The 60,001-nt window shown below is 46.2% G+C and overlaps 1 long non-coding RNA gene across 2 annotated transcripts; it reads right to left on the bottom strand.

Annotated features, from left to right (window-relative positions):
* Window positions 1-30,265: 30,265 nt before the first annotated feature.
* Window positions 30,266-45,135, bottom strand: LOC119376314 (uncharacterized). 2 transcript variants are annotated; one of them, XR_007414579.1, is made up of 4 exons: window positions 44,836-45,135; window positions 39,091-39,171; window positions 37,529-37,739; window positions 30,266-30,495 (listed from the first exon to the last, which is right to left on the bottom strand). It is a non-coding gene; the product is annotated as an uncharacterized LOC119376314 (long non-coding RNA). The 2 variants fall into 2 exon arrangements; XR_005180550.2 differs by lacking the exon at window positions 39,091-39,171 and having other exon boundaries at window positions 30,317-30,495; window positions 44,836-45,113.
* Window positions 45,136-60,001: the final 14,866 nt, after the last annotated feature.

Genomic DNA, 60,001 nt, shown 5'->3' with positions numbered 1-60,001 from the left:
TTCCGTTGGTTTAACATTGTTCCATGTCGGTGCCTCAAAATGGTCCTTTAGCTGATGAAGGGATGCCGGTATTTCACCATGGGGTAGGCGATGAACCGACGGCCCAGTGACCCAGAGAAGCAAGCACTGCAAAAAGCAGAAGAACGGCTTGGTGAGCGACATGCTTCGGCCAGGCCCACCGTGCCCACTGAAGATAAACTGATGCACTGATTCTTTTATGCGGGTGACGCTAGATGACGTCACGAATCCAGGGGGCGTTGTAGCTTTCTTGAGATGGGTGGCGATTTCCGTTGGTTTAACATTGTTCCATGTCGGTGCCTCAAAATGGTCCTTTAGCTGATGAAGGGATGCCGGTATTTCACCATGGGGTAGGCGATGAACCGACGGCCCAGTGACCCAGAGAAGCAAGCACTGCAAAAAGCAGAAGAACGGCTTGGTGAGCGACATGCTTCGGCCAGGCCCACCGTGCCCACTGAAGATAAACTGATGCACTGATTCTTTATGCGGGTGACGCTAGATGACGTCACGAATCCAGGGGCGTTGTAGCTTTCTTGAGATGGGTGGCGATTTCCGTTGGTTTAACATTGTTCCATGTCGGTGCCTCAAAATGGTCCTTTAGCTGATGAAGGGATGCCGGTATTTCACCATGGGTAGGCGATGAACCGACGGCCCAGTGACCCAGAGAAGCAAGCACTGCAAAAAGCAGAAGAACGGCTTGGTGAGCGACATGCTTCGGCCAGGCCCACCGTGCCCACTGAAGATAAACTGATGCACTGATTCTTTTATGCGGGTGACGCTAGATGACGTCACGAATCCAGGGGGCGTTGTAGCTTTCTTGAGATGGGTGGCGATTTCCGTTGGTTTAACATTGTTCCATGTCGGTGCCTCAAATGGTCCTTTAGCTGATGAAGGGATGCCGGTATTTCACCATGGGGTAGGCGATGAACCGACGGCCCAGTGACCCAGAGAAGCAAGCACTGCAAAAAGCAGAAGAACGGCTTGGTGAGCGACATGCTTCGGCCAGGCCCACCGTGCCCACTGGTTCGAGGTACAAGGGTACCTCGAAGAGTCGCCCCGAAGTTACTGCGCGTAGTTGTGGCAGTAGCCTTTCTTTGATTGCAAGGGAAGCGGCAGGATCGGGTCCCCTTTAATTGTTACGTTCTTAGCTTAAATGTAAACATTTCGACAGAAGTCTGTCTGGCTGGGTAGAAGAATTAAGAAGTTGAAATACCTCCAGCCACAAATTCTTGGAGGAAACCCGACGTTTCGAGACCGGCTTGGTCTCTTCTTCAGGGGTGACTGTGCTGATCAGGGGGGCTTCGTCGCAGCTTGTTTTTGGCTCCGCCTTTCTCTTTCCCTCACATTCCGGAGGCCGTGCACGTAGATCGGAGGCATTGTTCCGAGGGACCGGTTCACATTCGCAGGTGTGTTCTGGATGTGCCACGACTCGAGTAAGAGCCTCCTTCCCAGATTCCTTTCCGTTTCTATGATGGAAGCGCCCTCGAAGTCAATTTTGTGGTCGTGCTTCTCGCAATGCTCTGCAAGGGCACTGCGTTGCATTTCCATCTTTCTGACGTCGTTTTTGTGTTGGCGCATTCTTTCCAGGAAGCACTTACTCTCGCCTATGTAGCTCGCTGGACAGTCAGCACATGACACTTTGTAGACCACGCCCTGGTGTTGCTCCCGGGATGGTCGATCTTTCGGCCGCGGTAGTAAGCGAGCGAGCGTTGAGGCCGGCTTGAACGTCAACCGGCCTCAACGCTCGCTCGCTTACTACCGCGGCCGAAAGATCGACCATCCCGGGAGCAACACCAGGGCGTGGTCTACAAAGTGTCGTGTGCTGACTGTCCAGCGAGCTACATAGGCGAGAGTAAGTGCTTCCTGGAAAGAATGCGCCAACACAAAAACGACGTCAGAAAGATGGAAATGCAACGCAGTGCCCTTGCAGAGCATTGCGAGAAGCACGACCACAAAATTGACTTCGAGGGCGCTTCCATCATAGAAACGGAAAGGAATCTGGGAAGGAGGCTCTTACTCGAGTCGTGGCACATCCAGAACACACCTGCGAATGTGAACCGGTCCCTCGGAACAATGCCTCCGATCTACGTGCACGGCCTCCGGAATGTGAGGGAAAGAGAAAGTCGGAGCCAAAAACAAGCTGCGACGAAGCCCCCCTGATCAGCACAGTCACCCCTGAAGAAGAGACCAAGCCGGTCTCGAAACGTCGGGTTTCCTCCAAGAATTTGTGGCTGGAGGTATTTCAACTTCTTAGTTCTTAGCTTAACATTCAGTTTTAACACCAACGTTAGGCATAACACTCTCGTGCTTCCGCAGTGTGGCATTCTGCAGGGACCATTCTGCAGGGGCCTTGGCCATTGTTTGGCCAAGGCGCAATTAGCGACGCATTGCTTACACTGAAATTGAGAGAAGGCACTGCTAAATTTTCCGGTTGACGTTCAAACATATAGATAAGACTCTGTTCCTAATATCTCTTGAGAAGTAGTAAAAAGCATGAAGAGTAATAGACAGCATCAGGAAATTGGGTTAAGCCTTCTCAATAATCTAGCTAAGAAAGTCCGTCACGTGACAAAAGCGGGCTCCCACTTTCTCAAGAAAGCGTTCTTTGCAAGCAAGGTGATTCGGCGCGAAATGTGTCGCAGAATGTATGTCAGTGCAAATGACAGCTTCACACATTCTGTGCCCACGAAGTGCTAAGAGCCCACTTGTACGCGTGAAAGAAAAATAAAATGGGTATAACAACCGTCGTAACAGTGTTCTTGATTGCAATGGTCAAGCACTGCTGAATGGAAGCAATTGTGCAATTTCTGAGAACTAATTTCCAGAGCCACACGTTCACGTTACATTATCCCACTTTTTAAAGTAAATGCAGAACTGGACCACCTAGTTAATTCACTGAGTCATATGTAGGCCTTGGCACTTTCTGTAACGTACCTCACAATTGCTTCTCAAAATATTCACCGGTCCCCTCTTCACACGGGCCTATGCCTCAACGGGCGTTTGATTAACAGGCGTTTGGCGCGCCGCGGTACTATGGATATGAGCACATGCACTCTTGCGCCGTCGTGCGCTTGGGGAAAAGGGGAGTGTCGGTGCCCAACCGTATAAGCAACCATTTACAGCTCAATGAAGGTACCTCAGCAGAGGAACCTTTGTTGTGTGCCTGTGTGACTGATATAATAGGTCTGCCAGTTTAGGCCTCTCTAGGAATTGCCGGGGAGCATTTGAAAATTTCCGAGTGTCGAGTGTGCCGTGAACAGTGCGCTTCAAAGCTGTGTATTGATCTCGCCTTCACATGTGAGCTTTTGCGAGGCTCTCTCACGACTATTTTTCTTTATTCAGTTGCGACTTCGGAGTTGATGTGTATGCAGAATTGTATGTTCAGTTGTCGTTTGCCCTTCTCATTGTAGTATCATTTATTTAGAATTACGACAAAATCTCTGCAAATGTCTAGTTATTAAACTGTCAAAATGTTGTATATGAAAGAAGATGACGATGATTGCATGAGGACATTAAAAAACATGGTTGACCCCTCCGTCATAGGAATCGGTATAACACTAAAGTAAAACGTGTCCTTACAGAAGTAGTTGAATGGTTTGTGTAAATTGATATGAGAGATCTTGCAAAATGTCTATTGGGGTTTGGTAGCTATAGCATCGTTTAACGTGGAGGCACCAACGTTGATGTTTCGTGGTGGACCTTTATCCCGACGAATAACGTCCATTATCAATGAATAAACTAACCCTTGTGGATGCTATAGTAGTTAACGGTGAGAGCGTAATCAGAAAAAGCAGTGTGACAGCTTGAACAGCGTCGCTGATTGGACGCAGTACTTGGGCTCAGTTCGCGATACCGCGGCATGTCAAAGAGTTGTTGAACACCACGGCCGGACTATAGCGAAACAAAACGCGCGTCGTCTCTCCCCTGAAGCCCGGCCGGGAATTTTTTCCGGGGCGAGCGAAAGCGGGAAATGTGTGGAACCGCATGGCGCAACTTCAGGCGCGATTGACGAGCGATTTGAGAGAAGCCCACGTTTCTTTAGGAGCGAAGCTCCTTAGGCCCGCACCCCACCGTCACCGTTGAAGCTCCCTTCACTTAAGCATCGCTTTCGGTTGCAGTGGCCGGTGATTTAAGAGGAAATGTTTAGGCTTTGAGTGGTTTGCTTCTAGCGCACCAGAAATTAGAGTTTAAAAGATACAAGTTCTGTGCACAACTGGTTATAATGCTCGTCTTCCCTTTCACCACCCTTCACCATCGAGCGCCGGCGCAAAAGACAACGAGTGCGCGCCGCGTTCCGTCCTCGCCATAGGGAACCCAAGCTCAAGTTTGCGGCGCGACGACAGCGCCGCGCCAGCCGCGCTGCGGCTCTGTCGGAAAACACTGAACCGTCGCGCGGCCGACTCAGCCCCTTTCACGGTAGCGGTAGCGCACGTGCGCTCGCGTTCTTCTCTCGGTGCGGGTAACTGTGGGGCCGTCAGCTCGGAACGTTGAACCGAGAGGCTTGCTGTGCGAAGCTGCGCATTTCCACGATGGCAGAAGCGACCCCGCGGAAGCGCAAGCGTGGTCCGAAGTATTGCGGTTTAGTGGCCAGCCACAACAGTGCAGACAAGGCACACGATTCACGTGTTAAACTGTATCGGTTTCCGGCCGTGTCGCACGAGAAATAAAGGCGGCAAGCGTGGATAGCTGACAGCGCTATCTCGCCTTCTATTTTGGATGTCTGAGTTCATCGCTTTCGTTCGTTCCGACTACCTGAATCGGTAAGTAACGGGGCGCATGCACGCAGCGACTACAGTAATGATTACTCGCTGTCTTCTCGCATTGTTAAAGTCCAGTTACGGTTGTAGGTGAAGCAACTTTGTGTTTTGATTCCCCGTGCTCGTGAGACCTACCCGTCGTTGTTGAACGTTCACATTCGCGTTATACCGTTAGCGTTGCGCGGTTGGTTGACTTCAACTGAACTCCGCACATTGTCAGAAGTTCGGCGCCTGCATTTCACGCGTCGGGAAGGCTGCTTTATCACGCCGGAACGGACGTCTGTGCATTTTCAGCAAGCTTTGACATCGTTCTGCAGGTTTGCTTTGTTTTTGTCACTTTATTGGGGTGATATATATTTAAGCCGCTAAATATAACTGGCACTTCATACATGCTTTGCAATTGCAACCTTGAATTAACCACCTTCTGACTTTGTGCGATTTTCTAGCCGCGTTCACGCAACAGGTTTTATACGCCTGTCAAGTCGATATCATAAAAAGAGACTGCAAGCATGACGCTAGAGCCAAAAAAACGAGGCGAGCAGTTCATCTTGCTTCACAGTGGTTGAAGCTCAGCTAGCTGCCTCGCGTCTTAATCGGCGGGTGATTCTCCAGCGGCACGGAGGACTTGACTCTAACCTTCTCAGGAAGCAGTGCCATGGCCGTATAATCTTTTTTTTCGCACGCCGCAAACGTTTGTTCACGAAAGTACACGGCTGCTACTGTAAGCATGCCATATCAAAACAACAATCATATCATTCGTAGTCCACGCCGCAGAACATCGATAGCGTGTACGGCTTCATTTCGGAGTGCATGTGGACCATTATTCATCTTTAACGTGACAGAATGAGACTTACCTCGAGGTATACGCCCTACACGGTGTAATCGCGACTTGGGAAATGCATTTCGCTTTGAGTCGGGCGTGGTTGTCGTCGATCGTCTGCTCTTAACCGTTAACGTGATTGGCGAGCTTTCCTCATTTTATCAAGTTCGCTTTGCGGAAGTGCCAGTCAAGCTCGAAGATCCTTTTGAAGCCGCACTGCACGCGGTACATTGTGAGACGCCGCAAGTGCACCGCGAGAGCTCTGCACGTGCACGGAAGCGAGCGGCAACGCGGTGGCGAGAAGGGAAAGCGCTCGCTGATCACGCCCCAGTTTCTCTTTTTCTGCCAGAGATGGCGCTGCCTGTCAAGAGCAGCAGCGCCGCTAAGCGTTGCTTGGGAAGCCTATAGAAGCTCTTTGCCGCATCACCGCTCGCACCCCTCTCCCACCTGTCTCTCCCTCTCCCTGTGCTGCACGCGCTGCACATTCAATGGTTCAGTCGTTCCCGCCCCCGAGCGCAGCAGACGCTCTCCCCACCCGCTCCCCAACCTACCGCCTTCATGAAAGCGAGCCGCGAGATCAGGCGCATAGTCGTTCGCCTCCCATTTCTAAGGAGCTTCGCTCATCGCTTGTATTCGTACACGGAACAACTGCTAGATATTAGGGGCGAAGTACCTTGGGGTCTAGGCTTGTCCGGTGTTTGGTGTTCTCCGGGCGCATGGGACATCACCGTGTTAAATCCCGTAAGAAACGTTTAACAATAAAATACTATCAATCATAATTCTTACAAACAATATGAAACACCTACAAGCACAAACCCTTTATACTAGTCGGCGATTTCAACATAGACATTATGGGCCTTAGGACCATAATGACCATAATGTTTTGTGATCGACTCTTTGTCACATGTCACTCAATTTACATTATATGGGGCAACGCTCGGGTAACATATGTGAGACAAAGAAAAGGTTGAACAGTACACTAATATCAATCTTTATTGTTACAGAACAATATAAAACAAATTAAAGCACAAATCCATTACAGTAGTCGGCGACTACAACGTAGACATTATGGACCATAGGACCTAGCTTCGCCCACTCGTCACCACTCACTTCGTGGAGGTGCGTTCCATACCACACATTCTCTTTCTGCCACAAAATAAAATGGGGAAAACGCCATAAAAATACCGACATTAAGTGCGCATCAATCAAGCATGCGACAGCACAATGCACGCTGTAGTGAAAATACGCGAGAGCACGCTGCAGTCCACATGTGTATTTAAGCGCTTTCCAGACCACACCTTCTCTTTCTGCCATGGATGAAAATGAACGTAAGGCGCCGCATGCGGCGGCTTAACGGGAATACCGACGACACGCTACTGCTCCGGAGGCGAGACGCGGGAAGCGGCGGCAAAACGGCAGAAACGACAAACGGGAAATTCTCGGCTGCCGAACGATCCCCAGTGCTTCGCCCACTCATCATCATTCACTTCGTGGATATGCGTGGATTTTTGACGAACGCCTTCGCGAAACCGCGCCGCTATGTCCAGCATGGCACGATTTCAGGAGCGATTGACGCACGGTCGGAGGGATGGGCTCGTCATTTTGACGAACGCCGTCGCAAAATTGCGCCTGCGCGTCTTTATACTTCGAGTAGAAAAGAAGAAACGCCTGGCGCGGCGCGTCGCCCGCTCGTCCACCAAGAAGAGTTTAGGGTGCAGACGTTTGCTCGGTTTCTTCCAATGCCGCCAGACGGCCTTGACATTCACGCAGCTCGGCGGAACTTCTTGAAGCTGGTGTGCGCTTTGACGAAAAGCTAGCAACATGGCATGTAGCGCAAACGCTGCTACTTTTTTCCCATGCGGGTGCAGTTGCGTAGGCGGCAACGCGGGCGTGCTCCGCCCGTCGCGTTTTTTGCTCACGAAAAACGCGCCAGGCGGTTCGGCCCTAAGAGCAGGAGCTAATCGCGGAGGCCACGGTCATGATGCATTACTTGACTTTACCGCTGCAAGAGGGCGACACTACCCCGCCGACCAAGAAGAATCTGAGAGGAAAGTGAGATATAAAAGGCGCGTTGGTAAAGGCTTCAGAGTATGTAACCATGGCGCAGTTGATAGCGTGCCCGGCATCTGTTGATGCGGACCGAGATGTCGTGGGTTCGAGTTCCGATGATGGAACTCTTTCTTCTCCACTTTAATCGTGTGCATTTTTTTCGAAGTCATACCCGTGATGGAAATATGTCGCTGAAGTCTTGCTGGGGCCCGGCATAATACACTTTCGTGTTAAAAAGAAGATGATGTTCATGCATCGGATGCATCGTTCCTATGTGGTCTAAATACAAAATATTGTCGACGACCTTTCCTCCTGTGCAAGAGCAAGATTCCTGGTGATTCCTGCTGAAAAAAAGGGCATGAAGAAAAGCATGACAATGAAAAGAAAGATAAGAAAACAAATGTATACTGGGCATACTGTTCGCAATCAATGCCATCAATACGGCCTGGCAAATTTGGCGAGTATTATATGATTGACTTTGTGTAATTATACTGCATATACTTGTATTGATGTGATTTCAAGGGGATACAGTGCGAACTTTATTGCTTTATGTTATTATTATAATCTCTCAACGCCTTTGTAAGAGCCGGTGGAGTTGGGAAGGAGCCGAGGTAGTAAATAAAAGTCATAGAAAGCAAAAAAAAACTATAACAACTAACTTGTATTCAATCAAATCCTGTTCAGTGACTAACCAATTTGATGAGTTTTGCAGCAAGCCTCAAAAGGACAGAGTGAAGGACAAGCCCAACACGGACCCGTCTCTCCAACAGTGGGACACAACAAAGAGAAGAACGGCAAAACTACACACGAGAGGCAGGAGGAAAAGAAAATAATGGAAGACTTGTTAGTCAAGACGAGCCCATGGGAGATCCATTGTATAAAAAACACTTGTAAGTCGAGATGAAGAAAAAACCGTAGTATGTAACCTAGATAATATTTCCCTTGGAGGTGGTTTTCCCAGGCGGTGGACTCCAACTGTTTTTTTCTTTAATCGAAATTTTGGTACATTTTGTTCTTTTATCTAATTTATCGATTTTGTCATGGAATATTTAAGTGGTGCAGGCAGGGCATAGATATTTTTTTTATTTTAAACATCACTTTATTTTTTGCCCAACTCCAGTTTAATGTAATGCAATGCATCACCACAATGTGCACTCCGAGATTGAAACCGCCACCGCCTTTGCTACCTTCGCCAGGTCATTCAGGTCACCGGGCTGTTCCATGAGACCTGTGAAAGAAGGCCTTTCAGACGTACATGGTGGCTTCTGGAGCTTCAGAGCTTCCAGCCGAACGCCGAAAAGCAATCCTTCTCACCATTCTTGGCATGGAGGGGCAGCGGATTCCTGCTGTGCATTGAATCAACTGGATTGCAGCATGGCTCTGCTACCACTGCTACTGCCAACCCTTCGAGTGCAGGTGACACCTGGTCGACAAACGACGCGCATGGCTCTGCAATCGCCTTTCTTTCGGACAATTTGAGGCGCTTACTGAATGTCATAATGGCCCGACAACGGATAAGTCACCGTGCTCAGCATGCAGGAGGAACAGCGGAACAATACGTCGCTGCCTTAAGATTCTCATTGCTGACTAATTTTGGAAGCCTCGCTGATGATATGCTGCATGATCAGCTTGTCTCGAAAACGAGGAACCATCATTTACGTGACCTGGTACTTTTTGAAGGCTCTTCACTGACGCTCTCATGAGCTATCACAATGGCTAATCAGTACGAACAAGCCGTGAGTCTAGCTAAGAAATTTTGCAACGATGCTTCAGTTAGTCACATTAAAAAGCGCAAAGCTCTTCTAGACCTTCAGAAGAAACAAATGAACGTGCACATTGTGATAAGTGCAAAGCCAAAGCACATTAGCATTCCCTACAAGGCACCATGAACCTTCGAGCCAGCTATCGTTAGTCGAGCGAATGGCCATCTTGCGAACAGTCCTGCATGTAAGGCCCGCAAGCGCAGATGTCGTCCCTGCGAGAAGATTGGGCACTTAGATTTTATGTGTAGGTCTTCGGGATATTCAGCGATAGTTCAAGTTGATGACGACGACGACACTAGCTCACACAATAGCGGAAAAACGGCTTGGGTTATCAAGGGACACAAGCTTGGCATTCACGCATCCGTCGTATTGGAATGTCGCACTATCTAGTTTCAAGGTGATGCGGGATCTTCTGTCACTATTCTGACTGAAGAACTCGATCATCAGTTTTTTGCAAGCACGTGCCCTTTCAAGCCTACCTCAGTACAGCTTTTGGACTACTCCAAGTGATAGATACCAGTTGGAGGACTTGTCGCTTCAGCTGCATTTCAAGAGAAGTGCTTGAATTCTTCTGTATGTCGTGTCTGAAGGCACCGGGCTAAGACGCCATTGTGGCACTACAGATGAATATTGACAGTAAATCGTTTCAGTGTCTTGCATTGACCTCCAACATTTCTATATTGCCAACTGAGCCACGTTCAGAGTACGAACATCTTTTTGACAAACAACTTGGACTTGCTAAGGGACACAAACATAAAGTTCGGGAGTCCGTTCCACACTTTGCCAGCAAGCTACGACGGCTGCCCTTTACCCTTCGTGAGTAGGTGTCGGCTGAACTACAGAAAATTGAAGCCCAAGACATTATCCAGCGCGTTGACGGCTCTCAGTGGGCTTCTCCGTATAGTGGTTGTTCGGCAAGAAGGATGGTTCAATACCAGTGTGTGTTGATCAGCGAGAGCCAAATAAAGCTATAATGTTGACAGCTTTCCACTACCACACACAGATGAGCTGATGCACAGGCTTAGCTGGCGCCAAGCGATTCTCGAAGCTGGATTTGGCGATCCTGATAGTTATGATCTGACTATCTTTATTACGTGCGATGGGCTTTTTCGTTTAAGGAGAATATGTTTCGGCTTGGTTTCAGCCCTGTCAGCGTTTCAGAATATGATGCGTCTCATACTTAAATAGTGCAAAGGTGTACATTTATACATAGACGACAATATTGCGCATGGTTGTTCTCGGGAAGGTCATCTTTCCATTATTCGTGCCATTTTACGACTTTCTAAAGCGGACCTGAAACTCAACCAGAAATGCATTTTTGACGTCACGGAACTCACGTTTCTGGGGCATATGAAGGGCAAAGGATTTTTTTCCACTAGCGTCATCTATTCAAGCAAATAAAAAAGCTCCTGCGCCTTCAAACATAAATGACCTATGCTGCCTGCATGGTTTGGCGGGATTTTAGTCAAAGTTCATTTTCCATTGGGACCTTTACGGTCATTGCTTCGAGTCAACGAGCCGTTTGCGTAGATGTCAGCTGCCTAAGGCATCTTGTATCAGGAAACAGCGCAGTAAACACGAGGACGAAGCGTAGCAACGAACAACACACCACATCAAGTTTAGTCCGAAGAAAGTTTCGTCCGTTTAAAATCGTTGCTCACAACTTGCAAGATTTTACATTTCTTTGACCCAAACCTTCCCCTCATCACGACCGATGCCTGCTGGTATGAACTGGACGCTGTGTTGCAACACTTGATAAAAAGGAAATTCTACAGATGGGCCTTTGCCTCCTGCAAATTGAGCCCACAAGGATGGAAGCACTCTGCAGGCGAACGTGAAGCCTTACCAAGCGTTCGGCCTGTCAACATTCGTACGCGTACCTTTGGGGTCGCCCCTTTGTTTTGCGAACTGACCATGATATCGGATCACCATGACTCTTGTCACTTTGTTATCCACCAAGGGAGTTCAACATCGGCCACTGCGCATTTGACATTGGCCAGCGCGACTGCTTTGTTACAACTACACCGTATACCAGCACAAGGTAAGCAATAGTATAGTGTCTGGTGCGCTCTCTGGACTGCCTTTGCAAGGAGAAACCAAATGAGCCTTCTGATGATGAGTTTCTTGGCGTTCTTTCGGCGATGATAACCATTGCAGAAATACAAGCAGTGAGTGCACCAGACAGTACAATCTCAAAAGTCATAGACTTTGTTTTGACATCTCGGTGTGAGAAAATAAAATCTCTGGAAGCGGAGCTAGTGCCATGTATTCATGTACGTGCATAACTATTCATCGTACACGATTTCCCTTACCGTGGTGACAGGATCGTAATTCCAAGTATCTTTACTCGTCGTTTGGTGGAAGTCGCACACGAAACACAACCAAGGATCAGTCATACGAAAAGCCTTCTGCGAGAGTTATATTGGTGGCCTCGAATGAACGATCATGTAGAACAACTGGTTAAAATATTTGTTTGGCACTCTTCTGACAAATCTGCACGGCAAACTGCAGCATCTATGGAACCAGTAGCTTTCTCTGACAAATCTTGGGAGAAGATTGCCATCGATATTATCGGACCATTTGAGCAAGCTCCCATTGATTTTCGTTATGCAGTAGCGCTTATTGAATACCACAGGAAATGCCAGAAGGACTTTTTTCAAAACAAGTTTCTACGGCGACAGTCATGAACTTCCTGCTAAAAGTGGTGCTCGTGAAGGTGACCCCAGCGAAATAGCTTCCTACCACGGACTGTGGTACACCTCGGCTCAATTTGAATAGCTCCTTCAGGAACATGGCATACGTCATTGCCTTTCAACATCTACCAACCGCAAGCAAACGGCTTGTAGGAAGGTTCAACAGCGTCGCGAAGAAGCTGACAGCCAATCAGCCTGGTCATCTAGACTGACTATACCCCGACCTGACCAGCCTCTTCAAGGTAGTGCGTTTCCTGCGAGTGAACAGCTTTCTGACTGTCCATCTACGTCACGACAAGAGAGAGCAGTGCAAGCCAACAGTGAATCGAGTACACAACCGTCTTCACTGCAGGACATCGCGAGCAGTCAAGCACCACGGAAGAGAGGACGAGTTAAAAAAAAAAAAAAAACTCCGTCGAAGCTCAGGGACTATACCCTACGCAAGCGATAGGTTTTTTATCAACCGGGGAATTGTTGTGTATAAAATAAGACAAAGGTGACCGCGTGGGGACATTAAATAAAGATGATGTTCATGCATCGGATGCATCGTTCCTCTGTGTTGTAAAACAACACAAGGGAGATGCGATTGTAATGCTGAATAAATCGGACTACATTGACGAAGGCAACGGCAACCCAAAAATAATTTTACAGACACGTGGATTAAGAGCCTACCAACAAATAATAAGAAATAAGAAAGAAGCTTACAAGTTAGGGCGTGGTCAACCTAAAGCTTCGAAACGCACTGGTCGCGATACATTCGGCGCCGGTAAGTAGTCACTTGCAATTTCTATCATTCCTGAATTTATCAAAGTCTCAAGGGTACGATACATTTTCGGCAAGTTCTGATTGCTGCACACTCGTTATCAAGGGCTTATGTGCCGAGTTTATAGCATAAACTTCATATGCGCGAAAATCCACGCGACGGTCGCCTCAGACCCCGTCGCTCACGCTGTCGCTGCAATGCGGAACCTCATCTATGTGAAGGCTTCGGCGTCGAGATTTCAGTGTTGCTGGTAAGAGAGCGGCTACTCTGTGCCGAAGCTGGCCCGATGGCTGCGGTATATAATGCAAAGCAACATGTTTTGTTCCACAAAAAGAAATATTTCGGAACGGCTTGCATCAGATTCTTTTATTATTCGGACGTGCATGAGTACTCGGTTATTTTTTTCGTTCGCGCGTGCACGCGTTCGCGTGCGCGGCGACAACCGCCAGTACGTCACTCAAGTACATCCTGTTCCGGCTTCTTACAATTAGCCAGTCGGTCATATGGGCGACGAGTGAGTTTCTAGATTTCCAGAACCGAACGATCTACTAGCCAGTTTCGCCCCGCCACGGTAGTCTAGTGGTTATGGTGCTCGACTGCTGACCCGATATCGTGGTTTTGGGACGTTAAACCCCAAATATTATTATTATTATTATTATTATTATTATTATTATTATTATTATTATTATTATTATTATTATTATTATTATTATTATTATTGCATAGCAAGCATAGCAAGCATGCGTCCCAGTCGGGACGCATGCTTGCTATGCTCCTGCCCGTTTTTCGGTAAGCAACAGTTTTTCCGCTGTGAAAATTGCTCTAAACGTGTTCATGCGAAGTGTGTAACCTGGCCAGATAAAGAGCTGCAACTCCTGAAGTCTGGATCGCGCTTGTTTTGCTGCAATTTATGTGATCTGAGCCTTGCTGCTGGTAAGCCTAGCGAAGACAACTCGGCGGCGTGCATCGATGAGCATTGCAGCTCTCAAACCGGTTCCCTCTCCACGTGCGCCCCTCCGTATGGCGATCTCGCCGGGCTGCGCCGCCTTCTCCTCGACGCTTTGGAGGGAATCTCGCTCCTCAGCGACGAGGTATCCCAACTACGCGAAGACAACGAGCGCCTCCGTAAGGATCACTCCCGCGGTGTTGAACAACAAGCCCGCGTGGTCGCCTCCCTTCGTGCAGAGGTCCGCTTCCTGCGTGAGGAGCTGACGCGCCACACGGCCGGAGTGGCAGTGAAGGCACCTGTGATCCCCCCAGCGCATGTGATCGTTGAGCGATCAGTGACTTCCGAGCAAGCTGCCTGCTCTGAACCACCTCTCTCCAAAACTCTTTCATCTTCGAATTCGCCGCCAGCTGACGTAGACACGTCCGAGCGTGGCAGTGTGATGCCTGCGACAGCCTCTTATGCAGCGGTGACTGAGGGGGAAAGAAAGAAGAAACCCGCCTTTTTTGGAGCTATGACAACATCGAATATATCTGTAGCTCAACGGCCACAACGGCCACAACGGCCAAAGGCCATTTTTGTTTCGAAGCTGAGCCCGGACACCACTGTTGCTGACATCAAAAAACATATTGCTTCATTCGATCTGTCTCCCATCTCCTGCCGGCGACTTCAAACCAAATTTCAGTCCTATTCTTCGTTCTACATCGAAGTCGACAAGGAAACACTACAACGCCTGAATGACCCTTCGATGTGGCCCCTCGGATGCCTCTTCAAGCCATTTCGTGGGGAGCTGCGCGATGACATGCTTCATCACTCTGAGCAAGTGTCTGGAATCGAAAGTGCCCTGTAACGTAGACATATTCTACCAAAATGCTCGTGGTCTACGTACCAAGATCACCACTTTTTGCGCAAAATTTTCTCAGACAACGGACGATGCGCGCTGACACACTGCACACCTGTGCCATTGTTGTTTTTGTTTTGACGTAGTCATATTTTTGTATATATATATATGTCACTTGTTGATAATAAAATCAGTTGGAAGTTTGCGCCCGTCCGTGTCTGGTTCGTCCGTTGTCTGAGAAAATTTTGCACAAAAAGTGGTGATCATGGAGTACCAACTAGCTCGATCCCACACCTTGCTACGTACCAAGACACGAGAGTTTTTCTCTAATGTTCTTTCGTCTTCTTTTCCTATTATTGCTATTTCTTAAACCTGGCTAGGCGCTGAAATTCCCTCATCTGACTTTTTTCCCCCGACCTACACCACCTTCCGCAGTGACCGAGATTTCAGTGAAACCAAGCAGAAAGGCGGTGGCGTGCTGATTGCCATTGACAATTCACTGAAATCCGTTAGACGGAAAGACCTAGAAACTAAGGAAGAATCCATTTGGCTAGAAACCAACCTTGAGCGCAGTGAAAAATTGTTGATTGGATGTTTCTATTTACCGCCCAGCATGTCCCCTGCCTCATTTCATGATGTCATGTCTTCCATTGAACTTGTGGTATCTTCTCATAGTGGGCACAGAATTATTGTTCTTGGGGATTTCAATGCACCTGGAATTGACTGGAGCACGCTTACTTTTTCTCATTACAATCATTTCATAGAGAAAAAGTGCAGCCTGCTCTTGGACTTTCTGGCGTTTAATTCCCTACTGCAACATAACTCAGTCGTCAATTCCAGTGGCAACGTCTTAGACCTGTGTGTGTCAAACGATCAACCCCTTGAAGTTTCCCGCTCCGACATCTCTCTTGTACGTCCGGACAAATTCCACCCACCACTTAACGTAAGATTATCCGCATCAGCCGAAACAACGAGCTTCAGCAGTTACGTAAACAAATCTCCGAGATTTGCCTTCAAGCGAGGTGATTACACGGGCCTCTATCATCACTTGTCTACCGTTGAGTGGTCACAGGTTACTGACAAACCAAATGTTGATGAGCAGGTTGATCGGTTTACGGAGCTTGTACTGAGCAGCATGTGTAATTTTATTCCCCAATATACACCTAAACAACGTAAATATCCCCACTGGTTCTCATCTGAACTTATCAGTGCACTGAAGCATAAAGATCACGCACACAGGAAATCTAAATGTTCTCCATCCAGCAAGTGGAAGGAAGAGTTCAGCTTCCTTCGAACTCTCTCTAAACGCCTATATAAACGGGATCATAGTTCGTATATTGAATTCTTAGAAAAAAGCGCCTCTGACAGGCCGGCTGAGTTTTGGAAGTATGTACGTAAACGGTCCAGCAAAAGCGGAGAGTCCTTCAGACTACTGGTTTCAAATGGGGTAGAAGTGCATGCCGTCGCTGACTGTTTTGCCACGCATTTCTCATCCGTTTATGAGGCCTCAGACTCTAGCACTGATATCAGACAACAGCCCAAGGCGGTTAGCTCATCCAGTGCTTTGTCGCTGGATGAAAATCTTATCTGCGAATGCATTAAGCGCTTAAAACCATCCTTATCATGTGGGCCAGATGGCATCCCCTCCGCCATACTAAAAGCTTATGGTAGTATATTTGTCCCAGTACTAACTACGATATTTAATAACTGCCTGGACACTTCCACATTTCCAAGCATGTGGAAAACTGCTCGTGTTTTTCCAGTATTTAAGTCGGGCTCTAAAACAGATGCTTCTAATTATCGCCCGATTTCTCTACTATGTGCCACATCAAAGATCTTCGAGCTGGCTCTTCACGACATATTGTCTTTTAGTGTGAAAAACTCATTGATTCCTAATCAACATGGTTTTCTCGCTGGCCGCTCAACTACCACAAATCTTGCTAGTTTCATGACGCAGATCTCCACACCTATTTCTCAGAGAGGACAGGTTGACGTAATTTACTGTGACCTGAGCAAGGCTTTTGACGTAGTCAGCCACACGCTGATTATGGTTAAACTTGCGCACTTTGATGTTGACTTGTCAGTTGTGAATCTCCTGTAGAGCTATCTGCTCAATAGATATTGTTATGTTGCCGTAAATGGCCAAACGTCTTCTTTGTATAAAGTGACTAGTGGGGTCCCTCAAGGGTCGGTATTAGGCCCACTCCCATTGTTAATTTACGTTAATGATGTTTCTTTTGCCATTCGTAATTCTTCTTTCCTCTTGTGTGCCGATGACATCAAGATTTTTAAGGAAATTCATTCAGTTAACGACTGTCGCTTGCTGCAGTCAGACTTGCGCTCTTTTTCCGAATGGTGCGACGGTAATAACCTTTCTCTGAATACCTCGAAGACAAAATTCATGTCTATCACTCGCAAAACATCTAGCGTGTCATTTCAATACTCTGTCAATTCTGTGCCGTTATGCAAGGTTTATGAAATAAGTGATCTTGGTGTTGTTGTTGACAGCGCGTTAAACTTTTCTTCTCACGTTAAGCGTGCTGCTATGCGGGGCCTTCGTTCTCTCGGATGTGTTTGTAGAATATCTCGAGAATTTAGGTCTCCCATGGCCCTACACATATTGTACACGGCAATATGTCTTCCGCAACTTGAGTATGCGTCCGTGATATGGAATGGCATTGCTCAATCCAGCGGTAACACCATTGAACGAGTCCAGAAAAAATTCCTCAGCATATATAACCATCGCTTTGCTAAAAATGACTCTGGATCTCGTTCAAGTACTGCTGAATTATTATCACTGCCATCACTTCACTGCCGACGAAATCGCTCTGATCTCTTATTTCTTTACAAGCTAGTCCACGGTATCATATCCTGCCCTGTACTTCTCAATTGTGTAAATTTTTGAATTCCGCGTAAGTTAACCAGAGAGAAAAGACCGTTTCATGTACCCGCCTGCTTCTTCCAACACTCTACCGTTCACAGAATACAAAGTCTCTATAATGGTAATTTTCTTGATCTTGACGTTTTTCATAGCCCACAATCATTGTTGTTATCCGAGCTTTGCACTGCTTTGACATAGTGTGGCACAATGTACAATCTCAGTCTTTCCACATAGTTGTATATATGCAATCTAATTTTTTATGCCCCGTCAATATTTCTCGTGTTGTCTTATTTTACTCCTCCCCTTTTGTGTTCATTTCTCTTTGTCTACGTGTTTTTGCTCTTTTTGTTTCTGAAAACTGTCTGTATTGTATTGTTTATTTTTATTGTTTTTTTTTGCGTGCGCCAGCACAAAGACCTTACGGTTGTTCTTGGGCACGTTAAATAAATCATTGATTGATTGATTGATTGATTGATTGATTGATTGATTGATTGATTGATTGATTGATTGATTGATTGATTGATTGATTATTAGTGACTAACTGCTTTCGTCGCTGCTCTCTGTCCCGTATATTTTCGGGCATATGCGCTCTGGCCTTAAGACCCTGGCAACAAAGCTGACTTGATGCCTGGTTTGAAAGCAAAGTTCGAACGCTGTTTTCTGACCACCACAATTTCCGAACAAACACGTCGTAAAGAAGTAAAAGTCCACAATGCTAGTAAATTACCTGATCTAGAGGCATCCCGTTGAGCGTACGTTGAGTGCAGCAGGTTTCCATTAGTGGCGGATGATGGACTTAAACGAGTCATCTGTGTTTGCGTGCAGTACACCTTGGCCCGTCAAAAGTATGGCTCCCTCCACCAACGAAGCGTGTTGATGCTTTTCAACATCCACCTGGGGGACATCAGAAAGAAATGTGGTGGTGACGCCTTCAGCCTCGCCAAATGGATCTGCGAGGACTTCAGAGGCGTCAAGAAATGTGGCTAAGCTCCCATCTCTCCGCTTTGTGCCGAAACCTTATTTGAACGACGCCATTTTGTAATTTGATTTCTTTCTTCAATGCGACCTGCTAGTCTGTCTCTCTTGGATCTCAACATAAGTGCACACAGTCGTCTTTTCTACAGCTGATATAGCACTCGACGGCATACCCGGTTCCCAAAGCGACTTATTACAAGGTTGTAACGGCCACTGCAACGCCTACGTTGCTATGCCACGTCTCTACTAAGCTTGACGTCGCTGCCTGTACTGTGGCTCTGCTGCTTCGACTGTACCCTGCTTAGTTCGTAGTACGTCATTGTGCATCCGCCGTTGTGGATATTTCAATATCCGAACCATTCGAAATGCAATGCCCTATACTGCGAAGTCCCTAAGACATACGTAAACCCACATTTAATCAATCAATAATAACTATTTTTCAATTCCATTATAGCACAATACTCGAAATGAACTGACATTCGCTATGCTCAGGGATATACTAAAGCATATATAAACAGTGAATGGCTACGAAGCTGTGATGATTTCATTGAGAAAGGTAATATGCCACTACTATAGAAACGCGGTTATAGTTGGGGATTATTACAATACAGGTGCAGAGGGAAATTCGTGTGTAGTTATATTCTACAAGGCTGCCTATGGAACGCGTCTCGTGTGACACTGTTTTGATTGTGCCTATATCATATTTGTGCGTCCATCCGCCATATTTAGCGAGGATGCCTCAAATCACCATTGAAGCAAGAGCAGAACGATCGCTCTCTTGCAGTCGTGTTGAAGATTTTTTATCAGTTTATTCTTGCTAAGTTCCTCGTATGCCTTGCGACAATCCTCATGAATAAAAAAAAAGCGTCCAAAAGTTTCACAGTGAACCTTGCATTTTTTAAATACTGTAGATGACAAATGATCGTGAACCAATATAAATCTTCAAGGGCACATCGCAAACGATGAAGACGCCACCACACTACTATTTTCGTCGGCATTTATTTATGCAGAATACAAAAAATAAAAGAACAAGATTGGGGTGACGGAAGGTGCATGGCCGAAACGAGGTGGTGAATACGAATGGTCACCACGTAGTGCTAAAAAACGGTTCACATATGAATGGGTGGCGGTTTGTGGAAAATTATGCTCTAGATAAAATTCTTTTGGTAATATCTATTTGAAGCAACTCATCAATCAAGTGGTTTACTAAATGCTATAAAAAGATCGTAAACAACACAATTGCGTTTACTTCTGTTTTGTGTCACGTAGTCCCATCAAAGGTTTATCCAGAATTATGGATCACGTGAGGGGAACGTCCATTCACGGAACCCAGCTTACATGCGATACTGAAACTCGTGTACCAAGTCGGGTAAATTCAAAGCCTGAATAAGAGATTATGCTAAAGAAAATCAAGACATGAATGACAAAAAAATCTCAAGTTCAGTACTCTTTATATTAATGAGGTATTACGCCTACGATGATGCCCTAGAGCAGGTTGGGGGGGGGGGGGGCGGATTGACAGTGTCCAAAATCAATGGGTCGGTTTTTCTTGTCGCATTGTGTAGTGCAGAAGTTTACGCAATAAAAGTGATGAATTTTCGAATCTTGTTGAAAACACTAGTCTGACTACCATTTTTGCATCAGAATCCTGACTTGATGCAGATATCGCTGATGAGGAGGTATTTCCAAGGGACTATGCTTGCTATCGTAGGGATCGAAATTGTATCGGCGGGGGAGTGTTTATCCTAGTAGATGCGACAGTTTGTTCCCAGAAAATAGGTATCGATTCTATTGGAAGCGAAATGTTATGGGTAAAGCCTAGGCTGAAACTATTTCTATGATACATTTGAGACGCAGGCAGAATTTATGAGTGTTGATGATTTGCGGCAATCATTTAAAGGAAAAATGCTGTAACTGCGTGAAAGCACGTGCCATCATTGATTCTGACTGCTCGGCGCAGCAAAGTACACCGTGGTATTCATATGATGTGATACGCAGGGTCAGGAAGCGTGCGCGTGTTTACTCTGCTTATAACGAAAATCCCTCGTTAAGTATTAGAGATTAACTCAAATAAAAAACCGTAGATATGAAAGCAGCTTTGAAAACAGCGAAAGATACATTCTTTCACACATTTCACCTGCGTATAAAGAAGCGCCCAAAGGAGCTATGGAAATTCTTTAAAACAAACAGCAATGTCCAATCGATTCCAGCCCTTGATAGCAAGGGTTCCACCATTTATAGCGATGTCGAAAAAGTTGAGTGCTTTATCTCATTTTTAGTTCTGTGTGCACCCCTCGCGTTCACATGACGACCCAATGAGGTTGCGGCAGAACAAATAAGCGTTGTAGTGATTGACCAGCATAGAATAGAGGCTATTATCAAATCCACGAATGCCTCTAAAGCCGCTGGGCCTGATGTTTTATCGCCCGCATTGCTTTCTTTGTGCCCGCGTCAAGTATCTAAATAACCGTGCGTCATTTTCCCTAAGTTTTCAGAAGAATCTTCATTGCCCGATGATTGGAGACTTGCGGACGTAGTGCCTGTCCGCAAGAGCGGACCGCGAAGTACTGTTTTAAACTATAGGCCCATTTCACTGGCAAGTGTTGCATGTAATATACTTGAACATGTTCTCTTTACCAGTGTTATGACTCACATGAACACGCATTTCTTACCTAATGATCAACAGCACGGCTTTCGTAGTCGTTTTTCCTGTACAAAACAGTTACTTGAAATGACACACGACTTGTCCTGCGCTTTAGATAAGGCTTTCTCCGTTGATTGCTTGTTCCTAGGTTTTAAAAAAAAGCCTTTGACGTTGTACCCCACTCATTATTGATTGAAAAACTAAACATGTGTAATGTGAACGATACGGTTGGGAAATTGATAAACGAGTATTTAAATTTGAGAAGGCAAAAGGTCGTTAATAATGGTAAGACATCCCCGGAAGTTGATGTGTCCTCTGGCGTGCCCCAAGGGTCCGCTCTTGTTCCTCATCTACATAAATGACATTTGTTCCGATATTTCATCACACATAAAATTACTTGCCGACGACTGTGTTTTGTACAGAATTACATATAGCTCCCATGATTGCAGTATTCTTCAGAACGCTCTCGACAGTGTCTATGGCTGATGTGTAGAGTGGCGTATGTATATTAATGAAAGCAAAAAACAAAAAAAAACAGTGCATATGTGTTTCACTGGGAAAAAGGCCCCCCATGACTCTTTTAAATTGCGAAGCATTTCTTAGCGAACTTCTGCGATTTTGAGCGTATCTATCTATCTATCTATCTATCTATCTATCTATCTATCTATCTATCTATCTATCTATCTATCTATCTATCTATCTATCTATCTATCTATCTATCTATCTATCTATCTATCTATCTATCTATCTAGCCGCCTACGACTTTGTGCTCTCCTGGTCGCTTGGTTCATCGAATGTGCACCAAAATTGATATGGCGTAACATGACTGTATGCCGAACATAAATGACAAGTCATAACATGAAAATCATGACACGCATGTCATGTACAGCATGATTTACATGCTACGCTCATGGTGCGCTGGCGGCCGTTTCGCTAGCTTTATATACACCAAAATTGGTATCTTGTGACGTGACCGTGTAACGAACATAAATAACACGAGATAACATGAAAATCATGACACGCATGTCATGTACAGCCTGACTTACGTGCCACGCTCATGGAGCGCTGGCGGCAGTTTCGCTAGCTTGATATACACCAAAATTGGTACCTTGTGACGTGACTGTGTAGTGAACATAAATAACACGAGTTAACATGAAAATCATGACACGCATGTCATGTACAGCATGACTTACGTGCCACGCTCATGGAGCGCTGGCGGCAGTTTCGCTAGCTTGATATACACCAAAATTGGTATCTTGTGACGTGACTGTGTAATTAACATAAATAACACGAGTTAACATGAAAATCATGACACGCATGTCATGTACAGCATGACTTACGTGCCACGCTCATGGAGCGCTGGCGGCAGTTTCGCTAGCTTGATATACACCAAAATTGGTATCTTGTGACGTGACTGTGTAATGAACACAAATAACACGAGATAACATGAAAATCATGACACGCATGTCATGTACAGCATGACTTACGTGCCACGCTCATGGAGCGCTGGCGGCAGTTTCGCTAGCTTGATATACACCAAAATTGGTATCTTGTGACGTGACTGTGTAATGAACATAAATAACACGAGTTAACATGAAAATCATGACACGCATGTCATGTACAGCATGACTTATGTGCCACGCTCATGGAGCGCTGGCGGCAGTTTCGCTAGCTTGATCTACCCCGAAATTGGTATTGCGTGACGTGACTGTATGACGAACATAAAAACTCGAGTTAAGATGAAAATCATGACACGCATGTCATGTACAGCATGACTTACGTGCCACGCTCATGGAGCGCTGGCGGCAGTTTCGCTAGCTTGATATACACCAAAATTGGTATCTTGTGACGCGACTGTGTAGCGAACCTAAATAACATGAGTTAACATGAAAATCATGACACACATGTCATGTACAGCATGACTTACGTGCCACGCTCATGGAGCGCTGGCGGCGGTTTCGCTAGATTTCTTTACACCAAAATTGGTATCTTGTGACGTGACTGTGTGACGAACATAAAAAGACGAGTTAACATGACAATCATGACTCGCATGTCATGCACAGCATGACTTACGTTCCACGCTCATGGGGCGCTGGCGGCCGTTTCGCTAGCTTGATATACACCAAAATTGGTATCTTGCGACGTGACCGTGTGAGGAACATAAATAACACGAATTAACATGAAAGTCATGACACGTATGTCATGTACAGCATGACTTGCGTGCCACGCTCATGGGGCGCTGGTAGCCGTTTCTCTAGCTTGATCGACCCCGAAGTCCGTATTGCGCGACGTTACTGTGTGACGAACATAAATAATAGGAGTTAACATGAAAACCACGACACGCATTTTCCTCAATGACATACAAGACGATGTATGCAGCTCTTTGCTGGCTGCTTCGCATTACATCGATTCCCACAATGCGTGGGATCTGCCGGCTTTTTTATAATGTAGATTCAATCACGCTGCTATCAGTTGAGGAACACAAGCATCTCAATGTATATTTTATACTTGACCTTTCATGGAGCCGTCACATCAATCACGTCACAAATAATGCAGGGCGTGCTCTAGGTTTCCTGCGCAGAGACGCAAAACAAGTCACCAGTTGAGGCCAAGACAAAACTACGCATGTCCCACGTCCGATCTATCTTAGATTACGCTTGTGCAGTGTGTGATCTGTGGAAGGCACGTGATGTCTGCAATTTAGAAAGAATCCAAAACATGGCTGTTCACTTTCTGTGCTCCGATTTTACCAGAAATTTTAACGTTTCAAAAGCAAAAGAAATCCTCGGTTGGGAACTTCTACACAAATGAAAGGAATATTTGAGGTTGAAACATTTACAGCGAAAGGTGTTATGATGTCACAACAAGGGTCGTTTTTGGCGCCCTAGTTATCCGCCACCGCCGGTGTCCGTAACCGCTATCCTGCGAAATAAAAAAAATGAGAAAAAGCCTCCAGGTTGCAACGGGGTTCGAAACTGGGCCCTCTGCGTTGAAGACAAGCATTCTTCCTCAGAACCATGCCGGTGCTTGAAACTGCTTTGCAAAGAGACCCTACACAGGCTTCATACCGCGAAGGAACGACATTAGATAAGTTATGTAGCGTGGTAGAAGAGTAAAATAACAACCAGGTGTCACACAACGCGAATAGCGCAACGAGTTGGTTGAATGATTCCAACCCATTACAAAGGGTCAGCCATGATTCTTCATCGTCATCAGCCGTCGCATCAGCAAAGTGCACATAATGCCTTCCAGGTGGTAGCTCGCTTCTCCGCTGAATGAAGAATATTGGCCTAGTGGGTGCTTCCAAACTTCACAAAAATTATGATTTGTGGCAAAGTGGGCACGTTGCTAGCGCACTTGCCCCAAGAGATTTTTTGACGGGCTCTAGAAATGCCGCTTTTTCAGCTTTAGCTCTGACCGTGCTCGGCTTTCCGCGCATGCCTGGCGTTTTTTTACAACATATTTCATATCCGAACAGGTCTGGGCCCCCAGTGATACTTTTGCAAACCGGATTACGTTTCACAGCGGCTGGACCAATCAATAAGATAAACAAAATAAACCGCAGGACTGAATAATTTAAAATGTATTTTTTTTTCAGGACAATAGGCCACAGGGTTAGGTTTCCTTCAGAAGTAGCAGAAATTACTTCACATGATGTATTTTCAAGCTCGCTGCAGGGTCTGCATTAGTGTACTCGCGGTTGTGTAAGTACGAAATGGTATTGCGAGCTTACATTAGATTGTGTACTCCCGTCGTACACTACGTAAATGCACAGTGAATTGCCTCTTTATTGTATTGTTGAAGTGTTAGCATCTGTATTCTGTATTGAAATATTCTACCCTCCCCGCTCTGTAGCACGCTCGGGCGCTGTGGTTACTGTGATAAATAAAAAGTAAAAATCTATGGGCTGCTGTCACGAGCGCAAAAACGATCACTCGTTCTTTTCGATAGGAGAGCAGTGATGAAAGATATGAACACACATAAAGTGACAGTTCTGCCGCAAGGGCGCAGCGCTGGACGAAATAGAAACAAATTGGAGAAATTTTATAGGAAATAAGGCTCGCAGCTCACCACCTCAGCATGGGACCTGGCGGAACACCACCCAACGGGGGCATTAGGAAACGCTGCTGCTGTCCCAAACAAAGCGACCTGCGGTCTGTCTAGGGCATCAATACAAACTTTGTGACGGAAGCACAGCAGGTCAAAGGTATGAGCCGTCTGCTGATCCACTCGGATACGGCAGGTGACCACGCCTGCTCTGTAAAAGTATGCATCTCGTTTAAAGCAAGAAGATCGGCACGCACAGAAGCCGATCGCCATCGGCTGGCTCGTACCGGCAGCTAGCTCTATGGCTACGCCCTGCCCGCTGCTGCTACGATCGTCGCTGTCGCTGAATACGACCTCAATAAAGCCCGTAACATACTGGAGTGCCCATATAATTTATATCACAATAAAAGGAAACAACTAGCCGTTGTCGGTTGTCTTCTTTCGTCTGGGTTGCTTTGCATTTTTTTTTACTTTGAACATCTGTCACCGATTTGCACAAAGATTAGCTCAGCTAAATTTAGATACAATCGGCCATAGTAAAAACGTAGTCCGGCGAACGGACTTGTACAGCATACTAGAGTATACTACAACAGGGGGAGTGCTCGGAACGGGCGCAGCACTAGTGCACATAAAGCAAGCCACAAGAGGGTAAAGCCGCTTATGGCGCTGCGATCGGTAGCCTGCAATGTGTCGTCGTTTAAAAGTTGAATGCCCGCTCCCCACTTAAAATACTCTGGTTCGAGTTGCAGGTGTAAATGGTGGGTTCGTATATTTAGGGTCACGTGCTGCAGTGGTACTTGTTTTTTCGTTTCCTAAGGGCACAGGGTAGGCCCTATACGTCCCACGCATTTTTCGCCATTTTGAGGTACCGTTTTCTCAACGATTAAACAGGGTATCCACGTAACTCATATATATATATTTTTTGCAAATTTCGCATTCTTTCCACTGAAGCATATTTATTTAAAACTGACTCATATTAAAATTTTGGTGAAGTTTTTACCACTAGGACCTAAATATTGAGTTAGTTTGCATCTTTGAAAATTTGTAACAGAAAAACTGTAACGTGTATAACTTCACTTTTGCTTCAATAGTTGTATGCATTTATGTAGATTACGAGAAAAATAATGAACTGGTTATCTTGAAATATATAGGAAATAATGGTACTTAAGAGATAAAAAACGTGGTTTTGAGATAATCGAGTTGCAATTCGAAAACAGCTGAAAAGCGAACATACTTTGCCACAAACAGCGTTCAACTACTTCATTTAGTAGCTACTAGCTGGGTAATCATTGCCAATGTCAATTTCTCACTTTCGAGCCTGTCGTCTTGCTTGCTTTGCTGCTTCTGTGAGCTGTCCTGCAGCTCTATGAGCAATGTATCGTCGATTGTAGTCAACCTTTCCCAGAAAATTGACTGTATTTTGGCCAAGCTTCACTCCGTAATATTTCAGAATTTTGGCTTGTGCGATACTGCCGTCACTAAACGAAAGAACAACACCAATGTCGCAATCCTTAAGACTCCGAAGCCTAAACAAAGAGGGCAAGGACTCTGCGATGCAGTTACCATTAGCTCAACACTTGCAGCGCGCTTTTGCACGCATAATTCGGTCTAACTGCATCACAAGCAATATTCATTTTCATTAGATCACACCCGTTGTCACCTTGCACACGATTCGCCTCGAAGGACGATGAAATGGCTGAGAGATTCAACGATGAAGAGCTTGCTAGTTCAGCCTTCAGCACCTCAATACGTCACCACCGTTTATTCGCAGTTACAAGAGAGCTGTAACTTGGCACGAAATTGGCACGAAATTTACACTTGCTGAAGACATTCTTTACCACCAGCCTCTCAACCTATCGACAGGCACGGCAGACACAACGTGTAACGAAGCTAGGGGCTGAAAGTGTTCGCGTAAACGCGCTCCTAAGAACAAGTGCGAATAAAAAGGCGCACAGCGCCTTCGGAGGCCTAGAACTTACCTGAAAATTGCTTGTACACAGTTCACTACAGGCAAGCATCTTGGCGTTCGTAGACGAAGTTTTTTTTTTTTTTTAATAGACCGAAACCACGGAGCGCATATGTCCTGGGATGTGTGTTCACACACCACTTGTTTCTGTTGTTTCTGTTTCTGTTTCTGCCACAACAAATAATTTTCAAGAAACGCACAAATGTGGAAAATATGCACAAAGGTTCACACATCCCAATTTGCAAAGAAAACAAAAAGTTAGTTTTTATCAAATTTTGCCTTACCCTGCGCCCTTAAAGCTAGCCTCAGTTGCTACGCATTGTCCCAAAAAGTAACGCGAAATTTGAATTAAAATACCAGAAATTTGACAGCGAGCGTAAAATTAGGAGCGCCAACGCATGGGATTCAACAAAAACATAAAGCGCGCAGTAATCGCACAAGCCAACGGCTTTCTATCCAACTGCCGTAAAAAAATTGGCCGCGTATCTGCGTGCTTCGCTGCAAATGTCGTCTAAAGACGATAGAAGAGGCGCTGCGTGAGATATGGACGCCATCTGGCAATACGTCGGGAAACATGAGTGCTGTGTTGCGGTCTGGTAGTCCCGGCGCAGCGGCAGGCGAAGACCGGCGGTGACCAACGCGACCGGTGGGGACGCCGGCCAGCCCGAACACGCTGTTTGGCGCGATGCGCCGAAGGAGAAGAAACGTCCGCACTCAACGAGTACTCTCCACAAACTCTCTTACTTACACGTCGCCTGGGTAAAACAGGAATGCCAGAGCGGCGCCCCCTGTCATTCGTACAATGCAATAATGAACCGAAACCGAAACACAACATGAGCTTGTGCAGAGGGCACGGAGGAAGACGAGTTTCAGCGCAGTCGCATTTTCAGCGCAGCTTAAAGGGGTCATGAAGCACCCCTTGGGCTTGTTGTAAAAGCACATCCTGCGGAAAGCTGACACGGCTATGAAATGCTCTGCAAAATATTACATTCGTGCGCGCCGCGTAAAGGCCACAGCGGAGCGCGAAGTTGCCGTTTCCTCAGGCGCCCTCTTTTCAAACAAAGGCCGGTTGTCACTCTCGTCGGTGGGCGGGGCGTCTGCACGTTGACGTCGCGGATCTGCCAGTTTACGTCGCAAGAGATATAGCATGCCTATTGACCGATAGCCGGATGAGATGCGCTTCTTTCCACGGGGTGCCGCCACTTGCTCGTGCCGCACTCCTCAGTCTGCTAAATTTACACGGTAGCCACACTTGCGCACGCGAATCACAGCGGGAGAGCGATCGCGTTTCATGACGCGCGCTGACATAACTTCTTTCCCCCGTGCCATCCCTCCCTGTCTAGCTTCCAGTGCGCTCGTCGGCACGAGAAAAAAGAGAAGGCGCTGAGAGCGTGCGCCAAACCCCCGTAACTCCGCTCATTCTTGACAGATTCGAGAAATTTTTGCGGCAATCGATTCGGGAGGCAGTAAACTCCGATACTGAGGTCATTAGATCAATACCTAAAAAAGTGGTTCATGACCCCTTTAAGAAAAGGGGGTCTTTAAAATTGCGTATCTATGTATTTTCTATTAAAGGAACACACCACCCAATACTTACCTAATAATGTTGCGCCTCAGATATGCGTAATATTTACTTTTTGATCGACAACGTTCACAAGTATGAACAGCCGTACCAGTTCAAGATGGGTGGGCGGTAAGCAAGTGGTTCAACTTTTGCCGGGTGGCTGAATCGGGTGACGTGCCGACAAACAGAAAGACAGACAGAAAGACAGACCAAAATTTCTGCGTTTAAGTTCCCCAAGAAAGACTATCATCGTTAAAAGTAATTCCATCACTGAAGGTGGCGCACTACGATCTGTCTCTGCTTTTACATTATGCAAACCGTCGCTGTTTCTCGCTGTCAACTATTCTGTTTCTCTTTTGGTGAGGTCCAGCGGCCTGTAACCAAGAGCAGCGTAATGAGCACAGGCATGTTGAGTTTCCTATTCGAAAAATCTCAGAGGCCGTGCTTTTATTGACGTTTTTATTGAATCTCGCGTGGTGGCGCTGCAAATAATTACGCTGAGTGTCAAATTCCTGGTGTTTTACTTTACATTTCACGTTACCTTCACAGCCATACGTAGCAACTCAAGGTAGTTTTAAGAAACAAAAAGAAAAAGAAAAGAAGTGACAGTAAATATAAAACAACTCCCTGTAACGCTGCAACTCGATCCCGGGTCTTTTAAGTGGGAATCGAACATGGTGCCTCTACACCACTTTTGTAGAGCTGCGCGCAACTACTAAACGTAAACAAATCGAAGGCTAAAGATCGCAGTGCCACAAGTGGCTTGACCCTGTTCTGACTTCAATTTTCGAAGCTCGTTCCGAGCACGCCGCGGTTCTATGCACTCTATACATATACCAAGTAGTCGTTTGGGAGCAGTTTCCAGCCGGTCGCGTAAAATTTGGCCGGCGGCCAAATATTGTTCGCCGTAGAAAGCACTATGTGCAAACACGTCCCTATTGAAAAATTCCATATGTACGGAGTCCGCAGATACGGACTTATTGGAATATGGAATGCCATATCACCGTATCATACGGAAATCCGTAAGATACGGAAATCCGTAAGATACGGATATCCGTATGATACGGTGATATGGCATTCCATATTCCAATAAGTCCGTATCTGCGGACTCCGTACATATGGATTTTTTCAATAGGGAAGGACCACGGATATCTGTATCATACGGAAATCCGTAAGATACGGATATTGATCATCCGTATCATACGGAGATGCGGCACTGAAATATTTGGTCCTGCATCGCGCAGAAAAATCGATGGATATCCTAATATAACTGAAATGTAGGTATATACACGCAGCACAGTAGTGTGGATATTGGTAGTAGAGTCGCCGACAATGTGCCTTGATTCATGGCTATAGACCTGCTCAGCTAATTAATTACCACAATAAAGTTCGTGATACATATTTTGACACGTTTGAATTGTAATTTTGTTCGGTGTTGTTGCATGTTCTCTTGAAATATAGTCTGTAGAACCAGATGAAACCATGTTTATGAAGTAATTAATTGGATGCAGAATGCCTTACTTTCAGACATCATAAAAGAAGCCTCAATCAAAAAGCCAGTTACTGATATGTGTTACTGGCACAGATTGTGACTAAGTAATATGGATCTGCAAAAAGGTGCACACAACAGTTGATGGTTGTACATGCAGATGAACCACCAACGATTTATTCATTCGGCCTTCTGATGACTTTCAGCTTGCCCGCCAGGTATCGGTAGACGCTCCCTTGGAAGAACTCGTTTCCCACCTGCTCCTCTGGTGGAAAGCATCTGAAATAGGCCAGAAGCGAATGCTGTGTGAGCAGAAATTTTCGCACTGAGTACAAAAACTGAAACGTATTACCAACGGGAAAGTTAGTCGGAAAGACATTGCAAGGAAAAAATGCCTGGTCTACCTCATCGCGGTTCTCAAAAATGTAGACAGGTTTTCCTTAAGACTCATAAAGCAATGGTAGCAGACCTAGTAGATGTCGCGAATATTCTCGGCCTGTGGCAGTAGCTTCCGCAGGTAGGCAACAAAAATAGCAACAAAAAAAAAACTCACGCAGCGAAAATGTTTTTCTCAGCAATCTTTTTGTGAGTGCATAAATAATCGGCACAGAATACCCAGGGGTGGCGCGCATCTAGTGTAGTGAACAGCTAGACCAAGCCAAAACATTTATACTGAACAGCGTCGCACACATTCCTTCACTTTTGCGCTGCTGTCATGAATGAGTTTCCAGAACTGCTCATGCTTTCACGCGTGTTCTATGACCCAAGGACGTCTAAAGGCTTTGTACGGTGATAATCAATGTGTGCGCCACACTTGTTGAAATTAAGAATAATGTCCATCTGGCGCCACCAGTGACCTCTGCTGTTTTCGATGTGCGAAAGCACTTAAGCAAATGCCGACAAAACATCATAAATTGGGCAGATTTGGCCACTTATGGCTTAATGATGCCGCACTGCACGTTTTCTGGCAGATGAAACGCTGAGGTAAAGGTCGAGATGATACAGGAAGACGTTGTTTGTGACGCCAAAAACATGTGATAGCAGGAAGCGAAATAAACGGTTCGGAAATCGCTAAGATAACTTTTTGCAAATGTTATTTAGGCATAGTGTGTGTCGAATGGGGAAGATGGTTAGAGCGTTCAATGCATGTAATGGAAGGGAAAGAAGCAGGCAGTGAGAAAGCACCTCCATGACAGCACGCTGGCCAGTCGCTACATACAGATGCTTTGTTTGGTGTGCAAGGCAAGCTATGGCAAAGTCACCTAAATCATGTGCTCGCGTTGTCTCACGTGCTCTTGATTAGCGAATAATGGCGGGATAAGTTGAGGTTGTAGGCTGCAAACTGCGTACGCATTAGCCCTTTAGAGAGCGGAAGCAGCCCACCTTCGCACACGCTCGATAAATAAAATCTAAGAATACATTTTTTTTGAAGACAGGCCACCAGAGTGAAGTTTTTCTGCAGCAAAATAATTAAAACTGTTGATTTACGCACAATGCAAGCTGATAACAACCATCAATGGCACTGAAGTGACACAGCAAGGGTCATTTCTCTCGTGAACAAAGCAAATGAGGACATATGATATTGAAACCGTGCTTTGACTGACATAAGCGCTCTTCGATAAAAAATTTGTCAAAATTGAGACGGGAGTTTTTTTTTAATTTTATTATTTGAAAATGAGCTTTTTAGAAAAAACTCGCTTCTTTAATTATTTTTTATTCTTTTGTACTGCCTGTAGCAAAATGATATTTCGCAGAAATGTTGCAAAGGCTTTTTTCCATATTTGGCACTGTTTTGAAGTTTCTGCATGAAAGAGGAAACGCGCCTAGGCACATCAAACTTAGCAAACTTTTTTCATTCGGGCTGTGTTTGCCATTTTTTCCTTTTTGAGCACAGCATAAAGAAAGCATGAATGTAATTCACAGCAATGCGTATTAAAACCTGCAGAAAAATATTTCAACACATTTATAGTTTGCGCTAAATTCGGCCATGAAGTCTGGAAATATTGCGATGAGCAAAAACAGGACGCCTGCGCCGCCATCTTCAGGTACTTTTTTGTCGCGCTGGGAGTGTTTCTTGGAAATAAACTTTTTGGTTCCTTGCACTTTGAAAGTGCCCACATAACATAAAAAAACCCAGACAAAACAAACAAAAATATCGACCAGACATGCATGTTCGACCTCTTGTGGAATCACCCTGAATAGTCTTTAGTTAGAATCACAGCACATAGAAACCATGCCAGGAAACCTTAGTAAGTCCAAGGGAACGCTTCCAACTGTTTTATTTTCCGCACATCATCAAAATATGCATATTTTCAGAAATATGCACGCAGGCAGGGCGCAGCGCATGCAGACTATCACACAGCACTATCAAAAAAAGCTATAGCACAGTGCTATAAAAAATAAGCATTCACTCTTGTACAAAAAGACTGAAGGAACAATGATGCATCCATCTCCTTCTGTACGTGATACACTTCAAGCTCTTCAGATGTCAATGTTTCTCTGCTTTCTACCCATGCGTTTCTCCAAACAGCAGTGCACAGCCACATGAAGCATAATGGAATGGCACGTGTGAACCCATACCATTCTTAATCGACAATACATGCTCCCTCAGGCAATCATTAATGCAGCAGCCGATTCGGCCAATATATGACTTGCCAACGCTCAATGAAATTTCATAAACAACACCCACCCTGCAACACAGAACTGGTCAGCAATCATTTGCAGTTTTTAGACATGAACCTGTTACTAAATGCTATACATTCGTGCTAATGTATAGCTCCTGTGCCCATAAGGACCTTCTGCCTTATGAATATGCTCACTCAAAAACTATGAAAAGAGCTATGCGAAACTGTGTCTCCGGTCAGCGTTATTGAAGTCGTGCGAGCACACTATGGACAACAGTTCCCAGTTACAGATTTCAAGGCTGGTAGCGCCGGCTTCCTTCGGTGGTCTTGACCAGTGTGTTCGAATCTTTGCTACAGAAGTTGAAAAGATGAAACAGGCAGCCCGAGGCCGTGCAGAAAGAGAGCACTGGTTCTCCTTTACGTGCACAAGATTGCCCACAATTCCAACAAAAATTGCATACAGGCATGATGTTCCAGTTGCTTTCTCGGCACCCAACAAGCTGTCGAAGCTATGTGCCCTTATCTTTTCACAAAAAGTCAAGCTTTTGTGCAAAAAGAAGCCCACCAGGCCAGTTCTGCGTTGCATGGTGGGTGTCGTTTACGAAATGCCGTTGAGCTGTGGCAAGTGTACATAGGCTACACCGGCCGCTACATTAATAATCACCTAAGGGACCATGTATTATCGATTAACAATGGTGTGGGTTCACACCTGCCTTCCATTGTGCTTTGTGTTGCTGCACACCACTGTTTGGAGAAATGCATGTGATAGGAAAAAGCAAGGAAACCTTAGCAAGTGAAGTGCTTGACGCGTATCACATACAGAAGAGGATGGATGCATCAGTGTTCCTTCGATCTTTCTGTACAAGAGTGCATGCTTACTTTTTCATAGCACTGTGCAATAGTTTACATGTCATGTGCCCTGTCTGTGTGCGCATTTCTGAAAAATTATGCATATATTTGGGTGATGTGCGGAAAATAAAATAGTTGAAAGTCCAGAGCCCTATCCTGTCTTTGCTCACATTTCTTCCTTATTCTCAGTTGCGCCACAAATATTTCACTAAGCTTTGTACCAACTCACTCAATGTTACACTCTGCCTTTGAGAGCACTGGCAGAAAGGGCACCGCCAAAACCACACATATCTCAAAGAAAGGTGACTTTTAAGGGCTCGTTCTTTCTTTGTTAGACACAATATTAATGACAACTAACAGACAATAATGTCAAGGAAAGTATTAGGGGTGTTATTTGCAGTAATTAGAATATAAATGTGAAGAAAGTAAAGTGGACGAAAAGAAAATTTGCCGCCGGCAGGGACCTTCGAATAACGCGTCCGATGCTCTACCACTGAGCTACGGCGGCGGTCATCCCTTCATCCACTTTTTGAAGTATATATGTGAATTTAAACCTGGGAGTGTTAGTCAGCGCCGATCGCAGCCATGACGGCGAGTGTGGAACACTCTTTTCCTGCCTGTTGGCATCACGTCACACGTGATCTTTTTACGAGCTGGCAGCTGACCAATAATCCCTCGCATACTACCTGAAGGCATCAAGTCTGCCAGAACGAGATCCTCGCTATGAGACCCTATACTTTCCTTGGCATTATTGTCTGTTGTCATTAACATATCTCAAGGGTGATTCCACGAGAGCTCGAACGTGCATGTACAGGAGATATTTTTATTTTGTCTGTTTCTTTTTGTGCTGTGTGGGCACATTCAAAGCGCATGGGACCGAAAATTTTATTTCAAAAAACGCTCCCAGCACGGCAAAAAAATATTTGAAGGTGACGGCACAGGTGTCCCTTTTTGCTTACCACAATATTTTCAGATTTCGCAGCCGAATTTCGTGAGTTATAAACGTGTAAAAAATTTTTGCTGCTGGTTTCAATACGTGTCACTCTGAATTACATCCATGCTTTCCTTATGCTGTCTTCAACAGAGAAAAAATGTGAAAAAATGGCAAACACGGCCCAAGTAAAAAAAGTTTGCAAACTTTGATGTGCCTTGATGCGTTTGCTATTTCACAGAGAAACGCCAAAAAAGTGTCGAATATAAAACAAAGCCTTTGCAACATTTTTGCAAAAGACCTGTTTTCTACAGGCCATGCAAAAGAAGAAAAAAGTAGTTGAAGAAGCAAGATTTTATATAAAAAAAAGCTCATTTCAGAAAAAGAAAACTCTGGTCTCAATTTTTACAATTTTTTTTATCTAAGAGCACTTAAGTCAGTCAAAACACGGTTTCAATATCGTATGTCCTCATTTGCTTTGTTCGTAAGTTGGAAAATATTGCGGTAAGTATTGCATGCCGCCACATTTTTTTTGCCCCGCTGGGAGAGTTTAGAAATTTCAGTTGCATGGACACAGAATGTACCCACGCAAGACATAAAAAAAAACCTGACAAAACAAAAATATCGATCGGACATGCATGTACGATCTCTCATGGAATTACCCTCAAGGAATTGCAGATACAGGTGTGACTTCCAGTTTCTGTCATTACGCTAGAGTTCACCTCGACTACTTCGTACTTAGTCGTTGCTGTGTGCTCTGACAGTGCTTTTAATGTCACTTTTTTCTTATCTGCATCGTTCTTATGTTGGCGCAACTGCGGTTAAAGTTGGCTATCTCTTCAAGGTAGACACGGTCTCCTACCTAGTCCGCTCAGGAGATGTACAAAATGCCAGAGAAGTATTTTGGCAGCTAGTCCTTTTCTTTTACGAGTGCGTGCCACAGTTTGCACATGGGAATTTCAGCAACCCCAATGTTATATTTACACAGCACCTGTGATAACTTGCACTCGAGGAAAGGGAGCGCAACTCCCATGTCAAAAACGGGGAGGCTGGAAATGGGCAAACGGTGTCCCAGACCATTCATGAACTCGGGAGGGTAACCTTCATCAAAAGGTCCTGCCTGCATGTTGGAAGTCTAGTCTTCAGATTTCGTGCAAATGTGAGTAGTCCAATGGAAAGGCAAGTACTTTTCTTTGACGAGTGTCAGGATGTAGGGACATGAAGTCCAGACAGTCAGTATGCGTACTCTTTTTGTAAACGTTGAAAGAATGTGCCAAGTCCCTTTCTAGAAACACATCCAAAAAGCTGGCATGTGGTCTGCCCTATCACCCCCGTGAACTGAATGGAATCTGCTTGGTTGTTTTGATGCATGGTGAAAGCTCCTAAGCAAAACACTTAATCACGCAAAAAAAATCCTCCATGTAGCACACAAAAACTCTTGGCATTGGACCAAAAGTGAGAGTTATTTTGGAGCCTCTGCATTGTCAGATACACAGCAGGAACCAAGAGAGAGAGGCAACTATTGAAGAGCAGTGGACTTGCTTGTCAACAACCATGTCAATGGGAATGGAAGTGTACAGTTCTGTTCACTTACATTCGGACTAATACGACCACTGGGGTGCATGCTGCTGCTCTTGGCACTGGTTGGCCCAACAAGAAAGGTCTGCAACTGATGCCCCCGACTTGAGGAGGCACCTCAGTTTTTTGCCTGGGTAACACCTACTTAAGTTTTGAAAAAGCCCACTACAGGCAAGTACGCGACACACCAATGGGTGCCTGTCTCAGTGACCACTGTGAATCTGATGATGCAGCGGCTGGAAAAGCCCGCCTGCCCTCGCTTTTCAGCACAACACCAAGTATTATGGTGTATTATGTAGACTATTTTTTCTGAGTGATTAAGCTTGGCTGCTTTAGAAGCTTCATCACACAACTAAACTATAAAGATCTAATTGAGGTCGCAGGATAGGTGGAGGCTGACTAGAAACTGCCTTTTTGGGATGTGTTGGCAAAAAGGAACAATGGAGCACTTTCCTTCTACGTCTACAGAAAGAGTACATACATTGGCTGCTACTTCAACATTTGGCAAGCGTCATTCTGACGCTTGCCAAATGTTCAAGTACCAGCCAATGTACCAGCCAAGACGACAACTACTGACCTTGGCAAGCGTCATTCTGACGCTTGCCAAGGTCAGTAGTTGTCGTCTTGGATCGTTATGTTGTATTTGCACGAAACCTGAAGACCTGACTTCCTATATGTAGAAAAGCGAAAGGGACTTTCCGACAAACAGTTACACTCCTGCGTTCCTAAAAGATGTGGTAAACAGTTTGTCCAAAACCTCCCAGCCTGCCAGTGCCCAACAGAAGAAACGTGCTTCCATACCTCACGTGTACAGGATAAGTGAGACCTCATCATGCGTGCTGTGTAACTATGACGCTGAGGTTGCTGACATTTCTGTGAACCAACTGAGGCATGCACTCATAAGTGGAAAGGACAAGCTGCCGAAAGAAGACTTTCCTGATGTTGCTTACAAGAACCCGTGTGCAGACTGGGAGAGCATCTACACAGGGGTGATGGGCCACATTAAACAGCTGCTGTGGCAACATCGGAATGATGCGGATAAAAAACAAGTGGTGTCAAATGCTCTGGCAGTGCACAAAGCAATGACTGAGCACACTAGCACATTTACTGAGGTCTCGGACAAGGCCACGGTAATCTGCAACGGCAGCTGTGGCTATCTGCAACTCTAAACAGCGGCACCTCTCACGGCCACTAACGGCACTGGTGCAAAATGCGACACTGCCCGGCAAGAAAATCTCCACACTTGTCACCCTTACTCATTCTAGACATCCTGGCTGAATCTCAGTGTTTTCTGCCTGTAACAGAACAAAAATATGATTCAGAGACTCACGCTTCAGTGCATGAAGCTTCTCTGAGGATGATGACCTTCCTCTTTGATGAAAGAGCAGCATGGTGAACCAGGGATGCTCTAGTTGTGCAGGTTTTCGATGCGCCACAGTGCCTTTGCTCTTTCTCTCTGAGAAAGCAAGGGAGCCCTCGGTTTCTTCTGGAAGCCACTGCCACTTCTGGTTTTCCATTAAAATTCCTCGGCCAAGGTCAATCTGCACAAGGCCGCACATAAGGTCTTTAAAACTGCAAAATCTTACATTGGAATTTCTGTAGAAGCAAAAAACCGATTTTCAATAGGCCAACCCAGGCATCCTTTTTTAAAGGTAGGGTACTCATTTTGGCTGGTTGGTTCATATTTACAAGTGGAAAACAGTGCTAAAAAGACGGGACAAGAAAGGACACAGACCCCCCCAATGGCACTGTCCAATAACCAAATGTGTTTTATTCTTCCAGTCAGCACATATATACTGCACCAGTAACGCAGTGAAACAGAAAAAAAAAAACAGACTCAGCCTGCGCAGAGGAAATAAAGTGATCAATGGGATGGCAATTCCATGTCCTTCAGAAGTCGGCAAATCGAAGGGAGGCTTACACATGCCTTGCCGCTATTCTTGATACGATAAGATGAGTGCGTCTCATTTCAGAAACTTATATCCACAATAGTGGCAAGGCATGTGTAAGCCTACCCTTGATTTCCCTGCTTCCGAAGGAAATAGAATTGCTGTCCTATTGATTGATGCCTCTGCACAGGCTGAGCCTTCACTTCTTTTTTTGTTTCCTTGCGTTAGTGGTGCAGTATATAAATGCAGACTGGAAGAATCAACACATCTGGTTGTTAATCAAAGCTGTGATCTCCTTTCTTGCTCCATCTTATAAGCGCTGCTTTCCACTCATAAAATGTCTTAATAGGTAAGGCTCTGCAATTACAACCTTTATTTTATTTTTTCTGAACTACCCCGATCCGCCCAATGTTGCACATGACCTTGACGATGCATGATTACTCTCTACCGTATATGAGAAAAGTACTAAGGTCATTTCAGCACAGCCACAACTCTAACTGCACAGGGAAGCAACATTAACTGTATGCCCTGGAAAGCTTCCTCAATGAAAAAGCTTAACACGAACTGCAACTGCGCAACTAAATTGAAAGATATGTCAAAATTACCTCTGTAATACACAAGATGCACAACAACAATAGAAGGGAGATGAGCCAACAATGAGACAAGTCTCATCTCCTTCTATGGTAGTTATGAATTTTGTGTATTCAAGAAAGCATGTAGCAGTTATTCCAGCAACAAGTATTCATAAAAAATTATCTTATTAAAAAAGTACTGACACAAAAATTTTACATCTCGCTTTTTCCTGTTGAAATAATCAGCTAATGACACGCTAATCACGACTGGAAATCTTGTTTGCTAGAGCACACAACGATGAATCATTTGGACACATATTTATAGCACCTAGTCGCAATTTCGGTTTCAGAGAGTGCTGAGAGAGGTGGGGTCTAGCGTGGTTTGTAAACACAGCTGGCCACATGAACGCACAAAACAGCAACGCACTCACAATGCATGCCGCAGATTGTGACTGCACGTCAGCACCGCGTTGACAACTGCTGGTTAGAGCGCACATAAGGGTCATGGCAGCCTGCACAAACTCGTGATGTAGATGGCTGTTGGTTTACATACACACCAAAGTGATTTCACAAAGCTCCATTTTGCGCCCAGTTGCATGGCACACACTTTAAAATTTATTCTAAATATGTTCTAGGCTATATTAATTATCGATATTTTGTAGATGATGTGCGTGTGTGTGTCAACACAAATCTATCATACAAGTTATATCAGCTTCAAAATTTTGTGTCAGTGCTCTTTTAATACATAACCCTTTGTCCCATCTTTTTATATTACAGTCAGTATACCACTCAACACAATCAGGTGTATATGAGCTGTGCCACTGTAAAATCCAGAATGTGCCACATCATAGAGCTCAAGCCAAATGTATAGAGTGACCTTAGTTTCATGCTGAACAGCCATTTGGTTTTGTTTTTGTGCTTCTACTTGCCACCAAGGCATGTGCACTCTGGCCTATGTAATACTTTCTGTATGAAAGTATCATTTCACAGATAACTCAGTCTGAAGTTAACAAAATGTATTAAGTGCCACTTGCTACAACCACCCCTCCATGTAACAGCAGAATGACCGATTCTCCAATACACAACTTGTCCCACAAGAAGAGGCAACACTGACAGTGGCACATTCTGCTGGTTTTTTCAGAATGTGAAATATGTCTTCTAACAATCAAAAGCTAATCTTCAAGTCACATTGTGTGACAGAAGCGTGCGTCTCCCTCTCCCCCCCTCACAGAAAAACAGCATATTAAAAAGGAACTGAGCCACACAGCTTAAGATGAACGGGATGCAGGGCTTAAGCGAGGTGAGTCGGCTGACAATGAAACGTCCAATTATGCCGTGACAACATAACTTCCCACATAGCGAGCACTGCCAGAACGCTCACTAGGAGTGAAACAAAAGCTTGTCCAGAAACTTTTACCATGCTCTCAAAGCCACACACATTTGAAGTTGTGTAAATGTGCATATGCAGTCTCTGAGGTCAAATACTATTATTTTTGTCACATTACGCATTACTCGAGCACATCGATAGCATTTAACAGTATCACGGTATATTGTTAAAACACACCAGCTGTATTATGAATAAAACTTTTAGAGCTTTCATTATTTTATTTGAAATGAACATTCATCTGTTGAAAAGGTTAATCAGTCACTCAAAAGTAAGAGGCTTGTACCGATTCCTGCACTGCACCTATTTTAAGCGATCTTTATCAATAGGTGACAAAGTGACAATAAACAGTTGCTTTGTTTGAAAACACATCTCACGACAACACGTAGAGAAAGCACCTTCCCACACGATTATACACTGTGCGTAATGTCGTAGCCACTAGACAATGTCTACCCACCTATCGGAAGCATGAAATCTCTTTCACATTAAAGTGGCAACAGCTCCTCCTGCTGATCTTTTCTGTGAATTTTTCCCAAATATCACACCTTCTTTAGGAGATGAAAAATCCTTCAGGGTGTTGCTGGAGCCAATGTTTCAACACGTGGTCTTGTCTTCTTCATGATAGCAACTACCTTGAAGAAGACGAGACCACTTCTTGAAACGTTGGCTCCAGTGACACCCCGCGTTCAAGCATTTTCCACCTCCTCAAGCTTCCATCTCCCCATGAACTACTTTCTTGAGGACTGATTCATCCTGAATGGATTTCGTTGTTGTAATATAAGCAGTTCAATTATTTTTCCTCGTTTTTCACTATCGACAACTATACTTCATCTCACAAGCTCGTTGCAGCAATGTGGAAGCTATGAGGTGTAAGCAAGCCACATGCTTATGAAGCAAAACATAGCTCTACATACAACTGCCTTAGAATTGGCAAGGTCGAGACGTTCGCATTTGTTTGGCACATGCTACGTCAGAGCGATATGTGACACACTAATCCCACTTTGCACGTACGTCCTAGGACTAATTATTAAAGAGGTAACTGCTGGTGATTGTGATTATAAAGCGACGTGGCCGCATCCATCAGATGTGACCACCTGCTTTGATCCGATCTCATGATTGCTACTTGCCCACTATCTTGACATCAAAAAATAAACTACGCAATCAGCTATCACTTTGTGTCATCTCATGCTGAGGACAAAGCATAAGGTAAGTTTTGTTTTTATTATTGAGATCAGGTGCTTGTTCGCTCACACCTGCTAAGAATTTGAGAGTGTATCTTTGAAACAATGCAAAATATTCGCAAACACATTGCTGTTGAAGTGCCAGGACACAAATATAAATCAAATAAAAAGCATCACTTTAGACATTATGGGCAACAGTGCACAATGACGAGTTGAAAAATTTGACTCAGAAGGCACCCGCTTCAAGCGATGCCGCAATGCTTTGTTTTTTCCTGTGCTGCCATATGCTGGCTTTACTTGCCAAACAAGTGCCTTTAGACAAAATGGAGATGCAAAGCAGCCAGCACAGCACGGATGAATACATTATGAGAGATTTTAACTTTTCCTATTGGCTAAGCAGTCTCCACAGCAGTGCGACCAACTTGTGAGATGGGAGTATAGTTTACCTGATATTTCTGAGTTATATATATACCTTTAAAAAAACAAAGCGAATTTAAGGGATCATTTTCTTCGTTAGACACAACATAGAGACAACCAACAGACAATCATGCCAAGGAAGATATAGGAGACATCATTTGTAGTAATTATGATATAAATGTCAAGAAATTAAGATCATGTGCCATGTGATATGTGATACCAGCAAGAAAAAAAAAAAGGATGTTCCACATTCGCCGCCATGGCTACGAGCGGCATTGGCTAACACTCTCAGGTTTAAATACACAGATATACCCAATAAAGTGTACGGGAGGACGACCATTGTCGTACCTTATTTGGTAAAGGATCGGACACATTACTTCAACATTGCAGGTTCATTCAGTCCCTGATGGTGGCAAGTTGTCCATTCATCCACTTTAATTTCTTCACATTTATATCATAATTACTACAAATAACATCCCCAATGCTTTCCTTGCCTTGGTTGTCTGTTGGTAGTCATTAATGTTATGATATACATGTAATACTGGTGTCACACGAGCAATTTTGACTGCGATCAGGGGCGATACGAATTAGGCTCGATCAGGATCAGGCGCTGCTACACGGTCATGTCTAATCGCGATCAGGCCCGATCAAGATCAAGACCATCACGATCTGCGCATCGAGATCTGGCTCAGATCGCGATTGGAATTGTCTGTACCAAACTCTATCCAGATTAGTTTGGTCCGTGTAGCAGCGATGATTTTTGATCGCGATCAAGAAATCTGATCTGGATCGACCTTGATCACGATCAAAAGTGCACGTGTGACACCGATATTAGACACAGAAGCATCCTATATGCAGCTTGATATTTTTTCAAAAAAGAACTCAAACCATGGTGACGTTGCCCTTAATGAGACGTGTCAGTGTGGTGAGGAATGGGAATATGTTTAAAAAATGCTCAAGCAAGTGGCAACTGAGCATGCAGCGGGCTTTTGTTAAAGGGGTGGTGCCATAAAATTTGCGGCTTGCACATTCCTTGTGGCAAACGTTTCTTAGTGCTCCATGAAACATGATGCATGCTCCAAAATCAATATATTCCTGATAAATAATGTAATGCCGCCTTATTTATGCGAATGACTTTGGGTTTCTGGGGGCCGAGTTAAACACTGATGTCACTGTGTAGGAAGTTTGAACACCTGGGCCCACAAAACTGTAACACACGCAAGCAACTGTCCGGACGCCTTCAACACTTGCTAAAATTTTCTCATAGAGAACATTAGTGTACGGCATTCCAGAATATGCAGAGGTGTTTGTGGAATACCAGGTTACTGGACAACGGTATCGACATCTTGTGACTTTTTGTGCAACCACAATTATAGGCGCGTTTCTTTGTCTTCGCTGAGTGACCACGGTGAAAAATTTTTTCAAAAGGCAACGCATTCAGTACTACACCGTTGCCGAGAACTTACTCCGGCAGAGAAGTAGAACACACTAGGTTTTTGCAACAACAAGCCGCCTCTCTCGCGATGCCACGGTGCGTGCACCCTTCCCCCAGCGGAATAGTTACGAAACGTCTCTTCATCTCGGAGGCTTTTCTTCTGGCGATACCGGTTGTCCCGGCCCCTACCAAACGGCTGAGGGCAGCACAGGAAAATTGAAAAGGCGGATTCGGTGCTTGCCTGGTTTATCTTCCTGCTGCCAGGTGGCCCTACTTATTTAGCCTCGCACGTTTACGGCTACGGTAACCCGGTATGCTAATGCAAAGCGTGCGAACAAACTAACATTCTGTATTGTCACTGGTTCGCGTGATGATGTGAAGCACTTTGCAAAATACCAGCAAGCTTGGCTAGTTCGGCAACACGCTGAGAAAAATGAGTGAGTGTAGGTTCGTAGCCGGCACTCTCTTGGCTTTGTCGGTGCAGCAGTGCTGTGGGTCACCGCTAATTACACGTCACGAAATCTTTCGTTACACTTCCTACACAGTGACGTCTGCGTCAGATGCACTAGCATTGGGCCTCGATTTCAAGAACTTGGGCACACTTTGGAAGCAAATTAAAATATATTATAAACATTTGCTGTGTCCAACACTTCGTGCAGGGTGTCCTTGCATACAGAGGAAGCCTACAGCAGCAGGCTTTTTATAGCCTGAAAATTTGGTGGCACCACCCCTTTAAGTGTTCAGTGTAGCAGTTTGTTCTGTCGAAGAGCATGTTTTATATTCACCATCTATTTTGATTAGTACTGTAGCATTACATACACAAGAATAGCATAACACAAAAGCCAGCTGCTATAGCTATACAAACACAGATGCTGTAGTCCAAATAAGATACGGAGAGAAGGGAGACTTGTAACAGCGCTGGTCCTGTCATTACGTGTCCTATTTCTTTTCATGTCCCATTTGCGCTAAAACACACGCCTGATGAGCTAACTAGCCTTATCAGAGAATCTTCTGCCTCGTCAGTATACATCCTTTCATCAGCAAGCACACAGGACTATGCTAATTATACCACTGGTAGCTTAATGTATACAATTGCATGCTGACAGTACATTCATGTGTAAACAGCAACACTCTGGCAGAATATGAAGTCTGCATGCCAGTTTTCATGACTGTACGATGTGAAACGTGGATGCTCATTGGTACAATATTACTAACAAGCAAAGGTGATGCACACGCATACACACAGACAGCACGAACGTCTCTACACTCGAGGCACGGGTCCAGGTTACTGTTTCATCAAAAACTACGTTTAACTAACTCAAGCCACAGTTAAATTGCATAATAAACATTTCATGAATTTCTGCTTATTACCACCACTTCGACGCTAGGCAAGCAGAAATAAGCCAAGTTGCAAGTTATATCGCACACGAACGTGAACACGATGTTGACAAACTGTAAATCGCGTTGCAGATTTTAACAACGATGCAACGCAAGTGCCGCTCACTACAATACACATAACAAAAATCGATCATCATACACATGCATATTCTCTCGGTTGTTACATATTTGCTTCCGTACGACCGTGCCAATGCGCCATGGCTCTGCTCAAACGAGCGTCGTCAAGGCGAATCGGTAACGCGCACAATGTCGGTCACCCATAGAGGTGCGTAAGGCTGAGTCTTTACAACGTTTCGTCCGTATGCCGTAACACAGCATTGCACTAAGTTGCATACTTTGCAAAATATCCTGTGCCACTTACCTTTAGCTTCTTTCATGCAGCGGTGCAGTAGGCAGCCACGGGAGTCGGCCATCACATGCGGAGTCTTCCGCCGATTCCTTGAACAGCTCGTACTTGACCGAAGCTCCAAGAACCACGAGAATTGCGCGCAAGCTTTACACATTGCACAAACGATGGACGGCGCTTTCGCACACGAAATTAATGCTTTTGCCTTGAAGTTCCAGTGGACGTAACGAGACGCCGAGCGTGACAACACAAAGAAAGATAGCATATTGGCTTTGGCTGTGGATGGATTTGACTTACATTTTTCTTTTCTTTAAAAAAGAGAGAAAACAAAACCATCGAAGAGTTCAATTAAACAGTGAATGCATATTATTAGGCAGAATAGTATAAAAATAAAACTACCAACTTATTTTAAAGAACATTTTGCTACGGCGCAAGTCAAATACTCTTTCAGCAGATCTGTATTTTTTGTTGTTGTTATAGCAGACGACAGGCTTCTGCCAGCACGCACGTAGTTGTGCGACTTTACGTTTCTGTCGGCGATGTTTTCCTCCGAAGCAAAGCTCTACATTCTCAATGAACCGTAGGGCTACTATAAAGTAGTAAAGCTTTTACACAAGACAGGTATTTTGTTACGTCGAAGGAAAATGTAGCAAGCTTTCGTGATCAGCTGGTGTCGCCGCTCGTTCGCTTAGGCAATTGATCGAAATCCCGTGCTGAATTTGGGATCGAGTGAGATATCGACTAGCACGTCTCGAATCAGTGCGGCACATAGCTAGATGCAAGGGGGTTGGCGGCGTACGTCGTACTGATTTCGCGCGATGACCGACTAAATGGCAAAAGAGCTTTGGGGATCAAGCTTCAGCTGCTCAAGCTTGTGACTGGGCGACCCAACAGCTTCACCAAAAGCCAGTATCTGCAGTGATGACACATAAAACTTCATGATGTCACGCGCGAGCGAATGACAACCAACAGCGAAGAGAGAGGACAAAAGCGAGCGACGCCAGGCGAGATACGATCGCGTAATATCTGCTTAAATAATAAATACGATCGCACATCGTACCCAAGCACTCGCACATATTCTGCTCCAACTTTTCTCCTAGAAATTAAGCAAGCGAACCGGTGTGTACTGTGTGGTGTAGGTTGCTAACGCCGCAGGTTGGTGGCAGAGTGTTGTTGTCAGGTGTGGGTTCGATCCTTAAACAGAGCGACGTTTTTTCTTTTTCTTTTTTTTTTCTGTGAAGCCTTTTATACACTGCTGTCTCCTTTTACGTGTTATCTGGTAACACACCAGCACAAAACAAGGAAATGAAGCACCAACTATAGCCATTATGGCATTGTTGTGGTACTCTGTTTTTTTTTGTTTTTTTTTTTTGTCATGATACAGTTGAAGATGCTACAACATAAGGATTGAAGCAAGTGATCGAACTAAACGAAAAAAAATAAGGGGCACAATGTCAAGAGACAGATCTTGGGCAATGCTGAATGTCTGTAAAATGACTGCAGCTAAATATCTACATGATTGAGCTTGCTAAAGGAATGTCAGGTTGGTAAACTGATAATTTAAAACAAGTCTCACGACCTATTGAATAGGGATGTGACATAGTAAAGACATCACTTGAGAGTAGTGCATGGTCTGTCCTGTTTGTAATGCAAAGGGTAACGCAAAGGGTGCCATAGTGAATGCAGATAAATAACGCAGAGAGTAAGCAGATCAGAAAATTTGCACTACATAAAACGCAGTCATTTGACACAGGATGGGGAACTTCAAATTGCATTTAGAGGTATTCATAGTGCAGTGGATATGAAAGTGGCTGACAGCTTTAGCATCATATTATGAGGTAAACAGCCTTTCACACACTCAGTGTTACACATGTGTGTCCATGTAGCCGATGATCTACATCATAAAGCACTTGTTGCTAAAAAAGAGGTCCTTTTGTCATGTAACGTGCAAAAGTGTGCATCTCAAGCATTATCTGTGCTGCGGTCTGAAAGAGCACTATTGAAATTTTTCAAAACAACCCAGTTTTATGACAGTCCGTCAATCTGTGATGAACGCTTTTATGTATATATGCGCATCACTTATTCTTGCATTCACAATTTCCTTATTATTTTTCTACCCACTTTCTCCTCTCACAGTGCGGGACAACAAATCAGTGCAATCTGGTTAATTTCCCAGCTTTGTCTTTTTTAACTCCGGCCCTCTTGGTCTTTCTCTGTACCTCTGTAGTTTAATAGGCATTCACGTGCATTCGTGAACTTGAGTAAAGTTAAGTGGTAAATTTCAATCATACTGCCATGTTTCAAAATTGGCTCCTTGATATCATGCATGAAAACTGATAACTTGGCATGAGGCGTTCACATATTATTTCCAAGGGTGAAAGCCACCAAATTTTTACAAGTTAGGCTTCTTCAAGAGTGAGCTTCCAAACGATGACACAAGTCGAAGTGCATTGATGAACAGCATGAGCAGTTATTAGCACACGCTTACCACAATGAAGGAAGAAATGAGGCACTTTGAACAGCTATATAACCTGAAGATAGAGGTATTTACAGTTGCGACATCATAAGGCTTACATGAACTATTCAGTCTTTGTGGTGGCAGCAGTGAGCTTGCTCTTGTACAGATGCAAGTTCATGATTTCGCACTCTGTGGCTGGCATACGTAAACACATAAGTGCACAAGAGCACTTTTTGTGCAAGTAAATCAGAGAGAGAGAAGCTCTTTAACAAAACTGCAGACATCTCCTGAGGCTTACGTACATATGAAACCGTGCACAAGCATGGCACAACATGCAAGAAATGTATATCTTGTCAAGACAAGTGCGTCAGAAAAGTCAAGATGCTATCGTATACAGAACATAAGGTTGCACTACTTAATGATCCACGTACATACTGTCACGACTAAAAGCTGGCAGGTTGACAGAGGACAACGAAGTAAGGAGCACGAGCAGCAACCACTGTTTCTCTCTCAGGAAGATGACGTTGAAGCATCTGATTTTTTGATCTGTCAATACAGACCTTGTTTTTCCTTGTCGCACCGTGGTCCTGCGTCCTGTTCTTTCTGTGTTGTGACAATATTGTGTCTACAATAAGGTGTGACCTCTGAGATACATTTAATGTGGTCGTTGAGGAAGCACATTAGTGAGCTAGTGCAAGTGACATTCCCATGCCTCTGAGTATACTGTGATGATTACATATAACAGTGGCAACACTCTCTAATACTGCCTAAGGGAGACTGCTTGTTCTAAGTGCATCTGTCAAATTTGCAAAGCTTACAGGATTGGGTCTTCTTTTATTGATATGATTGTTGGTTTAATACCAGGATAGTTCAAAACCACATAGCTATGACAAAACGAAAGCAATTTTTAGTCTTCTTACGGCAAAGAGAACGGTCTTCAGTGCCAGTGCCAAAAACATGTGGCTACTTGGATTTAACTGGTAATTTCATGCTGTATACTTAACTGCAGCTAAACAACTTTACTCCCTAACTCCAGGACATGTAACCGTACAGCCTACCTCATAAGGTTTCTGGGTAGCCAATCCTTGAAGATAGGAAAATATTTTTTAATCATGCAAAAGTCACGTACTTTTGTTGCACCAAGTAATCTACACTCTTGGTTTCAGTAATAGAGGATCTCACCTATAACAAATGTGAAAACCTACCACAGAATTACCACGCATTGCAGGTAAAATCTGTCATAACCTTTGAACACAGTCCAACCACATCAGCAGAGCTCTTGCTACATGTATATTCAGCTAAAATGAGCTACCTCAAACTGTGAACGCCTGTATCACTGTTTAAATTTTTGTTGGCTCATGGCTGTTGCCTTTTTGTCTACATGCAAAGCATATAGCATCGCCGTCTTGTAGTGGTACCCCAAAGCTGTTTATTCTCTGACAACCAAAGTAGTGTTATTTTCAGGAACCTTCATCCCAGCTTTTCCTCCATGTATTCAAATCAACTAACATAACTAGCCCAAGCAGGTTTGCCTCCTTTAGAGTCCATACTGTGGGAGATGTACAAGAATCGGTTAATGTGTAAGCTTGTCGAGCTATTTCCCAAGCATATTTGTCTATCTGTAAGATGGCGCCTTTTGATAGGAATACATGGGCTTCAGAGAAAATACATGTGAAACACTTAGTGGCATATAGTACGCAACAGCTCAAACCCATGACTTATCAAATGTGCCAGGGATTGAACCCCCATCCTTCTGAGCATATGTGCAGTACTGAACCCTTGACCTACAATGTTTGCAGAACTCAAACCTCAAACTGTTCACATAGAATATGGAACCCTCAATTTTTAAAATATGTATATTGCAACTTGAACCCCGAAGTATTATGGTGCATAGGGTATTGAACCCTCAACCTTTTAAGTAAAACCTGTGACTTATGGTAAATGTGTTTACATGGACTTGAACGCAAAATCTTTCAAGCATTTAGGGAGTCAAAACTTTGACCGGCAAGGTAAAAAAAACTTCAAGCCGAAACCTTCCATGTGTGCAGTGTATCGAATCCTCGACATCCGACGTATATGTAGGAACGCGAACACCGAACCTTCAAAGCATGTAGGGTATCGATTCCCTCGAGCTGAACAAATCGAACCCTTGGCATCTGAAGTATACAGGAACCTGAACACTGAACCTTCCAGGTGTGTAGGGTATCAGTCACTTGACCTCTGAATTGTAGAGACTCGAACCTCTGAACCTTACAAACATGTTTGTGTATTGAACCCTCGACCATGTCTACATGTATTATACCCTTGACTTCTAATTAAAGTATGAAGGAACTCTAACACTGATCTTTACAGAGTGTATTGTATCAAACGTTCAACCTTAGAACCTTTCAAGCATGCAGGTCAAGGGTATCAAACCGATGACCTCCGAAGCATAACCCATAACTGATTATACCAGGTGTTTTAGAACTCGAACTGTCTACTTCTGAGCATGAAGTCGATTGAACTATTGACAGCTGCATATTCAGGCACTCCAACTCCGAACATTCCAAGTGTGTAGTGTATCGAAATGTTGAGACAAGGGACCTAATTGAACCCAACGTCCAGCAGAGGCTATATGAAGCTCTAGCTAACATGTGCTTCCTACATTGAAAATTTCCTGAGATTTTGTGCAACATTTTTGTACAGAGTGAGCATGGGACAAGACCAACCACGTTATATACCATTATATCATGCATCACAGTTCCAAAGAAACCATTTTTTTCTGTGCATTGACCATTATACACCTCTAATTAATACCGTTGTCACACGGGCACTTTTGATTGCGATCAGCGCCAATCAAGATCGGATTCATTGACCGCAATCAAGAATGGTCGCTGCTGTACGGTCCAAACTAATCCGTATCGCACTTGGCTCAGACGTCAGTCAAATCGCGATCAGGGAGCAATATCGCGATGCGCTGATCGCGATCATCTTGACCTCGATCAGGCGTGATCGCGATTAAAAGTGACTGTGTAGCAGCACCTCATCCGGATCGAGGCTGGGAACTTACGCAGTGTGTTTTGAATATGTTTGCTCGTGGGGGAGGGCGGGGGGAGAGGGGGAGGGGCAGGTGGTAATCTGCTGGTGCCGTCCCTGAACTAAGGGTTTGCAATGAATGTGGTGTCCTGGCTTTGTACTGTTATTGCCATGCGTTAACTGCTATTTCACTACAGGTATATATTTTGTTTACTGGTGTGTTTAGGTATTCCTTTCATTGTAATTCACCTGACATATTATTACGTACGTATACTGATATATATTCTTGCACGACGTCGCTGCATTTAGCGAAAACTAGGAAGTGCAAAAATTAGTCCTCCCTCCTTGCATGCCAGTACGCTTGACATTCAATGTGTGGGAAGGACACCTGAATATGTAGGTCAGTCCTTGCATGCGAGCTCCTTGCATGCCTATGTACGCTTGACATTCAAATTGCGGGACACCTCACTGTAGATCAGTCCTGGCATACTCATTGCATGCCTATAGTACGCTTGACATTCAGATTGAGGGACACCTGAATGTAGGTCAGTTTGTAAATAAATAATTCCAAATACAACGCTATATACACGTGTCATGGATATAATTGTGATCCAAATACGCACTTTTCATGACAGGCACGTAGCCAGGATTTTTTTTTGTGGGGGGGGGGGGGGGGGGCAAGGCCTAATTGTTTGACAGAAAGCTTTCCATGGCAAAAATAAAGAAAGAATTGCCCGGGAATATAGAAGGCTGCGTGAATTTCGGGGGGGGGGGGGGGGGCGAGACCCCCCCCCTTTGCCTACATGCCTGGCTGACGACATTGTTGCTACCTTACATGTCCTACAGATCTGCTTGTGTGATCAAGAAATGTTCATGTGTGGGGTATGAATGTTTTCCGTACATCCGTATCATACATACGGATTCCGTTCGTTGTGTAAGGAAGATAAGGATACTGACATTTGGTGCATAAGGAATGCCGTATGGGCTTGCGGATGTTAGTCTTAAGGAGCGAACGGAATCCGTATGTGCGATACGGATATGCGGACAGATCGGTCCGCATACGCCATGCTTTCCACATATTCCTTATAGCCGTATGGCTCTTTCCATACAACAGATACGGACTCCGTTCGTTCCTTAAGACTAAAATCCGCAAGCCCATACGGCATTCCTTATGCACCATATGTCAGTCTCCTTATCTTCCTTACAATTTCCGTAAGCGTCCGTATACATCCGTAAGAAATCCATATATTCCTTATGGCAAATATACGGAATCCGTATGTTTTCCGTAAGATCACATATGGAATTTTTCAATAGGGATCTGAGTCAATAACACTAACCTCAGAAAAAGCGCTGCCGCCACACACGACGCCAGGAAAGCCCGTATTGAATGTGATAGAAGAGCACGTCACCATTCCGCCTCTCTCCAGCATCATCATTTCCGTCGGCACCGAAGAACACGCAGACCTTGAAGGTGTCATCGAGGGCGATCAGCACCTACTTCTCAACCGTCAGATTTGCGTCGCAAGAGGCACAGCCGAGCTGCGTGATGGCAAAGCAAAGGTAGTGCTGACAAATTTCAGCCATGAATATAGGCACCTCAACATTGGTACGACGGTCGCCTACATCCACGAATTCGTGGAATCCAGCAATGCTCTCGCCCTCTTCGATGCTACCGAACCTGCTTCGACGAATCGACGAAACCAACCAGATTTCGATGTTAACCCGAGCCTCCCGAAGCACAAGCAAGACCAGCTAAAAACCCTGCTCCTACAATTCAAGGACTGCTTCTCGTCGTCGTCACGAATTCGACAGACCCCAGTCGCGAAACATCGCATCATAACAGAAGAAAGTGCCCGACCAATACGTCAGAGCCCGTACCGAGTTTCGACTCGAGAACGCGAGGCCGTCAAGAAACAGGTCGACGAAATGCTACGCGACGACATCATCCAGCCGTCCAAGAGTCCGTGGGCGTCACCTGTGGTGTTAGTGAGGAAGAAGGATGGAACCCTACGTTTTTGCGTCGACTATCGTCGCCTGAACAAGGTCACGAAGAAGGACGTGTACCCTCTCCCACGAATAGACGACGCCCTAGATCGACTCCACAACGCCAAGTACTTTTCGTCGATGGACCTCAAGACCGGCTACTGGCAAATCGAAGTCGACGAGAGAGACCGAGAAAAGACTGCCTTCATAACACCAGACGGCCTGTTCGAGTTCAAGGTCATGCCCTTTGGTCTTTGCTCGGCGCCCGCGACTTTCCAACGCGTTATGGATACAGTACTGGCCGGCTTGAAGTGGCAGACGTGCCTTGTGTACTTGGACGACGTCGTTGTGTTTTCCTCAAACTTCGACGAACACCTTCGACGCCTTGAAGCTGTACTTCAAGCGATCAAGACCTCCGGACTCACCCTGAAGCCTGAAAAGTGCCGCTTCGCGTACGAGAAGCTCTTGTTTTTGGGTCACGTGATCAGCAAGAATGGTGTTGGCCCGGACCCGCGGAAAACAGCTGCCATCGCTGCCTTCCCGCCACCCACCGATAGGAAGGCCGTACGCCGTTTTCTCGGCTTGTGCGCCTACTACAGACGTTTCGTCAAGGAATTTTCACGAATAGCCCAGCCACTAACGCACCTGACGAAGACCGACGTGCCATTCAAGTGGGAAACGGCGCAAATCGAGGCATTTCAAGAACTTAAACGACGCCTTCAGATGCCTCCAATACTAGCACATTTCGACGAAGACGCCGATACGGAAATCCACACCGACGCAAGCAGCCTAGGACTCGGCGCCGTCCTCGTGCAGAAGACTGACGGGCTGGAGAGGGTCATCAGTTATGCTAGCCGGTCGCTATCAAAGGCAGAAATCAACTATTCGACAACGGAAAAGGAGTGCCTGGCCATCATCTGGGCTACATCGAAGTTTCGCCCCTACCTCTACGGCCGGCCCTTCAAAGTTGTGAGCGACCACCACGCCTTGTGTTGGCTAGCTAGCTTGAAGGACCCTTCCGGTCGCCTCGCACGGTGGAGCCTACGACTGCAAGAATTCGACATTCACGTCGTTTACAAGTCTGGAAGAAAACACTCTGACGCCGACTGCCTGTCTCGTGCCCCCGTGGACCCGCCGCCGCAAGACGACCAGGATGATGACTACTTCTTGGGAACCATAAGTGCCGACGATTTCGCTGAACAACAGCGATCCGACCCGGAACTCAGAGGCCTTATAGAATACCTCGAGGGCAAGGACGCCGTCGTTCTGAAAGTGTTCAAGCGAGCACTGGCGTCGTTTTTCTTACGCAACGGCGTTCTCCAAAAGAAGAACTTCTCGCCACATCGAGCCAAATACCTTCTCGTGGTGCCTCCAGAATTGCGGCCAGAAGTCCCCGAGGCCCTGCACGACGACCCGACAGCAGGACACCTCGGTGTTTCCCGAACGCTGGCAAGAGTACAGGAAAAACACTACTGGCCGCGCCTTGCCGCCGACGTCACTCGCTACGTAAGGACATGCCGAGACTGTCAGCGACGCAAGACACCGCCAACAAGACCAGCGGGCTTTCTTCAGCCGATCGAGCCACCTCGGCGACCGTTCCAGCAGATCGGGATGGACCTCCTGGGGCCGTTCCCAACGTCGACTAGCGGTAATAAGTGGATCGTCGTAGCTACCGACTACCTGACCCGCTACGCCGAAACAAGGGCCCTACCTAGAGGCAGTGCTGCCGAGGTAGCGAAGTTCTTTGTTGAAGACATCGTTCTGCGTCATGGCGCCCCAGAGGTCCTCATCACTGACAGAGGTACGGCGTTTACAGCGGAGCTAATTCAGGCGATCTTGAGGTACAGCCAGACAAGCCACCGCCGGACCACTGCCTACCACCCTCAAACCAATGGCCTCACCGAGCGGCTAAATAAGACCATCGCCGACATGCTGGCCATGTACGTTGACGTCGAGCACAAGACGTGGGATGCCATCCTTCCGTACGTGACCTTCGCATACAACACCGCTGTGCAAGAAACGACGAAGATGACGCCGTACAAGTTGGTCTACGGACGGAGCCCGTCAACGACGCTCGACGCCATGTTATCAAACGTGACCGACGAGGAAAACATCGACGTGACCACCTACTTACAACGTGCCGAAGAAGCTCGACAGCTCGCCCGCCTGCGCATCAAGTCCCAGCAGTACACCGACAGCCGTCGCTACAATCTTCGACTACGCTTCGTGGAATACCAGCCCGGCGACCTTGTTTGGGTCTGGACGCCGATACGCCGACGTGGACTTAGCGAAAAACTCCTTCGGCGATATTTCGGGCCATACAAGGTTCTTCGACGCCTCGGCGCTCTTGACTACGAGGTCATCCCGGACGGCATTACGAACTCTCAGCGACGCCGCGCACGACCTGAAGTTGTCCATGTCGTGCGCCTTAAGCCGTTTTTTGCGCGTTAGCGAACCTGGGGACTCTACTTTTCCTTTGTTATTTATTTATGAATGCACTTGTTTTTTCTCTCTTCTTTATTCTTTCACAAGCATCGGGACGATGATTTTTTTCACAGGGGGGCAATGCCACGCCCACTTCTTGTCTTGTTTTGATGTATTCAGGTTTGACCGGCAGGAACGGTTACCAACGCTCGACGCTGTCCGCGAAGTAATGTTCTAGAAGCGTCGCGATCGTAGTAGATCAGTTTGTTAAGATTGCGCCCCGCACGCGAATGTTCCTGCTTTGTCTAGAGATTACGCCGCCACCAGCGATATTGCTGGAAAGTTCGATAGCGCCTGTATAAAAGCAGACACGCGTGACCACTTGTCAGTTGATCGACGGACGACGCCCTGTTCGCCGCTATCATTGTACAGCGTGTATTGCTGTAGTTATAGTTCTCATTTTCCGGCCACAAGTTCGGCCAAATAAACAGTTTCATCCCGCAAACGCCGACTGCTGTCTTCGTCGACGTCACGACCACGTGACAATATATACATATATTGTTAAGGCGTTTATTGACGGCGGGATTGACGGCGACGATGCACAACGACAGAGCGCAGACTCGCAGACTCTCACGAGCACGAGGGGCGTGTTCTCCGACAAGAGGCGAAGAGGGCGACCCACTAGAAGGCGCTGGAGAGGACGGCCCATTACAACGTTCCAATTCTTCTCTACAATTACCCCGGGTACGAAAAGGGAGCCGTCTGGCGACCTAGCAGCTGGTCACTACGAGCGGGTCATGGTAGGGCTTGAGGCGCTCCACGTTGACAATGTCGCGCCCTTGACGGCGCATGTCGGAAGATGGGTCGATGGGTTCAATCAGGTAGTTGACCGGGGATGTGCGTTCGACGACACGGTAGGGGCCTTCGTATTTGGGCAGCAGTTTGGAAGAGAGGCCAATTGCAGTGGTAGGGATCGAGAGCCATACGAGTGCTCCGGGTAGGAACGTGGGTGCAGAAGTGTTGGTCTCACCGCGGATGCTTTTCTGCCGCTCTTGGTCCTGCGTAGTAAAGGTCTTCGCAAGCTCGCGACACTCCTCAGCAAGTCTGGCTGTGGCAGAAATAGGCGCACACTCAGATCGATCCGGCTTGTATGGAAGGATTGTGTCGATTGTGTGCGACGGGTGCCTGCCGTACAATAGGAAAAATGGTGAGAAACCAGTGGTGCTTTGAGGGGCGGTATTGTAGGCGTAGGTGATGAAAGGTAGAATGGAATCCCAATTTGTGTGATCGGCGGCGACATACATCGAGAGCATGTCGCCGAGCGTGCGGTTAAAGCGTTCCGTGAGCCCATTCGTCTGCGGGTGGTAAGCAGTAGTTTTGCGGTGAACAACGTTGCACTCTTTGAGGATGGCTTCGACGACTTCCGACAGGAAGACACGGCCTCGATCGCTGAGCAGCTCCTGGGGTGGACCGTGGCGCAGCATGAACCGGCGGAGCAGAAAGGAGGCTACATCGCGCGCTGTAGCCGCTGGGAGGGCGGCAGTTTCGGCGTATCGCGTAAGGTGGTCTACAGCGACGATGGCCCAGCGGTTACCAGCCGAAGTCAGAGGGAGTGGCCCATACAAATCGATGCCAACGCGCCCAAACGGCCGATCAGGGCAAGGTAAAGGTTGCAGACCTGCTGCTGACTGGTGCGTTGAAATTTTGCGGCGCTGACAATCGATGCAGGAGCGAACGAACTTCTGCACGTAGCGGTACATGTCTCGCCAAAAGTACCGTTGGCGAATGCGGTGGTATGTTTTCGATACCCCAGAGTGCGCACACTGCGGATCAGCGTGGAACGATTCGCATATTTCAGAACGCAGACTGCGGGGTATTACTAGTAGCCACTGGCAGCCGTCGGCGTTGTAATTGCGTCGGTGGAGGAGGTCGTCGCGAATGGCGAAATGGTGGGCTTGACGACGCAACGCGCGAGTGGATGGTGTTGCCGAAGGATCAGTCAGCAAGTCTAGCAGTGAAGCGATCCATTGATCCTTGCGCTGTTCGGTAGCGATAGTGTGAACGTCGATGGAAGTAAGGGCATTGTGAGACATTGAGCTGTGGGTGTTGTCGTCAGGCAAGGGGGAGCGCGAGAGTGCGTCGGCGTCAGCATGCTGGCGTCCGTTGCGGTACAGCACGCGGATATCGTAGTCCTGTAGGCGAAGTGCCCAGCGGGCGAGGCGGCCTGATGGATCCTTCAATGATGACAACCAGCAGAGGGCATGGTGGTCGGTGATGACAAATAAGGTCGGAACTTCGTAAGGGCCCAGATGATCGCTAGGCATTCCTTTTCGGTGACGGTGTAATTGGTCCCGGCATTGGTGAGCGTACGACTTGCATACGCCACGACATATTCAGGGAACCCTGGTTTGCGCTGCGCAAGGACAGCGCCAAGGCCAACGCCGCTGGCGTCTGTGTGTACCTCTGTAGGGGCCGTAGGGTCGTAGTGGCGTAGTATGGGAGGCGACGTCAACAGACGACGGAGCTTCGCGAAAGCGTCGTCGCACTCTGACGACCATGAACTGAGGGACCCGTTACTTCCGAGGAGCTTCGTCAGCGGCGATATGACGGTCGCGAAGTTTCGAATGAAGCGCCGAAAGTAGGAACACAGTCCTACGATACTGCGCAGTTCTTTGACGGACGTAGGTTTGGGGAACTCGGTCACGGCCCGAAGCTTGGCTGGATCGGGAAGAATACCGTCCTTGGACACGACGTAACCGAGTATTGTCAGCTGCCGTGCTGCAAATCGGCACTTCTTTAGATTCAGTTGTAGACCGGCGTCGCTCAAACGCGTCAAAACATGCCACAGGCGCTGAAGATGTGTGGAGAAGTCCGGAGCGAAAACAACGACGTCGTCGAGGTAGCACAAGCATGTGTGCCATTTCAGGTTGCGCAGAACGGTATCCATCATGCGCTCAAAGGTGGCGGGCGCATTACACAGCCCAAGCGGCATGACGTTGAATTCGTACAAGCCGTCGGGCGTGACAAAGGCGGTCTTCGGTCGAGCGTCATCAGCCATGGGTACTTGCCAGTACCCTGAGCGCAAATCGAGAGATGAAAAGATTTCTGCTCCTTGCAGGCTGTCAATCGCGTCGTCTATTCGCGGTAGTGGATACACGTCCTTACGAGTGATCTTGTTGAGTCGTCGGTAGTCTACACAGAACCGCACAGAACCGTCCTTCTTCGCAACAAGTACGACAGGAGACGCCCAGGGGCTGTTAGATGGTCGAATAACATCGCGTCGCAGCATGTCGTCGACTTGCTCGTTGATTACACGGCGTTCTGTGGGAGATACGCGATATGGACGTTGCCGCACTGGCGGCTGGGCGCCAGTGTCGGTGCGATGCGTAACGGCGGAAGTGCGGCCGAGAGAAGTTTGAGCGACATCGAAAGAAGTGCGAAATTCGTCCAACAGGCCCAGAAGCTGGGAACGCTGGACCGGTGTAATGTCGTCAGCAATGGAGGAACCAAAGACATCAGCGGGTGATGAACCAGATGTCGAAACAGCGCTGAGCGTACTGGAACTGTGGCAGTGCATTTCATCTGGTTCGTCCATAACTTGTGCGTCTTCGAGGGGTTCCACGCTGCCGAGACATTCCCCTCGGACCAACATAACACTGTACGGAGATGGGTTGATAACAAAAATTGACGTACTGCCCTGAGTGACTTGCACGGTCGCGAAAGGCACCAGCATGCCTTTCCTCGTGCAAACACGGTCAGATGGCGAGAGAAGTGCAACGGTGTCGGAGAGACTGGCGCAGTACACTGACACCGCCGTCGACGAGTTTGCAGGCACCTTGGTGTCGTCTTTGACAAGTACCTTGCCCGCAGCCGATGGACTGTCTGCCGGCGCCAATTCAGAGAATGGTGAGAGCTCTATTTCGGCTGGTGCGCAATGAATGACGGCGTCGTGGCGGGAGAGGAAATCCCATCCTAGGATGACGTCGTGAGAGCAGGCAGGAATTATGATCAATTCGACGGCGTACAGAGCATCCTGAATAATGACGCGAGCTGTGCAGACCGCTGTTGGGTGGATACTTTGGGGACTGGCTGTACGGAGGGAGAGCCCCGAAAGCGGCGTCGTCACTTTTCGCAGTAGTCGGCTAAACTTGGCGTCCATAACGGATACGGCGGCTCCAGTGTCGATAAAGGCGGATGCGCGAACACTGTCCACAAACGCGTCAATCACGTTCGAGGGGCTTCGCTGAGAGCTTCGACGATGGCGGTCTTGAAATCGGACCACGTGGGGAAATCGGATGCATGGTTGTTGTACCACATGCCTGCCACACCCGCGAGGTAGAAAACCAAGTTGGTCAGCTTGCCTGCTTCGTCCCATTTATTGGGAACACTCACCCGTTCGTAAATCGCGAGCCAGTCCTCCACGTCAGTGCCATCCGCGCCGGTGAAGACAGGAGGGTCGCGGATACGGGGGACACCGGGACAAGCGGTCGGAGCAGGAGGCGGCGTTTGCTGAGCGGCGTCTTGCGGCATGGTAGATGGCACGGTACGGGATCGAAGCTCCAGGGGCATCGAATGGAGACCGAAGTTGCGGTGACGGTACAGCACTCTCCACCACTTTGTTAAGGCGTTTATTGACGGCGGGATTGACGGCGACGATGCACAACGACAGAGTGCAGACTCGCAGACTCTCACGAGCACGAGGGGCGTGTTCTCCGACAAGAGGCGAAGAGGGCGACCCACTAGAAGGCGCTGGAGAGGACGGCCCATTACAACGTTCCAATTCTTCTCTACAATATATACATATATATAAGGCCGGTGTGACGTCACCGGCCGCAAGAGAATACAGCATACGCGGCAGCCACTATACACAAGGCCGGTGTGACGTCACCGGCCGCAACGGAATACAGCATACGCGGCGCACTGGGGACAAACATCAGGCAGCTATCCCTTCTACAGGCTGCCGTATTGATGTTACCACAAAGACAAGGTCTGTATTTAGAGACCGCAAGAGCAGATCCCTTTCAGAGGAACGGCGCTGCAGCTCATGTTCCCCACTTCGCATTCGTTTGTCGTTGAGCCGGCTTTTAGTCGTGACAATATGATTATGGGGCATGCTGTAGTGGGGGGTTTATTAGTGTACTAGGAAATAAGCGGTTTTTAAGGGCATCTTAGTCGAAATGGACATGGGCAGGGCACGTAGCGCGTAGGCAAGATAACCGCTGGTCTGAGAGGAGCAACTGACTGGATTCCGAGAGAATGCAAACCCTCGAGGGCGACAGAAAGCTGGGAGGGGAGATGAGA

The sequence above is a fragment of the Rhipicephalus sanguineus genome, unplaced genomic scaffold, assembly GCF_013339695.2.
Source record: "Rhipicephalus sanguineus isolate Rsan-2018 unplaced genomic scaffold, BIME_Rsan_1.4 Seq1170, whole genome shotgun sequence".
NCBI lineage: Eukaryota > Metazoa > Arthropoda > Arachnida > Ixodida > Ixodidae > Rhipicephalus > Rhipicephalus sanguineus.
Note: the sequence above shows the minus strand (reverse complement) of the source record. Positions and strands in the feature narration are given on the sequence as shown.